We start from the raw sequence: 55,892 nt of genomic DNA, 5'->3' as shown, positions 1-55,892 counted from the left end.
TGCCATGGAAATGATAAGGTCAGTGCTGTAAGGAATGCAATGAATATATCAAACAAAACCCAGCAGTAAAGAAGGAAGGATTTAAAGCAAGAATTTAGGCATTAGCCTGGTGATATCCAGAGGTGAGCTACCACTGTAACTTTCTTGGACTGCCATCTGGGAAGGGACCTTCATGTGTCATCTGTAGTATGGAGCAAATGTCACTGTCTAAATGGAAGTGATGACACTGGGACTTACATGAGACTTCATCCGAAGTGGAGGGAGTGAACCACTGCCTGAACAGAAACAGGAAAAGGCTGTTTTAGCCCCCTCCATCTAAATCCACTACTGAATATCTTGGATGCTAATTATGCGATTATGATGTCAAAATGAGAGTGCAGAAAATCTGCTCTGGGTAGGTCTAATCAAAAGTGGAGCTGAAGGTGAAAAGAAAAAAACAAAAATGGAAATGTGTGTACAGTTGTGTATCAGGACAACAGGAGCCCCTCCTTGTTTTCTCAGAAAAGGAAGCTCAGGAATATGACCTTTAGCAAATACTGGGGTCCTCATATAGATGCTTCCCACAGCCAGTATGACAATGAAGGTTACTCTCCATACAACTGAGTTATTCCTTAGCAGAGTTAAATTGGTATTAATGAGGCAGTAAGAAGGACAGCCTGACTGCTTAGATATGCTTCAGCCTGTCTCTCAAAGTCACTTGATAGGTGATTTTAGTGGTTGCTTGGTGCTGCAAATTCCACTGCTGGTGCAAAGGTCTGATGTAGTCACTCAGCTTTATTCCTCTTGAAATTACCAAATGCAAAGTTAGGCAGAGCAAACTGGCCTTGACCAAAACAGGCTATTCTGCTTTTATTTAACTTCACACTAAAAGTGCTGGACTTCTGCAATCATCTGCTCAACAATGAACTTCCAGCAGCTAATTCAAATAAGGAAAAATGATGTTTCTGGCATTTATTCTCCCATTGCACTCTGCCTCTGTGTGGTTCTGCACCACCTGGTAGCTAATCTCTCTCCACTGGAGCCAGGAGCAGATGAGTGGCAATTACAGACAGGTGAGGAAGGGGTGAGATTTCATCCACTGATGAAGAAGGGTAAAAACAGATGGTAGGGAAAGGACTTAAAGAGCCACAAAGGCAAAGACAATGGACAAAGAGGAGGGAGCTGAACTGTGGCTTTTCTTAGGCCTTTTCTTAGGTCAGGAGGTTGAGGTCTCTCTGGGAAAAAAGGGTCTCTCTCGGAAAAAATACACATCTGTACATCATACCCAGGGCAAGCAAGCAGATAGCAAAGGAGGTGAGGGAACAGGGGCTGAACCAGCCTGACGATACCAGAAGGAGTGTGATAGAAAGGCACAAGAATAAGCACAGTGAAATGACCCCTCCCCATCCCAGGTGGCTGCTGTTTCCCTTTGAGGCTTTCTGTCCCCATAAGGCATATGTACCAGGGTGAGTATTTAGGAGAGGAAAGGCTTGTTTCATCCTTAATTAGGCTTACTGATATTACATAAGTCTTTGGGCTTATTGAGGAGCTGAGATATACAGTACTATTCAGTATATTCAATCCATCAGACTGCCATTTTTATATAGCAGTTTGTACAGGTCAGAGCCCTTCATAAACCACCCAATGTCCTGAAAATTTGTCATTACATTGAATTAAGGGATAGCTCTTTCTAGAGTTCCGATAAAGTGGCTTAAATCAGGTAAAAAAAGAGAGGCTCTTGAAGAAACAGGAGTCACACATGATAAATGAAAAAGGAAGAAATCACAGGTCCCAGTATTATCTGTCTCAGAACTCCAAGAGAAATGATGGAGCTTGTAACAAAATCATGCTGTTAATAAAATTGATTATGAGACTGGAGTGCTATATATCTATGAGTCAACAGCTGAAAACAAAGGGAACACATTAGAGGATATCTTTAAAATGAAATTACACCTCTGCTCATGTCATGTTATCTCCATGAGGACTGCCTGGATTCTGCAACCAGTTCCTCCTAAGAATGATTGCCTTTACTTGGAAAGAAAAGGCAAGATGGTGTTTGTATAATTTGCCTTGAGAAAGAATTGTGCAGCCCTGCAGTTGTGTGGCTGTGTTCCTCTCCAGCAGCAATGCTGGATTTAAACAGGAGAGGGCATTCATGACCAAGTATCTGAGCGTGCTGAGGGCTCTCCGTTTCTTAGAGGAAAGACATTTGAAAATGGTAACTTTTTTTTTTAATGATTAATAAAGGCTTATCATCCAAAAATAAATCTTCTCTAGACATCATGTACCAAAAGGAATATAAATAATTACAAATTAAAACCTGTCTAGTAAACGAATGTTTGAGGTGCCCTTAAGCCGCACTATCCCAAAGGCAGACAAAACCCCTGAAAATCAGGAGGGTTTGAACAGCATGCTAATATTTTCTTTTCTAAAACTCTGGTGAGCTCTTAGACTACAATGGGGAGAGCTGGACTGGAAGCTGAATCAAGACTGATGAAATGCCAGTGCTGTTCCTGGCTGCCGTTTGTGAGCTTGGGCAAGATTTTTGGTGGGTCTGTGCCTCAGTTTCTTCTCTTAAAAGTGGGATGAAAAGTTAAGAACTTCCATAAGCATGAAAATGACAACACTGTTGGCAGGACTTGGATGGTAGGTTAAGCTCACCACATCAAAGCTAGCCAGTCAGTAGGAGTAATGCTAGTCACAGATATTTTTATATTTTCCCCCTTGTTCAGAAATGACTGAATTTTTTCTGTGCATACCAGGCTTTCTCATGCTGTTCAGCTGACAGTGCTTGGATGAAAAGACACCTTCCCTAGGAATTTGTAAAAGAAATTATATAAGGTGTGTTGTTGGGCCACAGATGAAAATAGAAGTGTCTTGGTTAGCAGGAAGTGCTCTCTGCAACCTCCCTGTGCGGCTTGGAAAGTTGTATTCCCATTCCTACTTTATCCCCAGTGATATCTGTGTACTTTAAGTAGGTTTGTCCCAGCTTGAAGGGAGCTGACATGACCTGGTGACAGGCCAGGCCAATTATTCACAATCCAGAGGGTACCATTTAGAACAGATGGGGGATGCCCACAGTGCCTTGTGGGAATGCAAATACAGACACATGCTGTCCGCCTCAAGTGCAGGTAGGGATAATTTGCTCTGGTCTGCAAGTTTTCCTGTGGACATGGGCAAAGTCACCTGACCACCATCTGAGACAACTGAGCAGCCCTTTGGTACCAAACTCCCCAGCTCTCCTTCTTTTGGAAGTTAGGTGTACAAACTGCTCTGGTTCTAAGGCACTTTGTAAACCCTGAGGTAAACAGAGGGAGGTAGAAAGCAGGGAGCTCATTTATGAATCTTTTCCCTGCACTTACACCTTTTAGAAGCCCTGAACAGCGTGCTGGCAGGGCGGTGGCTCTGGGCCAGGTCTGGCTGCCTGGTGAGGAGGTGGCAGCCAGCTGCAGGATCCCCATCTGCGACCTTCATGGCCCAGCAAGAGCCTCAAGGCTGCAGCTCCTGCCTGCTATCTCTGCTAACAGGACAGGAAAAAAAGTCAGGAGAAGAATAAGGACACTTTTGGTATGCACTGGCCCAGGCAGTTTCAAATGAGCACTGTGCTTTAAGGAAAAAATATGGGTTATTATTTAAATTATTCTGTAAGCAAAGCAACATGGCTTGCCTTTTCCTCACAATGATGGAGGGCATACAGAACAGCTGAATATGCAACTGCTGTTTAATTCAAGACTTAAGCAGTGTCATTAAACATATTTTCTTGCAGAGAAAAATTACTTCAATAGCAAATTGCATTTGTCTCACTTGTGAAAACACAGCTTATTAAGGGTGTTGCTTCTTCTATTTTGTAGGTGCTAGTCTGGCTATTTAATAAAGGGTCTGACAGTATTTTCATTAAAATATTTTCATTTTTCAGGATGTGTAAGCCTTAAAAATTAAAGCTTAATGGGTGAGTCTCCTTTTTCACAAGCAAACAGCACTGCAATGACATAGCTACCTAAAAAATGAAAAACAAAGGAAAATGAAAGGAAAAAGAGATTATATTTCTAGGTTCTCTGAAGCCTCAGGGCAACACCGACCGAAGGTGCATAAAGACCTAAGTATATATTCTTCTGCACATATGAGATTAATGAACATTTTTCCAGATTAGTAACTGCTAAATTAGTAGATCTCTGCATTAACATATGAACAGATTGCTGCAAATGTAAGCAATAATTGAGTAGTTGTACCAGATTGCTGCTGCTTAACTGCAACGCTTAGCTTCAGCTATCCCCGTTTAGGAGGTAATCACCACTTCAGGGTTTATTAGAGCAAAAACGCTACGCGTTTGCAGCCAGCTTTCCTGGGAGCATTCCTGCCCCACGGCAACACCTGCGGCTCTCCAGGTAACTCCTGTGCTCGCAGGGTGATGCTTCAGGCTGCAGCCTGGAGCCCAGACCGGGCACTGGCGGCTCGCTCTGAGGTTTAGGGTCTGGCTTTAGCGTGACGTGCCCCAGAGCCGCGGGGTTTTGGGGTGCGCGGGCACAGGAGCGCTGAGGGCCGCGGGGCAGGGCCCGGGCGGGGCCGGCCGCGTCCTCCTGGCAACGGCGCCTTAAAGGCGGGCGGCGCCGAGGCGGCGTGCCGCTGCCATGGCCCACGGCAGCCCCGTGGTGAGTGGCTAGGCCAGGCCAGGCCAGGCCAGGCTAGGCTAGGCTAGGCTAGGCTAGGCTAGCGGGTTTTGGCCGCTCCTCCTTGCGGGACACAGGGGACAGAGATGAAGTCGCCTCCCGGCCTGGCCAGGAGCCGCCGCCCGTTCGCTGGCGCGGGAAGCCCAAGGCCGACATCGAAAGATTTTTTTAATCATCATTATTATTTTTTAATTTCTTAAAAAAAAAATTCTGTTGAAAGTGACCATTTGTGCACAAAGGGGTTGTGGCAGGGGTGGCCCTGCGTAGCTGCGGGTGCGAGGGACGCTGTGGCAGCTCGGCCGAGGCCTTTGTGCCATGGCAGGTTTTGGCCTCTCCTTTCCGGGGGCTCCCTCAAAGGACGGGAATCCCAGGAGAGCCTCGGAGGCTTTGCTGGAATGGGATGTGGATGAGCCCCTCCTGCCACCCCACTGCACACGAGTGGAACCGGAGTTGGACAGTTCCCAGTATGGATGGCCGGTTCTGGCGAAGGAGTGCCTGTGTGTAAAGGGATTGCGCTGGGGTACAACAGCGTCTGTGCTGTAACCATTTTTCTCTAATTTGCAAGCATGTGCTGTTTGAATTTTACAGTTGCTGTGTGCAGTTTTTATATAGCACAATAAATATTTGTACTCACTGTAGCTTGGCAGTCCTGGGGAGAGGAATAGGCCCGTTGAAAGGTTTACATTTAGATTCTCTTCTGGATTAGCAGTGAAGGCAGAGCATTTGACATATAGGCTGATCAGCAGCTTTTAGTGTAGAGGTACAATAGGGAATTTTTTTTTCCCTCTTCATCTTTTTAGTATCCTGAAAAAATGCTGGGGGACTCTTTGGAGGTTGATAAGCCCTCATAAGACACATGAGTATGGTTGTTTTAAAGTAGTTGTGTTAGTTGCTTTTTCCAGAAAGTATAACATGTTAGTTCTTAATCTCTTCTTTTCTTTGAAAAGAAATTGTTTGTCATCTGCACTTTACAACAACTTTGGATAAGTAAAATATGAATTTGATATTTAAAAAAAATTATTATTAATCCAGAATCTTGTAAGGTTTCCTAAAATATCTCAGCTTCATTTTTCACCTTGTGTAGGCTATTCTGGTGGTAATGAGAATCAAAATTAATAAGCTTTAAATTGCTAAAGGCTTGTTGTCTTACACTTGCATTGGAGTGTAGGAATCTTGAAGCTCATATGCATCTGCTGTCCAGGTCTGACTGGAGGATTAAGATTTAATCACTGACATCATGGGCAGAAGAAGGAATAAAATGTTCTGTTGGAATCCTATTGGAATGCAAGATGAATGATCTCTATTGATGAAAGTAGTGTTCAAATTTCCAGTTAGGTTACTATGCAGCATCAGACTGTTTCCACAAAGAAAAAAAAAAATCTCTGTTACTTTTTGTGGGTTCCTCACATTCTGCTTCTGATGGAACTGACAGGGTTCATTTTTAATAGCTTGTATTATTGGTTGGCCCTTAGATTAGGAGCAATGATTCTAGTATGATACAGTGGGGTTAGACAAGCTTGTTTGAAAATACAGCACAGCAATGGTTTTTGAATGTTTGTAGTGTTTTCTTAAGCATTTACCAGATTATTGGTAGCCTAAACAGTAATTTGAGGCTCAAATCCAGTACTTTTTTAGAGAATGAGTGGACTTGCAGACCTCTGCATTCAGTTTATGAAACTGATCTGTTTTTGCTGTTCAGTTTGTAACAGCAATTTATGAAGTGAGATTATACTTTGTGCTATCTTCAAATGACTCAATGCTCATCTTAACTTGAAAATATTTATTTTTTTTCTAATGTAGCCTGAGCTATACAAGTCCATTATCGAAGATGTGATTGAAGGTGTGCAGGAGCTCTTTGCAGAGGAGGGTATAGAGGAGCAGGTCCTGAAAGACTTGAAGCAGGTTTGTTGGGTTTCCTTGCATTAATAACAGTTGTGTTTGTGTTTTTCTTTTGAGATGATGGACCTGTCAATTTCTTTGCCCTCCAAAACATGCAAACTCTTGCCCTGAATTAAGAGTTACAAGTGTCCTGTGAGTGGTGTGGGGGCTGCTGGGAGTGGAAATTGGTTGGTTTTTGCTACCCTGTTTGTTGGATAGAATCAGTCAGTTTACTCTTGGAAAAGCTGGGAATACCTGATTATCTTTTTTGATGCAGTTTGTTTTTAAAGCTGATGTTTGTTGACCTTAATAATCTTCCTGCAGCTTTGGGAAACGAAGGTGACACAGTCCAGAGCAACAGAAGGCTTCTTCAAACACAGCCACTGTTCTCCACGGTTCAGTCTGCAGCTGCCACACACTTCTCACAGCATTTTGCAGACTTCAGCAGGTCAGATGTTGCTGAACACAGTGCATGCAGTTTAAGAATATCTCATTGATTTAGGGATATTTTTGGAAGACTTGAAATAATCTTGGTTTGTGTATATATCTTATGCATATATCTAGCTTGATGTGGAACAGTAATTATTTGAAAGCAGAATTTGACCAGTAAATGATGAATTAAGCTTTTATAAACAAATAGGATTCTGCATGCTTTTGATCAGCTGCCCATTTCCAGTGGCAAAACACGCAGAGAGTTTTAGCCTCCTTGTCTGCAGTCCAATAGTGTAGCACTTGAGTTGCAAATTTACCTGCAGGGTTAAGCTCTCCTTCCCCTTTTAACATGTGTCCTGACGTGCAGAGGTTTTATGGCACATTTGTGCCATGCAGTTCTGCTCTCAGGTTGGGGCTTAATCTCATTCTCAGTTTGTTAAAATGTAATCCCTTGCTCAAACAGAAGAGAGGAAGCTTTTTAGTTTGTCTTTGTTAGTTTTTCTAAAAGCAGCATTGCTGTTGCAGAGGAGTACTTGACTTTCACACAGTCTCTGACATCAGGACCTGTCCTTCTTAATGAAGTCCGGCTGAGCACTGTGGTATTGTTGTGGTAGAGTGTAGTACTCAGCTGAGACTTATCCCAAAGTGAGAGGTTATTAGGACCTTTGCCCATGAAGGACAGACCCCATATGAAATGATTTAATGAAAATCCATGTTGTAGTGTATTTCAAGCTTGGGCAGGCATTCTTTATCAGTGGGGTTCTTTACTTTTTTTTTTTTTTCTTCCTTTCTTGCGTTTGTTTTGGTTTTTTTTTACGGTCTTCCTAGTTAAATGAACTGTTTTTGGAGGCAGGTGTTTTATTAGTGCTGTGTGACTAAAGGGAATATACTTTTGTATTTGCAAGCTATTGGAGGTTTTATATTTAATGAGCCGAGCCTTCTTACCCTTAAGTTTTTAAAGGGCAATACTAAGGCCAAGCACTCTGAGTAAATCTATTTGTTTCTAAAAAGGGGATTTGAATTGCCTCATGGCTAGAGACTTTCAAAGTGGTTAAGGCTACCTAAATTGCTTGCTCCTAAAAGCCTAGGAAAGTTTTCCCTTTGCCATTTTTTCTCCCATGGAATTCAGTATTGGGTGCTGTTGAAAATCTTCTCCTACTGTTCCTACTTTTAGCATCATTGGATTTTCTCTGCTGTGGAAAAACTACTTGCATGTTTTCCTCAAGTTGACAAGGCAATACTCGTGCTCACTAATGAGGATGAACTGAAGTTAGATTGCTTTAGTTTCACCCGTGTTTGCTGTAAATTATTGAATGATAACTGTATCCAAGAAATTAATGTTTTTTGTAAAGTGCCTTTTTAAATTTTTCTACAGCTTCTTATGTCATCCAAGCTGGCAGAGGTTTTCAGCATTTCACAGCAGGAAAACTGGTATGTAGCCGTAGTGATGTTTTACTTCAATTTTGATTATGTTGGACTTCTAAATTTTTTTAATTGTTTGCCAGTTATTAATGGGCTTCAGGAGGGAGAGTTGTAACATTGTTGCTTCTGTTGGAGCAGTGAAAAAGGATGGGCTGTACCAGCTGGTTCTGCAAGACCTGAAGCCAGAAATGTTGGAAAAACACAGCTGCCTGTATTTAGCCCATAGGATGAAAGTGTAGTGGAAATGGCACAGCTACATATACTTTTTAAAGAAAAAAATTATTACTGTTGTTAAAATAGTGCATGGCTGGGAAATACTACCACTCGGGAAGCTGGGAGCAGCATTATCTGTGAGGTGTAGAAATCATCCAGAAGGAAAATGAGTGTTTTTATAGTTGATAAGTTCGGAACTCTGGACATAGCAAAATTTCTTTGGGGAGCAGCCACTGATTGCCAGAGCTTGATGAACTTACTGAGTGCCTCCTGAGCCTCCAGCTAAGTAGCTTGTCAAGTTGAAATATAATATTGGGAAGATGTTTGTGCAATATGTGTGTTTCCTGATTTAAAAGCTGGATTTCCTCAGAGCAGCTAGATTGAAAGGAAGGTGTATATCCAACTCTTTGCTTCCCAGGAGGAAAAGAGAATATGAAGTGACTTCATAGGCCTAGGCAAGAAGCCTGTGCTGTGTGGGGTAATGCATAAACTTAGGTAAAAGTGACTTTGAGTAGAAAAAAACACCTTTCTGGATGGTGGGTACATTGAGGGGATTATGGAAACAGTTGCCTTAACAAAAAGGGAGTGTGATAGCTGGAAAGCAGGAAACACTTGGGGCAAGCCATTGCTCTGTCAGTGCAGAATACTCTTCATCTGTCTAAATCTCAAAAGCATGGTGCAGCTTTCCAGTGAAGATGACCACAGAGAGGCCCTCACTCCTGTTTCCCATGGATACTCCAGGTGTGGCACTCAGTGTCCTTTCCTGCCTAAACCCAGCTCTTGTGTTGCAGGGGCCCCCACGAGTGGGTGTGGCTCTTGCTCTCCCTTCGTGTGTTGCTTATCCTTTACAGATGCCAGCTGGAGTGATGCTGCAGCCAGCACCAGGTAAGGGTAACGAGGGGATGTCAAACCTTGCAGTGCCTTGGGGATGTTGAAAGACAATCCCAGGGACAGTAGATGAAACAGATGAGAAGTTAGAGTAGAGCCAGTTACCCTCCTCTTTGTACTTTGTTTTCGTAGTGGCTGCATGGGGGAAGTAACTGCAATGATTAGTTGGTGTGTCAGTTTTACAACACATAACAAGTGTTTTCCTTTGTCAGCCCAGACACAGGTGTCTCCTTCTCCCTGTCTCTCTGGGACAATCTTTTATGCTGTCAAAAAGCTAAAGGCACTGTGCTGCTTCAGAAACAAAATTGATTTCTTATTCAAATAAAATCCAACTATCCATTAACTTTTTTGATCCCATTCTTTTGGTGATAACACTGCCTGTACTGCTTGTGCAAAAACTGCTTGTATTGCTTAGGTGTGATGAGTGGAAGGCTTAGTTCGGTCATTGACTCTTCTCTCAAGCAGCTGTTCTTTGATGAAAACTGATGTCTCTAGTTATCTGTTTCAGGTATAATTCCTGATGTCATGAGATCTGTAGATTGGTACCAGTGACTCTGTCTGTGTGAGCATGTGTGTTTCCCCACAGAAGAAAAAATAAATGAAATTTGGAACTTGGCTCTGGCATCTCAATTCTAACACTGATAGTAATAACTTTAAGCATTCGGTATTCATTTAAGTATTCAATGTTTGGGCTGGTTTTCTTAATAAAAGATATGTAAATTAGGGGTTGTTTGGTTTCTTTTAAACTAAAATAGGCAGGTTTTTTAGAGAGAATAACTAAATGTCCTGAAAGGGATGAACTCTCCGTCTACCTATGGACTAGTTTACTGTTTCATCTTGTATTCCTTAGTTTCTGAAATGACATGGAAAAAATTAAAACCCAGGGTATGTATTTATTTATTTATTTTAAATCCAGTATGTAGTTAAGTTATTGAACTTACTGTTGCAGGGTACTGTGTAGGCCAAGCCCAAAAACATGATGGACTGGCTGGAAGCCATGATTCAGAAAGCTTCCGAATGCCTGATTTTCAAGGGCTGGAATTGTGCTTGAGGAAAGTTTTTCTTTGCAGATGTTCTTTTTCTCATAGTTTGCCCTGGTGTTTGCTCTTGTTTTTAGTGGTGACAGGTCAGTGGCCTGGGTGAGCCTGTAGTTTCACCTACTGAAGCAGTTTTAAACTCTTCTCTCTGCAGGGCAACTTTACAAGGTGAATGTGCCTGTTGTGGTCACACAGGCCTCAGGAGATGGAAGTGTTCTCCACTACCCTGTGCAGCAGATGTTTCATCCCCTTGGGCAAGCTTCAGTTCTGCAAACCAGCCTTGCCAGTGTCACACAGCTGAATGCATGTGCTGCCCATGCAGCTGGTGAAACACTGCAGCCCCAGGAGACTGCTGTCCAGCAGGCTGTGCTGTTTAAACCAAGCTATGTGGAAAAACAGCACCTGGAGAACTCTGCTACCTTGGTCCAGCAGCCTTCTGTGAGTCTGCAGGAATTTGAAATTAATGCAGTGTTGAATCAGTGCAGTGAATCCACAGAAAAATTCCAGCATGACAACCTTCACACAGCTGTGTTTACTCCAGAATGCTCTGAAGGACTTTTTATTGATGAATCCTTGGCAAACAGCTCAAGCAGTGTCCTGCTGGATGTGGAGGGGCAGCTGGACATGGAGCATCCGGAGCTGCTGCAGCAGCAGGTGTCTGATGATATCATTGACCTGATTATTGCAGGGGAAAGTCTGGATGAAAATGCATTTCTAAAGGATCAGGGCAGCATGGCTTCCTCTGACAAGGTAAGGCCTTTTGTTTCTCAGCTAATGAAAATACATATGTTAGAGGGAGTTGTTTGAACACATTTCTGAGTGACAACTAGCACCTCTAAATGAGAAGAATAAAAGTTATTTTGATTTTATGGTTCAGTCTTAAGCTTGTTTAGAATAGCAGTAGCTGACTGCTTGTTTTTACATTAAGAATTTGTCAAAAGTACTGCTAAAATACTGTGATGAGGATATCAATTTGAAAATACTGAAAAATGTAATGGATAGATAGAATATATTAGACTTATTGATTACTTTGAGAATCATGGGGATTTTTTTGTGACTAAGCAGACATGAAAGACTCCTTGAGAACTTCCATATCATTCTGGCACTGATCTGCATATGGATACTGGTCAATTGTGGGCAAAGTGCTTTTGCAGGATCAGCTGGGATTAATTTTAACTTGTAATGTGTGAAGAACATTAAAGATGTATTGAGAATGCATTCAGAATGAAAAGTCAAATTTGATAAGTGAAAATCTCCTTGAAGAAAATGTATTTCCTTGGGGAGAAAGTCCTGGATAAACTAGAACTCAGCTAGAGCTGTGTGGGAAACTTGAGTGATTTTAATTAACAAGCTGCTTTCCTGACCTCATCTAATTTTAGTGCCAGAAATTATTTGCAGATGTTTGAAGTTCAGGCTGGCTCGGTGACTTTGAGTTGTAGTGCTCATATGTGATTGAGACAAATTTATTAAATGCAAATTTAATGACAGTAATGCCAAATGTCTGTAAATAGAAAGTGTAATGTTGCTCATCTGAACTCTGATGGCAGCATGATGAAGACTGTCTGTAGTGAGAATGGGAGGTCAAAACAAAGTGTTCCTTTCTTGAACTAGAAAGTGTATGTGGATGGGAATTAACTGCTACAATAAAGATTTAATGAGAAACTGGAGATGGCTGAAACCTTAAAGCCCTTTTCTGCTCCTGTGAATGCTCTGTTTAGGAATTCTGTCACTTTTATGAACAGTAACTTCAAGTACTGAAATATTTACTGTCTCTCCCAGCTTTTTATATCTTATTTAAACAAAGCATTTTGAATGAGTTGAGGGAGAGGGATCAGTTCCTCTTGACTTTTATTTCAAAAATGAAAATTGTTATTTTTGGGGGCGGAGGAGTAGCTTCCATTTTGGTTTTTATGGGAGGGTTATTTTTTACAATAGAAATTCTAAGTGTCCACTTGATTGTCTTTGTTTTAGAGTTGTTTGAGTACAAGGGTGTTTAGAGAAAAGGGTAAGAAATTTTTTTTCTGTATTGCTGAGGAATATTTGGCTTGGGTTCCATTTAAGTTAGATGCCACACAATGTTTATAAATGTACTCAGGTTTTACAAGCAGTAGGACCTGAAACTCTCATATTAGTGCTCCAGGCTTGTTGATATATTAAGCAAAAATCTCAGGCTTTGTGCTGAACATGGGTGGTGTTGATTCACAAGCTGTCCCTGATCTCTTTCATTCGTGTCCCGTGGAGCAGACAGAATCTGATTTACCACTGGAGAAAGGTCTCTGCAGTGACATTGAAGGCATAAGTCAGCTCGATGGCACCGGGGATGTTTCTTCCAAGGAACAAATACCACATACAAAAGATAAAGAAGAGAATGAATTCATTGGCTTTATTGATTCAGAGGATCTAAGAGTTCTGGATGATGAGGAAGACTATGATGAAGAATGTGACAGTTCTTCAAACCTAGAGTCCAGTGGCAGTGATGGGGACAATGAAGACCTCCAGATAGACATAGTTGAGGAGGTAATTTACTTTTAAGCCTTTAGAAGCACATAACAATATTACATCTCTCAACAGTTGAATTGTTGGACCTAGAACAGTTCCTGGTTAGTTTGATGCAGGGCATGCACAGTGAGGTTACAAACCTCTGGAGATAGGAGGTATTGCAGAGAAATTACTTGAAAGCTCATTATGAGGAAAATGGACAAATGAAAGAACTATTGGAAAGTCATTTGTTGATTGGATGAATTAAAATACTTAGCTATCAGAATTAAAGCTTTGGTGTAAAACCCTGGCCTCAGTGGAGTGGAGTTCTGCTTTTGACTTAAGTAAGATATTATTTAAAGAATTAGATTTAAATAAGATTAATTTAAATAAGATCAGGATACAAATCTAGGCTTCCTTTCCTTCTGAGGCACCACAGGGAATTAGACAGAGAACAATATGATACAAGAATATTGTTCTCTGTTTAATGCCCTGTGTTTCCTAGGTTTTTGTTTTTCTTAAAGATACGCAATTTTGTGTCCTATGGATTTGTTTACAAGAGCATCAACTTGTAGCATTTGGACTTCAAATAAATACAACTTGATCAGTGTTTCAGTTACTGGGATCTGCTGTATCAATTAGGAGTCTTGCATTTTTGGCCCCTGTTTTTGTTTAGGGTGTTTTGGGTTTCGAGAATGCAAACATGTAAAAAGTACTTGTAAATGAGGTTGGTGCAATGCGGACTTCACAGCCTCCAGGTCTTGATTTTTGCAATGATAACTTTATTGTTCTGGGAATGTTTAATTCGAAGTATATTCGTTGCTATTCTGAAAGAGTGCATAAAACAGAATTTTAATCCCTAGGACCCCTTAAACTCTGGTGATGATGTCAGTGAGCAGGACATTGCAGACTTGTTTGACACCGACAACGTGATAGTTTGTCAGTACGAAAAGGTACAGTAATACACTTTTGTCTTTGTTCTTTAATCATCCTAAATAATACCTGCAGCAAGTCCATCTCTGCTCTCCTGTCAGTGCCTTTTGAAGAAACTCTAATGCTGTAATGGAGTGTTTAAATGATGTGTTTAGCTGACAATAATCTGAAGACTTTCCTACTGTTTTCTGAAAAGAGGATAATCATAATGGCCTATTAAAGGAAAAGGGAACAACAAGTCTGGCAAAATTATGATTTGTAAAGGTGCAAAAGCTTGTTTATTTCCTTAACTTTTAAGTAAGATCACCATCTCTATGGATGTATGTAGGCATATTCAGCTGTGAATTAAGGCTTTTAAAAAGGATAACAGAGTGGTGTATGTACTTTCTTTTCCCTTTTTTTTTGTCTTTGTAGTGTTCACTGAGATATTTTCCTACCAGAATTTTGTTGTGTCTCAGAAACAAAGTAGTCATTAAGTGCCTTATTGTCCACCTTTGTTTTAATGTTTAAAATTCAACCTTACTTTGAACTCCTGAAGATGAAATTAAATCCTTTTAACCATTGTATGGTTTTGGATGCTTACATGTCAGTAATTTAAAAGAGGAAAAAAAGGGCATATTTTAAAGCAAATATGGTGGTTTAAGAGTATGCCTTGACTTTTTTTAATATTCTTTCAAAAGCGTGCCTAGACATAACTTTTTGTGTGTCTAACTAGGCCTGTCTTAATGGTTATCTGTGGTTTAGGAAACAGAGAAGTGGTAAGAAAATTGTCTTTCTGAAACTGTGCCAGATTGACTGTTCCTGAGACCAGCTATTTTGGAAAGTTATAGGGATATGTGTAGAAAATGCCTCTGAAATGAAGCTGTTGGTGTCTGTATTGTATTGAAAGGTACACCAAGTTTTGCAGCCTCAGAACTCAGACATTACAGTTGCTGTAGGTAGTGCATGCTGTTATCAAGAGCAAGTTTTGTCTGAAATAAGCTGAAAAATTGCCTGAAAATCTAAAAGAAACTACTAGGAAGGTCAGCACTGGGCATGCCTTACAGGAAATTTAATATCAGATGTTATTAGAAATTGGGAGTTACAGAAGCTGGGGAAAGATGTTGGTAGCTTTCCCCTTTGCAATACTGATTTAATAAAACATGTTGGCCCAGTAGAAAGTAGATCAAACCTGTTATGTCTTAAATTACCTTGTTACCTTTAAGACAATGTTGTTGGCAAAATTGCTGTCCTGTTTCTTTTAGTTCTGGAACTGAAAACTGATGCTGACAGTTCAAGGAATTTTCTAATTTAAAATTCCTTCTTTTAGTATTAATGAAACTTTCTGGAGTATGGATCTCTTTGCAGGCATTTAAAAAGAAACAGAATATGCAAATTCTTTCTTACTTTTTAAAAAATTTAAATAGCAGTATTTGCTTTTAAGCCAAATTTTGATGCTTTTAGCCTGTTCCTAACACTTCCGTGCCTGCAACATTGCTTTGCCATGTGGAAAGGAAAGCACTGCATTTCAGTTAAGCTACACTCGTTTGCAAGGTGTGCTGTGTTTTGGGATAGCCCTGTTACTGTGCTCTTGTCCTGCTGGTGTTGAGCTGTCATAGGTAACACTTTTTAGGGGGAAGTTGTGGGATAGGAGAGTGGGACAGGATGGGATAAGATTCAGGAGGTTTCTCTCTTGGGGGGGCTGGGAGTTCTTTATACACAGCTGAAGAATGCTTCCATTGAGTATTCCATTGAATATTTTGTGTCATAACAATTTTAAAATAAAAACCAAGTGTGTAAATAGGTTGTGCTTAAATCTTGTTGGTTTTTTTTAATGACTTGTCTAATTTATATTTGTGATTTCATTAATTTTGATTATTATTTTTCATCAGATACATCGAACTAAGAACAAATGGAAGTTCTACTTAAAAGATGGAGTGATGTCCATTGAGGGTAAAGACCATGTTTTTGCAAAAGCCACTGGAGATGCAGAGTGGTGAAACTTCACTCCCGTATGTCCTTGAAGGCTGTGGCATGATTTCCTTATAAGCCTTTTGTGAAACAATTGGGCTTTCTATTGTTGTGCCATTCAAAAAAAAAAAAAAATCAAAAAACAAAAACAGCAAACAACCAAAACTGAAAAAAATCCAAACTCCAGAACAACAAATCTGTGATGAAAAAATATGCAAAATCTCTGTTGTTAATTTGTGGTGTTAATCTGTTTAGTTTGCAAACTAAACCACTGTACTGTTAGCTACTCAGCTGTCTTTGCTGTTCTTTTCTGATTATTTCATTTTTTTCCAATGAAGAAGCATCATTGGAATGAATAGCTTTAAAGTTTGAAGTGTTATATCTGTTTATAATTCAAGAAGGTAAAGACATACTTAGTAATTAGTAAAGAACTACTTATTGGTTATAATCAAATAAGTTTTAGTTCTGTTATTTTTCCTCAGCTCTTAAAAGCTGAGGTGTGAGTTGAAATATAAAATTACACTGTTATGTTATTATTTTCAAAGACTTTTGAGTTGAAAAAAAAAAGCAATATCTATCCAAGTCTGAACCTGTGGCTGTTTCAGCTGCTCACTCCTCTTGATTTTTTTAGTTGCTTTGTGTTTTTTGGACTTCAGTTTAAGGACATGCACTCTAGATGCAATAAGAGAAATGTCTGAGAAAGATCCTGGAACTCTTAATATATGAGAATTATTATTGTTTACTCTGTACTAGCTATGTCTACTGAGATGCAGTGAGTAGTGTGATGTAACATTAAAATGTGATTTATTTTCACTGTCAAAGCAAAGTCATTTAAGTTTGCTACTGTACATCTCCACTTTGTTCTAGGACTACAGACCAATAAGCTGTGAATTATACAAATGTGCATAATAATAAAAGTGTCATCTCATGTACATTTCTGGCATAGAGTTGTTTTTGTTCCCTCAATACGAACTCTGCTTAGAGAAATGGGTACAAGCCTTGCACGTGGCAGTAGCTCACCCTACCATGAGAATTGCATTCCTCCCAACATGAACTTTTTGTTAGTTCTTCTAGAAAGAAAAGTCCAAAAAGAAGCTTTGGGCCCTTGTCTTTCAGAGCTGCAGCTTTTCCCTGGCTGGCTCCTGTTCCTTGTAGGGCAAGATGGGCAATTCCATGGTAAAGCTGCAGCCAGGCTGTTTCAGAACAGGATCATCCTGCTGGAAGAGCAGTGCTGCACTAAGGCACACCTCCCCCTTGGCTGCTGCTCCCATGTCTGCTGGAATGAGGCATTGTGAGGCATTTTGTTTATCTCTAATCCCTGAGAGGATGCAGAGGCTGGGAGAAGGGAAAGAAAAATCTGAGAGTGGGAGAGAATGAATTTATGGAAGAAATGAAGGGAAAAACCCCAGCCCTTGTTCATAATGGTGCAAAACCTTGTGCTAATGCCATAAGGCAGGAAGTAGTTCTTTAAAAATTGAGTCTATTACATGCTTTTTTTGGATGCATCTGCTACTTTCCAGTGTCAAAGACAGGACCCTGAACTAGAGCACTTGAACCAAGTGTGACATTCCTTTTGTCTTTTATAGATGCTGCTGCTGGAATGTGAAGAATTGTGTGTTCGGAGGCAGTTAAAATATTCCAGTGTAGGATTTCTTTTTCCCCATTCAGATGACTTGTAGCTGCACTGAAGCTATGCTTCAGACCCATAAATGCACAAAAAATGCAGCTCTTGCCACATGATAGATGCTTTTAGGTTTCAGCACTCTCTCACAGGCTCTGAGGTGCTCATGCTCTGTCAATGTGCATGTTATGAACTGCGGGACCATTTCCAATGTCAGACAAGACTGGGAGCAGAGGTAGTGTGGCACAGAAATCCATGGGACAGGACTGGATATGCACCATTCACTTAGCACCACAAAGGCTCTCAGTGGTGCTTCTGAATTTGGCCTGTTTTTCCTGGTCACTATAAAATGAAGTTGCTAAAGAGCACTTAGTTTTTAGCTAGTTTTAAAGATAACATTAGTAAAGAATTACAGCTTTGAACAAGACATTTACAACTAAATACACCTGAAGTCAGGAATTTTTATACTGAAAAAATGTTTCTTATTAAAATGTAAGCTCTAGCCTGTGACTTGAACAGTAATCAGTGCTTTTGATCTGAATAGTTTATGAATTAATGTTTTTGATTGCTGCTACTTACAGTTTAGGAAACATATTGCTGCAGATGTGACAGGATGAGGTGTGTAATACCAGTTACGGCCTTCAAAGATGCTTCAGTAAATGGCTGTCTATACCTTTACACAAAGAAGGTAAAGTAAGAATAATGAGATAGAATAACAAGAGTAACTTGTATGAGAAGCTCTGTCATGAATCAAAATCTCTTATTAAAGATTTATGTATTTGCTTACTTTTGTGCATAGACAGATTTTAAGTATATAAATTATATTTGATGTTTTGTCAGTTTTTTTTAAACAGCAGTTTTGTAAATGGTGGATTTCACTCAGGTACAAAAAGAAAAATGTCCACAGAGACTCTCTTACTGCTTGGCTGTTACCTCTGTAGGGCAGGTGCTATCAGTTGTTGTTAATTCTAACTCATCTCCCTTGCCTGTGGTTTCCTGACCATGTTATGTGGTGGGGAGGGTGTGCTGGCAAGCTCTTGTCCTGTTGAAACATAATGCAAGTAAATCAGTTGCCCACTTAAGATATTGCTGTCATGTCCTAAATCATGTGCAGGACTCTTCCATGGGATGTCAGAAGAAATGAGTCTCAAAAATCAGTTTTGAGATAGGTGACAGAGAAGTTTTAGGCCCAGTAGCTATTTTTTTACACCAGTACCTTTGGCTGTATTATAGTTAGATATCCTATCACAGTCCTATCTGATTATTATTAGCTAAGCTCAGGGGCTGGTGTGTGTAAAGAGGTGCATCAAATGAAATCTGTATTGACTGCTAAAGCACTGAGTTTTAAGAGTCTCCTCTGTTCTCAATCCTGCTTCATTCCCCACCTGTGGAACTGCTCTTGAGCACAGCTGTGCTTACATCAGGAGCTTTTGCACTGATTGAAATCATGGCATTATGCTGAAGGTAAGAGTGGGTCAGAGATGTTATTTCTTATTACCACAATTATGACCTAATGATAGACCAGTCACTGGTACAAAGAATTGCTTTCATTAATGTGAAGCAAATTTAGCTGGTGGTGCAGTGTTTTGACAACAAGAGGAGTGCTTTGAAACTCAGTTGCTGTCACAGACTTGAAAGCAAAGGACTTAGCTGAAAAGGAGAATGTAAAAGGTTTAAAGTGATTGTAATAGTACTGTTTTCTTATGTATCAGACTCTGCACTTACTTAAATTAGCAGTGCAGTCACAAATCTGGACCAGGCATTTAACATGATCACTTAGCATCAGGCAGTGCATAGTGAAAGAAAAGAGAGATTTTAATAGGAAAACATTGTCACAAAAAGGTAACTACTCCGCTACTCTGCTTCATCACCTGGGAATAGAGCTGGACTGTGTGTGCTCAAGAGGCCCTGGTGCATACCTGAATGCCACTGGCACTGGTGATGCCAGAGTGGACAGGTGGAAATCATTCCCGAAATTCTCCCAGGAGGGAAAAGAAGGCAGCACTTCCTTGCCTGTGCAGGAAGCAGCTCTCCTGCTGCCGAGAGGGAGCCTTTACCTGATTTGTGTGTGTACACCTGTGATAGCCTAAATTGAGTCCTGTGTGCAGCAGAGGGGGTTTTGCATCTCTTGTGATTTCCAAATCACACATGGCTGTGCATGGGTTAATAATTTAAGTAAACTACCCACCAGCTCAGACTGATATCTAATGTAAACTGCAAAATTGCCAGTGACAAAGGTTCAAGAGACAAACTTTCCTCCTTGGTGACATCTTTACAGCCTATTGCTTGAATGCTCTTCTTTAACTGTGTGTAGGTGGCTGTGTAATTGGAAGTTTCTGTTGATGAAATGGAGGAATCTAGTTTAGTGTCTCTTTCTTTAAACCAACAATGCCAGCACAGCTGATAAGAATGAAAAAAGAAGCCATGAAAGGTAGCAAACAGGCTTTAAATACTCCAGGGAAGCAGATCTGGAGAAAAAAAAGGCAGGCTGCAATCACTGCAGTAACTGTTAGCTTCAAGAGCAACTTGACGGCTCATGGACTCTTCCGGTTCCCCATACAGAAAAGTTTTGCCTTATAGCCACCTTCCACACCTATCATCAAAGGAAGAGAAGGGAAAACACCACTTTGAATGTCAGAACAGTTATGTTGCATAAGAATTATTGACTAGAATTTTTATTTATTATGAAATGTTCAAGACACTGTAAAAGAATTTCTAGTCACTAAGATAATCACAACTGGCCTTGCAAAGGGTAACTTGGCACTCTCTGGGTAAATTTTCCTTGTGAGATGTCTTGTCCCGTGGTGCAGGATGGGGCTTCTCTAAGGCTGACAAGAGCAGGAATGCTTGGGAGGCTTTGGTGGGGGCTGTGGCTGCGCCACCATTCTTGCAGTTGGAGTTATAAGCAGAGAAATAGTTCCTCCTGTAGAGCTCTGCTCGGCTCTTGCAGCAACCAAGCTTGCTCATCAGCAGGAAGAAATCCCTCCGAAATGCTTTGGTGAAAATCGCATAGAGAAAGGGGTTTGCACAGGAGTTGACGGGGTAAAATAAAACCAGCAGGATCTTGGAGTTGGTCACTGTGATGAGAGGAACTTTGAAGGCAGCGGATATGGCAAAAAAGGAGATGGGGGCCATGCAGGTGAAATCCGTGAAGATCAGTATTGCCATTCTCTTGGCAATCTTGGTGTCTTTATTGGCAGCTACCAGCTCCGGGTTCTGCACAGCGATGTAAATCTTGATGTAGCAAGCACAAATGACAACGAAGGCGACAACATTCAGCACCAAGATCAGCAGGATGTAGGCTTGGGACAGGCCCGTTTCGATATCCATGGGCAAACAGATGCTGACCTTCATGTAGCTGCTGACCCCGAAGAGAGGCAGCACGGCTATCCCGATGGAGAAGAGCCAGCCCCCGAGCATGATGGGCACGGCGTGCCGCAGCCGCAGCTTGCGGTCCAGCTGCATGGCGTAGGTGATGGTGTGCCATCGCTCCAGGGTGATCACTGTCAGCGTGTACACCGACAGCTCGCTGGCAAACACCGTGAAGAAGCCGGCCGTGCTGCAGCCGCTGCCCGTCTGCCAGTCGATGGCGTGGTTGTAGTACTGCCCGCTGGTCTGGGCGTCCACAGAGGCGATGAGCAGCAGGTACAGCCCCATGCAGAAGTCGGCGAAGGAGAGGTTGCACATGAGGAAGCGAGGGACGGTGAGCTTGTAGTGGCTGGTCAGGAGAACGAGGAGCACGGTGAAATTGCCGGCGATGGCGAGGATGTTTATGAACCAGATCAGCACTCTGAGGAAGCTGTATCCCAGGATGTCTTCGCAGGGATTAAAGGCATCTGGTTCCGGAGTGCACGTGAGGACTTTTGGCTGGCAGAAGTCATACTCAAAGTCAAAGCCAGCCATTTCGCTGTCATCAAAAATGGTTGAGTAGCTGTAGGGAGGACTTTCATAATCTGTTGCAAAGGGGTGCGTCTTCCTCTCCGCTGACCACAGCAACGTGTTGTTGGAGTCGTCGCTGTAACCATGAAAAAACCACCCCCCCAAACAGAAGTGAATTATTTGTTACATGCCACTCACATTCTTTTTCTAAAGACAACAGATAACAGTTGTTAAACAGTGACTTCCTCCATGTGTTTCTGCAGGGTGTTTACAGATAATGAAGCCTTGTAAGGATGCTTTGTGTTTGGGAAGCAGCCTTGGAGAGCAGCAGGGGTCACAGTCCCATCCACAGAAATGCTCTCTTACACAACTTGCTTATTTGTAAGTACTTCACTTTTACTGCTTTGTGAAGGAGCCATGGTTCTCATGCTGCTGGTTGGCTGCAGTCCAAGCTACAGTAACACTTGGGCTGATAGATTACAGGTTTGATGCACAGAGGTTTTGCAGGTAGTTGTAGAAGCCATACTAAAGTAACCTATGGATTTTAACTGTGCACCTTTGGTCCCCTTAGGAAAGGCACTTAGCAAACAAATTCCTGAGACTGTGTATGGCTTGGGAGGGGCTGAGGAATTTGCTGTTCGCAGTGTTATAGGGCAAGGAGTAGAAGTGCATGGTTAACTAAATCATACTGATAGCTAGGAGTTTATTAATTTTAGGCTGCATCCACTGCCTAATTAAAAATGTTGTAGGTTTTTAAGATGGATTTCTAAAACCTCTAGGTCATTAAGAGTGTGGTGATAAGCCTGCCAAAGAAGAAATGTGTTAAAAGCAAACACTGTCTTTTCTGGCACTTCCCTGCCATAACAGGTGCCCATTTCCCAACTGCCCAATCATCCTGACTGTGAGTGTTTGGTGGGAAAACAGTCTGCAGTGTGAGACCTGGAAAATATCTCTATTGAGGGTAACTCTTGAAAAAACTGGTAGCTTTTAAATTTAAATACACGCTTAAGCTTCCACATCTACTGAAGCATGTGCATTAAATGATATTTCTGGAGCAGGGTCTTAACTGGCAAATGAAACTGAGCTGCTTTTCAGCTATTCCTGTGGGCAAATAATGTCCCAGACTCGTTATCCTTACTTCTCTCTGTATATGGAAAATTGCCCAATGTCTTGCATTTACTTGCCTGGCTCAAACTGGAAGAGCAGGGAATACCTTTGATTCTATTTACTTACAAAAATGATTGCGATTTTCTGAGAGGCTGTCTCAATGTGCTGCTATATGCAAGCTGGATTTTTGTGGATTTTTTTTTTTCTTTACTAATAAGAATTCAGGACTTTCAGATGGTTTCTGCTGTGGGTCTGCAGCCATTAAGCCCATTAACCATAACCTTACTTTCACTTGGTTATTATAATGCCTGCTCAGAGAATTGCTGGGATTGGGATTTGCCAAAGCAAAAAGCTTCAGGAGCCAATAGGCTGGGCAGACTATTTAATGCACAGCAGGAGCGCAACAGATGCTAATCCAAAACAAGCAGACAGATAAAACCAAATGGCAAGTGCAGGAGGCCTCACCAACCAGCAAACAAGATAATGTCCAAGGAAGTAATTATCCTAATGAATCAATCACATTTCAGCTGTATTTAACCATTGGAATTTTGTGACCATAACCTTGTTTCTTCTAGACTTTAGAATGCTTTGACGCCACATCAGGGCTGCTAAGAAGTCCCAAGGTCTCCCATGTAGCTGCAGAGGGATGAAGAATAGCAAATCTTTAAACTTCTCCCTTAAAAGCTGGGTTAGAACCTGTGTCATCCAGCACAGCCAACACAACAGTTCTGATATTAGCCTTTCTCATTGTCACACTGAACACTGTCAAGCAAAACTGTGATGATATGAAAAGACATGTTTAGACGGAGTAAACCACTGGCACGGGGTCATCACACTTCTAGCTCAGGGACTCCATTCTACCATGGAAAACTATTGATATACAGAGTTTGAATTATCCTTTCTATAGGCAAAAAAAAAAAAGGTTAACAATAACAGCTCTTTGAATCACACCAGTAACAGCATGTATTTCAGGGAATGGGAAGTCTCCATGTAGGCCACTAACTTCTGTAAATATTTAATCACAATTTTGAAATCCTTTCAGAATTCAGAAGGCAAACTGGAATGAGAAAGTGTGTGAAATCATGAGGGTTTTTTATTCCCCTTTTGAAAATCCAAATCTTGGTTTAATGATAGTAAAATTACCACTGTGCAACTTGTAGGGGTGACTGAATTGGCAGGCAAAGACCTGCTTAGTGAAAAAACATGTGAACAGGAGAAAGGGGAGGAGGTCTGTATTTGCTACTTCCATCATCTCTATGCAGAGAGGTACTTACAGCATTTCGTTAGTCGGTTTCCTCATGGTGCTTTCACACTCCTTGGAGAAGTTGTCAAAAATGGAAAACAACAAATTCTGTCTGCAAGAAGGATGAGAAGAAAGTTAAGTTTCAGGCTGGATTTTGGCCAAAGCCTTGTCTTCTCTGCAAGTGATCTTCAGAGACACGTAAGGTAAGCAAGCGCTGGCCTTAAGGCAGCACAAATGTTCCTGCAGACATCTGGAAGTGGGAAGGAGAAGACTTCAAATGCTGTGAAAATAGGCAGTGTCAGGAGGTCTAAAGTGTGTAAGGATGATCTTTCAGCTTGGTTATTGTGCAAGATTTTTTTTTTTTTTAATAGTGAAATAACTTAAACTTGAATTAAATGGTGTGTTTTGAAATATGGTATTGAAGCGGGCCAGATTCTCCACCAGGATGAATGGAAGCAGTTAGGCTGTCTTTTGGAGAAGTGCCTGTTAACAGCTGCTGGGAAACTGGCCTGATACAGAACCCCAGAATGGGTCAGCTTGGAAGGGACCATGGTCCATCTGGTCCAACCTCCCTGTGTCATCCTAGAGCACATTCCAGACAGTTCTGGAATATCCCCAGTGAGGGAGTCTCCACACCCTCTCCATACCACCTGTTCCAGTGCTTGGTTATCTGCACAGAAGGAAGTTTTTCCTCATATTCAGATGGAACTTCCTGTGCATCAGTTCCTGCTGGTTGCCTCTTGTCCTACTGCCCAGCACCACAGAAGAGCCTGGTCCATCCCCTTGACACCCTCCCTTCAGACACTGACAGACACTGATGAGGTTCCCTCTCTTCCTCTCTTCTCGGGGCTGAACAGCCCCAGCTCCCTGAGCCTTTCCTCATAAAAGAGATTCTCCAGACCCTTGATCATCTTTGTTGCCCCCCACTGGACCTGCTCCAGGAGCCCCATGCCTCTCTCATCCTGAGGATCCCAGAACTGGGCACAGCACTCCAGACTGGCCTCCCCAGGGCTGAGCAGAGGGGCAGGATCACCTCCCTGACCTGCTGGCAGTGCAGTCCTAATGCAGCCCAGGACACCATTGGCCTTCTCGGCCACAAGGACACACTGCTGGCTCAGGGACAGGTCCCCGGGTCCTCTGCAGAGCTGTTTTCCAGCAGCTCAGCCCCAAGCCCATGCTGGTGCATGGGGTGAATCTTCCCCAGGTGACCCTATTTTAAAAGCTGTCTGGGATCCGGAGGCAGACTTTGCATGCTTGAAGTAAAGCAGTTTGAGTAGTACAAGTTGAAAGATGATACATTTGGCAAAATCTCTGGTTTTGAGCCTTTGAAAGTAGCAGCCTGGTACTCTACCAGTATGAATGGAAATGGCTTTGTCTCACCTCATTGCTGATGCTCTTGATAGGAGAGCAGTCATTTCCCGATTTGCATGGGATTTCCTCCCCAGCAATTTATTAAGAAAACAGTCACTTAATATAAGAAAATGACTTACTAAGGCATGTCTATTTGTATAGACCATGCCCATGCTTCAAAGTCAAGCACCCACAAAACAATGGAGTATCAGAAATGTAGTTATCTTTATCAGAAGACATACCTTTTTTTATCTGCCAGAGTTGCTCCTGCATTTAATACACTCAGAGATGTGATCTGTGACAGAATCAGTTCATTAGCAATGGAAATGCTTAACAGTAGAATCTTTGTTCTGTTCTTGCAGAATCAAGAACTTAGTAAAATGAGGCACGCAGAGAAAGTACAGATTAATCCCTAATTTTACCCTAAAGAATTGGAATTTACTCCTGCCTTAAGGCCTGGGGGTGACAATGATCAGGCCTCCCACAACTGCCTGCTCAGTATGTCATTTCTGTGGCCTTCGTTTGAGATGGGTGAGAAACGAGGCACCTCCGTGGCTCAAACCAAACCCATTTGGGGTTGCTTTGGCTGCCTGAAGCCAACTGGGGGTTGGTTTCTTTGAAACATAAATGCTGAAAAATGAGCTCCACTTGTCTTTGTTTAACTGGCCCAAGTTTGTGGATGCAAAGCTCTCCCTGTGCCACGGTTTCCAGTTGTGGGGAGAACAATACTGTCGATTACTTGAAATGGTTGGATCTAAATCATGTAACCTCTCTCTGTAGGCTTGTGGCAGGCATTAAGTTTTGGTGGGCAATTGAAAGCTTGCCCTTTCTACTGTGTCATCATATCACCTGTATTAAGTAAGCTAAAGGCTACAGGGGTTTCATTTTATTTTTAATTAGGGCAATGTGCTATTGATAAAGGTTTGTTTTCTGTATGCCAGTAGGTTTTTAATTGAGATCCCAAGAAAAATGTAAGCTTTAAACTAACTTAGAATAATGTTTCTGCTAGCAGATCCGGGGCACAGTATGGGATCCATTTCTTCTCTAAAATAAATGGACATAATTTTCCTGGTCTTAGCAGAGATTTGCTGTTTCCTGCAAGGCCTTGCAATGCACCACAGCTTCCCTGTAACTGGAATGAAGATAATCAAACCATGTGAGCTGAACAAAGCAGAATTGCCATTTTGGAGCTTCTGAAGCACTGCAGTACCGTAATGTGCTATTTGGACTTACCTTTCTGTCCTTAGATTCCGAAAAGCACAGCAGTGGCTGGGATATGTTAGGACAGCTTCCAGAAGACTGCTGAATTTATCCAGTGGTGGCAGCCTCTTTAATGAGTAAGATGAGGTTGCATTTAAGACCTGAATGGCCTCAAGCCCGTAACTAGGCAGGGACTCCAGCGCTGTTGAAGAAATATCCCTGCGAAACAAAGAGAGCATTCACTTTTCTTTTCATCCCTATAAAAATACCACCAAAGCATGACAGTAGGTAACAGCAACTGTTTTTTTCATAAAGGTCCAGATCTACAAAGCTGCTTCAGCACCTGATGGCCAGTTCAGAGACATGCTCTGTGAAACTACAGAGCAGCAGGGTAAGATTGTCCCTGTGGCTCAGCAGCTCCAGCCAGGCAAGGAGCTCCCTTGGTCCTGGGGAAACTGAAACCCACCACTCCAGGGGCTGCGTCCTGACCTTTCCATTTGAAATTCATGCATGGAGTGAGGGAAGCCTCTTTAAGCCAGAGACAGGGAGAGAAGAAGGTGGGCAATAGTGACTCTCCAGCAAGTTAACAGGTAGGACACCCTCCTTACTCTCTGCTTGGCTCTGAAGTTCTAGGTGCTTTAATTAAATGGCTGTTAATTAAAACCCCAAAAGAATCTATCATTCTTGCCAAGACAAACTTAAGCAGTTTGGCTTACAGTAACTTCAGAGGGGCTGTTTGTGTGAAGAAAGTCCATCAGTGACTAAGGATTTTCAGAGTCAGGACATTAAACAAAGGAATAAAAAGGCCCACAATTCTGAAAATGATGTCAGTAATGCCATGTTCCATAAAGCACCAATAAAAGGCACAAAAAAGGCATGTGCAGCACAAAGTGCTGTTTACAGAAGCACACTGTTTTATTGCCAGGGCAGCCCTCCAGTCAGTCCTTGATTAATAAATCATGAGGATGATAATAATGAGTTTTATTCAGCATGAGCTTACAGCATGCAATCAACTGGTTCACTTTTATAAAGAAGTTCTAAATCTACATATTGCCAAAACATGTCCATCCTACCAAAGGACAAGTTAGTTTACAATGTCAGAATATAAGACACAGGATCAGGAGGATCTGACACAAATAAAGCAAAAACCAAAAAGTCTAAGAGGTGGAGATCAATGCCAACATTAGAACTGATATGTGCTGTGCAAACTCCTTTCATTCTCTAATTTCATGGCATCTCCTTGACATGTTTTCACTTTGTATACAGAGGGTAAGAGCTCAAATCTCCTTCCAGACTCGAAGCCTGTGTTTGCTGTGGTGACACAGCCCTGGTGGCACAGTGCAGTTCCCACAGGACACTCAGGTCACGGAGCTGTGGCTACTTACAGGACATCTGGCCCTGTGGCCCCTCTCAGGGCATCGTTGTGTATCCGCCTGAGGTTCTTGTTGTCCTTTAGGATTCTGTGGAACCAAAAATTAACTCTCTTTACATCTGTGTTTTAAAAATAATTTTTTTTGGTTTCTTCTTCACACCTGTTTCAATTCTTTCTCCCACCACAGCAATGGCTGTTGCACTGCCTGGCTGGGGAGTGCTTGTATTTCCCATGTGACCTTTACTTCCTCTGATGCCATCAGATCATTATCATCTACAATTAAATGTGATAAATTCCAAATTCTTCTGACTTAAACCAGGAAAAACCAGGCTGGTTCTTTCACTACAGTAGCAAATATACATTTTGCCCAAACAAACACACTAGTCCCCTGGGGTGTGAGAGGGATTAAAAACTATTGATATTTCCAGACATTGATGTTTCCAGCCCATCCTTAGTCTGGGCTACTGTTTCAAGTTCTACACTAATTTATGAAATTTTCTTAAGAATTGATGAGCTTTTCTCACAAAAGCTGTACTATTTTAAGGGATGTTGTTTCAGGAAGAGCAGTGAGAGCTGCAGGATTAACAACTGAGTCACAATGACACTGAAAGCTGCAGTTTTCTCATGGGTATTGGGAAACAGAGGACACAGCCAGTTAAATTGAAGGAAGAGCCTCTGACTATTCAAATTCTTATTTGCTGTGTAAATTACTGAGGAGGGATAGCATACTCACAATTGATTCAGCTTTGTCCCATTGAAGGCATGGCTGTGGATATCTTCAAATCCATTTTTATACAACTTGCTGGAGATTAAATAAACATAAGGGAAAAAGATTTGGAAAAGGTGAGGTTATGTTTTGTACTACAAGTTTCAAACCTCAGTGCTGCATTCATTTTAATGATTAGAGGCTCTGCTTATAGAAAGAATGAAGGTAACTGTAGCTTTTAAATTAAGAAAGGTGCAGTTTAAATTCTCAAAGCTCCTTCCTGTTTAGCTGCTGAAGAGAACTTCTGCTGAGGTAGAGATCCTCCCCCTGCTGAGGGGCGCGCCTTTGCCTGCCTGGGGCTGAGATCCAGAAACAAGACATTAGTCCAGCTAAGCTCCTGGCACACAGACAACAGCCTGGAGGCAGGAGACCTGGATTTTGTGGTGTCAGCAGGTGCAGATGGAAGACTGCAAGGCTTAGAGAGGCGTCAGGTGGAAAGCAACTGTAAAGCCTGGAGGGAGCTGCTGGATTGCAGATCCTCTATGGATGGACAAATCTTCCAAGGGACAGCTTTGCAGAGAGGCAGGGGTGAGTTTTGTATCACCCAGCAGGCAGTGAGTTACCAGCTTCTCCAAAGTGCTGCTGCCAGGCTTGATTTGTGCTGTGGGAGCCTTGCTGTTCCTTTCACTGCACAGGGACACTGGATGCCACACTGCTTGATTCCCCACTGGGGCCAGAGTTCTGCCACACCTCAGGCCCAGCTCTTTTCCTTCAGTAGGAAATGTAACCTATGGGTCTATCAATATCTATTTGGGATATTAAGTTCATGTATTCAATAGAAATTCAATATAGTCACTTGTATTTATTACTTTTTCTTTAATATTAAGCCCTGTTAGAAAACGTGGAACTGTTTATGAATTAAACAACATTTTTGTTGCTTTTTCACTTGCTTCTGGGATAGCACAAACTGGCCCTATGAAACCTGCTCCCAAGTGCTCAAGTGTGGAGAGCACCTGACTCCACTTGATAGATGATATCTACCTCAGCACAACGCTGAAATAAAGTGATAGCCTTAAACACCATGACAATGTGTAGGATCCATTTCCCAATCCACAAGAAACATTAACTGCTGGAAAGGCTAAATAAGCTATTTGCAGTGCAAAGTGTGACTGCAGGGTGACTTTACACCTCCACAGATTACTTGTATTTCACCAGACCATGCTGTAGCAGGAGGAATTACTCCCCCTGATTACAGCTAACAACATGGGGTGGGGTTAACATGTAGCTCTACAATTAGGAAGCTGCTGATAAGATAGTTCTTTTCTTCTTGTGGTGAGCTTCCAATCACAAAAGGATGGGAGAAAAATGACTGTTGGCTGTTTCCTGACTTAGACTCCCTGCCATTTAATACACTTTAGGGTTACAGTAAAGACTGTAAGCACCTTTCTCCATCTCTTTTATGTTCATTTTCTTGCACCATTAGCAGAATAATAATTTTTCTGAAGTTATTTTGAGAACTTGCTGGGAGGAAAGAGGCTCGTAAGATGAAATGATGCACTAATCCAAGCAATTGCTCCTCTTTAGCATCGTGTAGGAGTAGCATTCAGTCACATTTATGCCCAGTTCCTCTCTCATTTCCAGAAGGTATTGGTCAATATATAAAATCTGGGTTAAAATTACTGTCATGCTGGCACATCAGGCTGATGAAGAGCCCATCAGCTGCAGTTCTCGCTCATGTGCACAGCTCCTTTGCAGGTGCAAATACCCATGGAGTTTTGGGCAGGGCTCCCATTGGATGTGAACTGGAGCTGGCCCCCATGGGCTGGGCTTGTGGCTACCATGCCAAGTGGGTGTCTGCTGCTGCTGCTCTCTGTGGCTCAGAGGGTCCTTCCTTGGGAAAACCCAAATTTCGGCTAAGAGGCTCAGCTTGTGATTTCTCCTCTTCCAGCACTACTTTGTGGAAGTTTTCCTGAAGCTAAGTGAGCTGTGAAATTCATACTGAGTTCTTTCTGCGCTGGCAGAGGACATTACACCTTGGCTTTCTGCTGCTTTCTGCATTCCTCAGGTGGGGCATCTCATAGCATCAAACCCACCCATCTCACAGGGGGCTGAAGCAATGAACCCACTGCTGGCTAAAAGGAAAGTCTTGGGTGTGGAGACTTACGGGGATCTTATAGGAAAGTAAGCTGAGGCAAAAGAAATCAGGGTGAGAAGCAGCATCTGTAGTTTGTACCAATTTATTCTGTGTCTCCATCCCTCCTCTTCAGATGGACCCTGTGCAGCTGAAGCTCAGCTCCCTCAGACTGCTTGGTCCCTGAAAGCACTCTTTCAAGAAACCACATCCTTGAGGTAAGAACAGAGACGTTGGCCTCCAGTGCAGTTTTTGTAGTTTATATCCTGCTGATGGTATTTTTAAAAACAACATCGCATGGAAGATGAAGATTTAGATCCCTGGTCCTATTTTCTTTCCTAAAAGAAACTCTGCTCTTCATCTTGAAGAACATCCCTAAGTTTCTTAGGCATTTAAAATTCAACACACAATACATATTTATTTTTTATAGGGCTTAATGTCAAGATTTTTATGAAGTCAGCCCACTTTCCTCAAGCAGAAGTGTTATCCTCACAGAAGGAACTGGAGCTAGGATTATTTTACTCACAGTGTCAATGATTCATTGTTCATCCCTTGGAAAGCATTTTGTGGTATAATTGTCATACGCAAGTTATCACAGAGCTCCCTTTGGAAGGAAAGAAAAAAGGTGTTTTTGTCAGTGTCTCAGGAACGAGATGGAAAACACAGCTGGGTTAGCATGGGTCTCTACTTACAAAATAAAATGAGCTTCCATTGAGAAGATCTGTGTCAGGTCTGGAAATTGTCTTATTCCAGTGTTACAAATGCTCCTAGAGAAAAGCATAATTCCTTTTTATAGAAGAAAATATTACCAGAGTGGATGCAATGAGAAGCCAACTTGGTAGGTGTAAGTTTAACAGTGCATTAAAAAGGGACTGACAAATTTTTTAAGTAGGCTCCAAAGGTATTTGTAAGGCCTGTAAAAATCAAGTTTTCAGAATTCTCAAGCAGTGTCCTAGAGGAGCAACATATGTTCTCACTACATAAAACATGAGGGAGAGATTTTAGTTACATCTTTTGTTTAGTACTCTGTTAGTCTGCAAGCTTTATTCTAGAAATAAGCACTTATCAGAAGTACTTTGCAGACTTCTGTTTTGTCCATCACTGCCCTGCCCTTGTACACTGAAAGACCTCACTATTGGCTAACTCAGGTTAAAGCTGTTGTAAACAATGTACATACTTCTAGGATACTCTAATGCATGAAAAACCTTTTTCCTTACACTCCTTAATTTGATTTGTCTACTCCTTTGGAGAAAAGAATAAATAGAGCAAACAGAAAAGGAATAGAGCTCTTTCTTACAAGTATTTTAGCCTTGGAAGATTTCTGAACGCTCCGTCCTCAATATGCAACAGATTTTTCGTGTTCAGGATTAATCTGCAGCGAGGGAAAAATATTTCAGTATTACAATCAGTATAGATTTGGGAGGGCCCTGAGTTTTGCCTGCAATTTACATTCTCAGAAAACAGCCTGCAAATGTGCTGCTGGGTGCATTTTGAGGGGCTGTTGGTAATAAAAATAGCCTGCAATTTTTTAGGCAGCCAACAAAAGATATCACTGCCTGAATTGTCATGGTTCTCTGAGCTGGTCTGGGCTGGATGTCCTGGTCACTGTGGGAGTTAGCATTTTGGGCTTGGACATGGGGCCAAGCCTGGACCTGAGGCTGCGTGTGTGCCTGGTCCTTGCTCCACAATCAGATCCCTTCAATCATCCCTCATTTCCATTACATTACTGATGCTCCTGCTAGCCAGGAAAGGCAGTTCCTCAGATAGTTTAACCTTTTAGGAGCTCCATGGACTTACTTCCTTCAGTGGTTGGTAGAAGTGGATCAGCAGAAACTGGGAGAGGAATATGTGAGAAGTCCTCTTTGCTAGTGGTCACTCAAAAACCAGGCACATTTCTTAACCAAGGAGCACTTCCTGCAGCTGAACTATCTGGAATAGCTCTGTTTGTCCTAAAGGCCAATAACTGAAGCCCAGCTCCCTCCCAGCCCATGACTTACAAAACAGAAAGGTTTTAGCATGTGAAATGGTAAAAAGTTTAAATTCAAGGATGCCATTGAACTCACTACCTTGATCATCCATTGAACGTGGACTTGAGTGCAGCTTAGGACATCAAACCCTTGCAATGTGAGTCCTGCACAGCTCTCAAGATTCAAGGAGGTTTTTTTGCCAGCTTCCTATAGATCTTTAATGGCCTTTCTTAGCTTTTGGGAAGGGAAGCTTTTGGGTTTTGGAAGACAGGCGTAAGACAAGGTATCCATAAACTATAGGTGAATGCATGGGGTTAAATCTTTCATTCCTTCCTAAGCACACCACTGATTCTAGTGGAAGCTGGACTCAGTCAGAGGTTGACTAATCTGTATCCCTTGCTTATGTGAGTGACTGGCTTCAGTAATGTTCACATGTGAAAGAAAAAAGAGCTAAATTTGTCCTCAGTTGCACAATTTTCAGCCACTCACTGGTCATGCTGTGCGAAAAACGCAGTAATGAGATATTGAATCAGATTTAGAGTTTCCAATTTCACTAAATATTTCAGAGCATTCTCCTAGTCGTTGCTTTTAACTCTCTCTCTCAGATGCCTGTGCTATGGAGGTCAAGTTTAAAATCAGTGCATGTTCTGTTTGAGTAATATTTTAGTGCTCCACAGAAGAGCTATGCATACTAAGCAGCTGTATTTAAATGATGTAGGGCTTTGAAAGCGGCATCTTCAAAAAGAAAGATTTTTCTCATCTTTTGTCATCTCAAATTATTTCCCCACTTAGAAAACCTGACAGTGCCAGAGCTCCCTTCCTGCCACTGAGCTCACTGAAAGCAGTGGGACTCCGTGCAGGGATGTCTCTGCATGAGCTAGATCTCCAAGGCCAGGCCTTACAGAGTGCTGCTCACTGTTTTATACAGTACTCTGGAGAGAAATGTTTCTCATCACAGATCTCAATCAAAGCCAATCAAAGTAACAGAGACAGATTTGGTCCAGGAATACTTCTCTGCAGCCTGTTTACCCCTCGGTGATCCGAAACCACAGCACAGATGCCTTTTTTTAACTGGTGCTCACATTTCAGACAAGGAGGGAAGGCTGTCAAAGGCACTCGCTTCTATCCTCTCCAGTGAGTCGCTCTGAGAGATTTCACTACAATGAAAACAGCAGACACAAAGCAACACATTACCAGAAAATACCCCAGAAATTGGCTTTCCACTTTGTATTTCCTTCTTTTATGCACACTTGTTCAACCCCTCCTATCAGTCTTGTCCATGCCTCGCCTCAGACATCCTGGCAGGCGGTGCCAGAGGGGCTTGAGAGAGGACCAGCTGTTTTCTGTCTTGGCAAAAGGAAAAGCCAACCCTTAGGAATAAATGCCACTGTAAGAGCCAATTTCCATTTCCTCAGTAAATTGCAGGTAAACTAGAGACTGAGGGCCAGAACTAATGTAAGCAGAGTGAGCCCTAGCCTCATGAGCTTTTTCCTTCCTCCCATCGTTGGATCTCGTTTAGTGAATTTATTTGTGGGGTGTGTTTAACGTTCATGGTGCTTCATATGTTATTATCAAGCCAGAACTATGGTCCTCTCATCCACAGATGTAGAAATACACAGATATGGACTCAGCACACTTCATGAGCAATGTTTGGATTTAAATGCCATTTTCATTACATGTATGAAAACTGAAAGGCAGTGTCTCTTTTCATCCTGACACAGACAAACATGACTGTATTTGGTGGCACTCTTGGATTGTGATGTACAGATGCTCCTATTCCACATGTGTACTCAAGATTAATCAATACTGACATAGAAAAACTAAACCAATTTATTAGATGCTTGTTAAATGCTAGTTAAGATCTAAGAGGCTATGCAAAACTGAGTCCTGAAAGTAATTAGTATACACTGATGCATATATAAGGGAAAGATCTTCAAAATTTCTCATCAGAATTGGCTAGAAGGGCACACAAAGTAAACCTAAGATTATACACTCTCAAGAAAAAATATTTTCCAAACAACTGGAATGTATTTACACCATCAGAGTCACTACTGTCACATCCTGAGTGTTAGCTTAATTCAATTGCAATTATGAGAAGACAACTCTATTTGTGATACAAAATCCCTTAGACCAGAATAAATTCTGTATTTCATTTGTAGTGGCAAAGGGGGATGCACACTAGAAATCACACAGTTTTGTGTATGTGTGTTAAAAAATTACCAAGGATTCTTTTCATCATCATAATTCAGTGAGAATGTTATTTTTGGTATTGCATTGGTTACTTATAAATGAAAGATGGATGTAGAATAAGTGGCCTGCTGGGCACCTAATCCTCAGAGATTCACAGGCTGGGAGGGATCAGTGCCCGCTCACAGAACTTTTTTGGGATCTGAAACATGGTTCTTCTATGGGATCCTCCCTGTCAGCCACAGTTTTTCTATTTACATATGTTGCAATGACTTATGGCATGAGAATAATTTATCCAGAGAGTGATGTGTTGCCAAATAGCTTATTCAGAGATTTATAATTAAAAAATATGCATTTTTAAGCTGCACTAAATAGCAATAAAATGATGAAGTGTTCTACAAACTAACTTCAGAAAAATACATTGGTTCCCACACAGTAAATTTGGAGAGATTCATTAAAAGCACACAAAAAGATCAATTAAATTCCTGTTATGGAAAGGATGATGTCCAAGAACAAAGCAATTTTTATGGAGAACGTGACATGTGTACAGTTTGAGAAAGTGTAGTCTCAAGTCATACAGGTAGGAGAAATTTTGTAGATTTAAGTTGGTCTCCAGTGTGAAAATGATTAAGTTCTCATTAAACATTCAGCGGCAAGTGGATGCAAGAATACAGCACCACTGGATTCTGCTTTAATACTGTATTGCTGTTGGATATGTGCAGCAGAGAAGAACAAATAGTGCACCTTGAAAAAACAGCATCTTCTGTGCTGCTGCTTAAGTTCTGGGGGAGGTCATTCCCCTGCTCTTCACTGCATTGCTGTGTCATCAACTTTGTCCTTTAAAGGCCACTCAATGCAGACAAAATAAAAAATAAAAAATAAAAGGAGACTCAAGCATGCCATTTCAGCTGGAATAACAGCAGAAATGAGGGCAAGAGGGGTGAGAAGAGCCTTATGGTCTGAATCCTTGATGGAAAATAGATACAATGCTGAGGGTCAAGAGGCAGTGCAGACCCGGTGAGCAAAATTACAGCACTTGCAAACTGAAAGATCAAAGAAAGGGCTCAATCCTACCAATGCCCTGCTGAGCTTATCTCTCACTGCAAAATGCTGAAGAAATGTCTTATTTGGGTCTACTATAAATGCATAATGTGCCATGGCTGTCATTGCAGAGGTAATGTTTGATGACAGAAATCTATCTCCTCTGCTAATCAAATGCTCCTCTCATCAGTTACTAAGCTGTATCCAGTTCTCTCTGACATGATTAATATTTCATTATTTGATCTCTAAACAGCTGTTAAAAATCACACATTTTCAAAGGATCTTTTGTATACTGTTTACATGAAAAGGAATGCTATGTTTATCCTTCCCCTGTGGTTTTATTTCATCAATAGAGTGTATTAGCATTTTTCCATTATTATAAAAGGATGATTTTTAAAAGAAATTAAGGAAAAGCCTATGGAAAATATTGACAACTTACATGATGAAGGCATCTTGAAGTCCTTCAAATGCATGTGATGGGATTACTTTTACAGGGAGATGAGTAAATGATCTGAAAAAAAAAGAAGAGAGGGAGGAAAGGGTTGTAAGGCATGGGGTTTCCTTGTTTATAATTGTACCATTATGTTGGGGAGAAAGCCAATAAATCATAATACCACCTTATTTTCCCACAGTTCTCTGTACCTCTGGGGCCTGATCCATTTGGCATTGATCTCAGTTAAATGGAATTCAACAGATATTGGGTCAGTTCCTCAACAGCATAAATTTGAGACCATCAAATCAATAATAATCATAACCTATTAAGTAAATTTATAGCCTGATGAAAGTAGGCTGCTTCATTCACAGTTAAAGGAAGCTGCAGGCTATTTAAAGAAGTGAAGAAGCCACTCAGAAGTGGCTTTCACATAAAGCTTTCTCTATTCAAACAGTATCTTTGTGTTGGCTGCACCATGTTCTCCTCCCAGCAATACTTCTGTAATGTTGCAGTGTGGCATCATGAATGTGGCTGTGCACAAAGTGTAGAAGAACTTCAAATCAGGCTGGTATAATGGAATTCTTTTTCTAAATAAATTGCATCAGTGTGGTCAGGTGATTTAAAGCAAGTGTGGATTTTAATTTTTTAGTTTCTCTAATTGAGAAATTAACAATGATGTGGGAGAGAGAGCCACATTTCACCATTCTCCACATCTGAGCCACAGTACTTTTACCAGCCAATTTATCTATCCATGACCACACTCTCTCTGATAACAGCCATAGGAAAATATTTAACATATTTCAAAATGTTATCTCTGTGAAAACAGATAATTGCTCTGTTTTGCTTCAGAATCACAAATATCTAGTCAGAGACATTTGTTTCCCATCCTTAAACTCACCCCCTCAAGGCTTTTTGACTGAAATGTTTTTGTGCTATTCATATAACCTGCTTTTTTTCATTGTTATCATAGTCCTTTATATGAAGAAATATGTTTATTATTATCAATATTTATGTTAAATGTTCATCAAGTATTTTATGTAAATATTTAGATATTTTTATATATTTAAACACATGGCATTCCTACACATTAGAAAGGCAGGCTGTCTAGCATACTGTGTCTAGGGGTTACAAAAATCTGGATGTACCAAGGAACCTGCAAGTCACTTCCTAGCTATGTTCCAAAAAGTCTGTATGATTTGGGGCAAATAATTTAGTTCCCTTGGACCTTGTCTCCCTTCAGTAGACTGGGAATAACAATGCTTCCCTACCTAACAAGGATATATATGTTTGTCATTCCATTTTGATTGGGTCATACCTGTCTCTAGATTGATGCTGGCATGTTTTGCTATGTGTGAGGTTTGGCTAAATCAGGAATGAAACTAAGTCATGCAGCTTGAAGAATGTATTTTTCCCTGAAGGGTAGAGACAGGTAGAAGTAATCTGCTGTGGGTTTTAACACTCTGAACCAAAAGGAAAATAACTTCAGGAAGAAGCAAAAAGTAGAAGCTGAGAAATTCCTGCTCTATAAATCTGTAACTGCACCATCAGCTCAGGAACAAAGGAAATGGAAATGTGACTGAAGGTGCAAAAAATAAACCCAAATCTTGGCTTTCAATTACATCAGGCCATGAGCCTACTACCTCTCTGTGACATGCTGGTGGGCGAGCAGTGTGCTGGTTGTAATGGTGATGGCTTGGAGTGACAGGTGATGATCTTCAAGGTCCTTTCCAACACAAACCATTCTATGATTCTACGAATATTTACCGAACAACCCCAGCTCTCTCAGCCTTGTCTCTTTAGGAGAGGTGCTCCAGCCCACTGAGCATTTTTGTGGCCTCCTCAGGGCTTGTTCCAGTGGGTCCACATCCTTCCTGCGCTGGAAGCCCTCGAGCTGGGTGCAGCTCTCCAGGTGGGTTCTCACAAGAGCATGGTGAAGGGGAGAATTCCCTCCCTCACCCTGCTGGCCATGCTGCTTTGGATGCAGCCCAGAATACCACTGGCTTTCTGGGCTGCCAGCACACACTGGTGGCTCATGTCCAACCTCTCCTCCACCAGCACCCAAGTCCCTGCCAGGGCTGCTCTAGATCCATTCCCTGCCCGGCCTGTGTTTGTGCTTGGGATTGCCCTGGCCCACATGCAGGACCTTGCACTTGGCCTTGCTGAACTCCATGAGGTTTGCACAGTCTCAAGGCCTCGAGCCTCTCCCACCTCTCAAGGTCCCTTCCCTCCAGCGTGCCAATCCCACCACACAGCTCGGGGCCATCCCCAAACCTGCTGAGAATGAGCTCTGTCCCACCAACCACGCTGCCAACAAAGATGTAAATCAGAGCTGGTCCCCGTATGAGCCCTGAGGAGTGTCACTTGTCCTGCTCTCCACTCAGACATTGAGCCACTGACTAGCAATGAGTGCAACCACCCAGCCAACTCCTTATCCAGCAAGTGGCCCACACATCAAACCCATCTCTCTCCAATTTTAACACAAGGATGTCATGCAGGCCAGTGTCAAATGCTCTGCACAAGTCCAGGTAGATGATATCAGTGGCTTTTTATCATCCACTACTGCTGTAACCTCATCCTGGAAGGCCACCCAATTTGTCAGCATAAGATTTGCCCTTAGTGAAGCCACATCGGCTGTTACAAATCACTTCCTTAGCTTCCATGCGCCTTTGCATGGCTTGCAGGAGGGTCTTCTGCAGGATCCTGCCAGGCATGAAGGTGAGACTGAGCGGCATGTATTTCTTTGGGTATTCCTCATTTTCCTCTGTAAAAATGGGGGTTATGTTTCCCCTTTTCTTAATTCCATCAGGGTGTCAGCTTTCCTAACCTGATCCCATCTGCTTAATTTTTCTGTGTTCCTCCCAGGCTACCTGTACCTGCTTCCACATTCTTCCCTTCTTTTTGTGTTTGAGTTTGTCCAGGAGTTCCTTGTTCATCCATGCAGGCCTCCTGGTGATTTGCCTGACTTCCTCTTTCTTGGGATGTATCACTCCTGAGCTTGGAGCTGATCTGGAGCTTTCTTGGGCCCCTTTTCCCTCCAGGGCTTTTCCCCCTGGGACTCTGCCAAGCAGGTGCCTGAAAAGACCAAAGGCTACTGAAGTCAGGGGTAATGAGCTTGCTGTGTGCCCTCCTCGCTGTCCTGAGGTCCTCAAACTCATTTATGGTCTTGGCAGCCAAGGTTGCCCTTGAGCTTCACATTCCCCACCAGCCCCTCCTTGTTGGTGAGAACAAAGCCCACACTGCACCTCTCCTCCTTGGCTCCTCTATCACTTGGAGACAGAAGTTATCATCAAAGGATTCCAGGAACCTTTTGGATTGCTTATGTCCTGCTGTGGTTGAAGAACCCCCTGAGGACTAGGAGTTGTGAATGTGAGGCTGTTGCTCTCTGTAGATGTCTCATCTGCTCAGTCTTCTTGGTGGGGTGGCCTGTTCACATTTCTTTCTGACAGCACTCAGATTGTGAAACTCAGATATGGCCATTCAGCTGAGGAAGCTTTTGACAAAAAATGTTTTTACAAAGCTACAAAGCTTCTATACATCTAACTTGCCCACACTGCTGGCCTGACTTCTGTAGCTCATGAAAGGAGGGAGGCACCCATCTTTAACACAAGTTGCCTGCACTGTTTTGAAGACTTTTGTTAAAGGATAAATATTTGCACTTTTAAGAAAACTTGTAAAGTTTCTTTCATATCTAATGCATCAAGACCTGTATGCTTGTACTCATTGCTGTCATTCAGTGCTGACGATGCTGCAGCTCCACAGAATTGCAGGACTACTCATCCTTGGAAAAAGACAGAAAGAAGTGGAACCAGACTTCCTGGCATTCAGCAGCCCTTGGCATTTCTATCTTATCAAGATTGATTTTCAAGGTATGTAATTCTAGGCAATAAGGTTTGAAATGGCCAACCTAAATGCATGTAAGGCTATCCAGGAGCATTTGGAAAGACAGGAACTGCCACCACATCGACTGGAGCTCCAAGAAAAGCTTTTGAGAGCTCTGGATGTTCCAAGAGCTCAGAAACACTTGTAGTCCTGCTGAGGAGAAGTCAAAGCCCAAGCCCACTCACACCACTGGAGGAAATTGCTGTATTACAGAAGTGACCTTTTGCAAAAAGTGTTTAGTTGAAGTATAATAATATACTTTAACTTCAATTATATATATATATAAATATAATATAATAATAATAACATAAAAAGCACAGGCCCATTAGCAAGAGATGTGAATGAGTTATTGTAGCTGTATTGGTTGCTATATTTTAATATGTCTATTTTATAGGATTACTTGTATATTTAATGCCCAAAAGGTGAACACATAAGGTAGACTCTTGTTGGCAAGCATTTGAATCTGTAGCATCCTTAAACTTGGGAAGATTAAGAATATTGATGGAAACAACATCAGTGAAAAAACACTGTTTTCCTAGGATTTTTATCAGCTTCTGGAGGCCAGTGTAAAGGGTTGGCAATGATTTTTAAAGCCTTGTATATTGGGCATTACCTACCTGAAATGTGAACTGTGATATCACACAAGCACCCAAACAGCATTTTTCACTAGGTGATGATGGGTCACATAATCCCCTATGGAAGACACTTTGTCTCTGAAACAGAATTCTTTTGACAATCCCAAAGAGCCAAATATTCCCCCAATGAAGACGTGATAGAACTATCTACTTCAGGCTTTTGCCACAAATTTTATATTTGATATTTTGTAATTTGGCGCCTGATCAAATGTCACTCACCCAACTGCAGAAGCTCTGCACATGGGCACACATTCAGATACAGCAAAGTGAACCTCAGCATGAAATGAAAGTTTTGAAGGGGCAAAAAGATCTTAACTTATCCAATGCCCATTGCTGCACAGTTGGAGTTGGGTGCCTATGCAACTAGACTTTGCTTAAAACCCCAAAAGTACATATGAGATTTCAAAAGAAGAAAAATAATGTTTTGTTTCAAAATATAATAGTGTATTAAAGATTATTTTTCCTTCTGAGACTAAGAGGACGTGTAGCTGCTGTAGCCAAAGGGCATTCAAAGGTGTCTGAATAATGGAGGTTCTATAGTGTTTGTGTAATGTCCAAACTAACAACAGGAACTTGAGAAAAAATATGGTCAATTCAGGACTGTATAAAGCCCATAATTCTGCAACCTGTCAGAAGCCAAATAATTTTGAAAAAGTTTTTTAGCAATAATGTCACATGGCAAGGATAATCTGGGTAAAGAAAAATGGCTGAAATTTCCCTATGGGATATAAACTACGGATATAGCAAAGTATCAAAAATACATTTGGAAGCACAGATCATTACAGCATCAGATTTTACTCAGATCTAGCTGGAATTACATATTGGAGCTTATTTTCTTGACTGACCATACAATTAAGAAGGACTTTTCTGAGGTCTGGCACAGATGGAAGGATGTGGGCACCCCAGGAACTGTGCTGGAACAACCTAAAGCACCATTTCCCCCCCACATTATTCATGCACTTGCAGCACCACACTGCGATTTTCCTGGTACAGATGTGGCAATGAGGGGACAAAATTAACATTCTCTTGCTTTCCCTCTCATGCACAGAGCTGTGCAGGGGAAGAAGAGTGCTAGGAGGACTGGGAGAGTATGGAAAGAGAGGCAGTCAGTACTAACAAAGCTCCAAAAACTCTATGAATAAGAGAGAGGAGAAAGAGTAAGACAGAGAGAGGGGAAGACAACAGCTAAATGGATAAGAAGAAACTGGTATGAAAACCAGAGGAAGAAATGGAAGAAAAGTAAAAGAGGTCGAATAACAACTAAAAAAAGTGAGAATACATGTACACCTGTGGGGTTAGCGACTACATTAATTTGTACAGCTTTGTAATTATATGATGAATGCAAGCTTTCTATTAAAAAATACAAAGAAGTGAAAATTTTAATAGTATAGGTTCAAGTTCAATATAAATCAGGTTGGAAGCAGAAGGAGCTGGATATGTCTGTGAAAGACAGGGATTTTTTTTAACTTCTAAGTGTAAATATTTCCTCTGTAGGAGTATCGAGCTAAATCTTGGTTGAACTCTTTTCTGACTGCAAAGTTGGTTTCTACAGCCAGCCTAATAGTGGGACTTTGTGTACAATCATCAGGATTAAATGTTATATTGAAGGTAGAAAGGAAATTTTATTTTCTTCTTTTTGTCCATTACCTAGCCCTGTTGCTCTCAGTGAGGCAGAAATGGCAGCAGCCATAAACCCATTATCTGTCCTAACGTGCTCACTGAGGTTGAGATGTGCTTTCTTCTTGGGGTGACAGATGGACCAAGGAGAAATAAAAGATGAACCCAAAACAGAGAAATAAAATCAGGTACATTTAGGGCTCTTGATAACCTCTCTGGGCTGTGATGTGCATCATCCTAATAGACATGCTTAATCCACTGCCTGCTCTGCATGTGCTGTGAATACTGGGGAAGAAACGTGATGGGACAGTCTCCTGCTCCCATGGGCTCTGCTTTCTCAGACACTAAGGTAACACAGGGAAATAGGGAGAGAACAAATCCAGGGCACAGATTTTTCTAGAATCTCTGCCTTTGGAGAAATGGTTCACATGGCTCTAGATTAGTACAAATTAGGTTTTTTTGCTCCTGTCCATTCCTGAGCTAGGGAGTAAGGGAAGAGGAGATCAGGGTTAATATCATCCCTAGAGAATTTCAAGAGCGAGTTAAATTTACAAACAAGTCAGATGAAAATGGAAAACACAGACTTTGTTACCAAAAGGGTCATAATATGAAAACCCCAGCTCAATTCATGCAGAGATAACAAAATGATCCTGGAAATGGCAACCATCCTATGGGCTGCTCCTCTAATCCCATATTTTGATGCCATGACTGTTTAGATCAGGGCTGTAACTGAGCCCATAAACAACACAACACTTGAATAACTACATATATCAATTATTTGGTCTGGTGTCCTAGACCATGAGCTTTGACTATGGTGTGTGAGTGGGGAAAGGGAATGCCCACGATGCCTTGTTATTTTAATTTAATCCTAATTCCCAGCAAAGCATTAAGCAGAAAGTTATGATGGACCACCCTGCAAAGATCTCAACAGCTGTCAAAACTCACAGCAGCTTTTTTACTAAGAGAGGGGGAAAAGAAAATAGTCATTAACTTGTCAATGAGCTGAACCTCAAGATGCAATGAGGCCAGTGAAGAGGATTTTGATGCTTCAGGATAGAGGGAAAATGAATCACACAAACTTTGGGAGAAGAGGTTAAAGAAGTCCAACAGAGTTGTGAAAGAAAAGAACAAACCCTAGAACTGACAGAACGCTTAAGGTGACTTCTCAAGACTTTAACCAGGTCTCTTTAAATCTAACCATGCCACTACAAGGCGATGATTCTGGAACAGGAAAGGCAGTTTATGCCTCCTGCCACAGCGAGACAGCACAGAAAGCCCTGGCACCTGCACCCCGTTCCTCTGTCACTGAGGCTACTGGACGAGAAAAAGTCCCGAAAGGACGCGCGTCTCCTTCCCAAGGGGAAAACTCTGCGTCCGCGTTTGTTTGAACTTTGAAAGTTTGAAAACTCCAGCCTCACGTCCCGCACCTCCGCGCGGCCAGGGATGCTCCAATCCCGCACGGCGGCGGGTGCAAAGGCACGGCAGTGCCCCCGTCCCGTCCCCCCCAAACCCCGTCCCGGTCCGTGTGCGAGCAGCCCGCGGTACTTACGCGCGGGCGGGCGCGGGCAGCGCGCCGTGCGCTGGCGGCGGGCAGCGCAGCGCTCCGTGCGTGCAGGCGCAGCGCAGCGGGCAGCGCCCGCCCGCGCCCGCAGAGCCCGGCAGCAGCAGCAGCAGCAGTGGCAGCGGCAGCAGCAGCAGCAGCGAGGGCACCATGGCCGGCCCCGCTCGCCTCCCGCCGCCTCTCGCTCGCCTCTGCCCGCCCGCAGCCCGCGGGACGCGGCCCCGCGCCCCCGCCTCCTCCGCCCGCCTCCCCCGCCCCGGGGCGGGAGCGCCGCCCGCCGCCGCGGGGACGCCGCGCTCCGGCCCCCGCGGCTTCCCGGGAAACGTCCCTCCACGGCTGCTCTGACTGGGAAAGTTGGCTGCACAGCCTACAGGTGGCTGGCAGAGGGTTTCCATGGACTGTCAGAAGTTCTGGTCCCCGCGGTCCTGCCTAGGAGGGACTACAAGCGATGCTGCCCGCTCCTAGCGGAAAGGTCCCCAGTGCCCCCCCTTCCTAGAGGGAAAGCTGTGAGAAGGTGTGGGCCCTGCAAGCACCCATTTATCCGGCTGTGAAGGTCTTTGACAGTTCGTGCCTGGGGAAAATGTGCCGCATTTCCCTTAACGGGGTAAATTAGTGCATTGTATTTTGGATACAGCAGCCTCGTTGGAGGATGGAAGGGGTCGGGATACAAATGTCCGTGTCAAACGCTCTTTACGGCTCCATGCACGGTCACTGTATTGCTGGTGAAGAATTATAATTTGCCTACTGGGTGATCGGAGAGGCATCTCTGAGTGTGTGACTCTTTATGATCAATTATACCCTTTGTGTGGAAGCAGCAATCATGTTCTCAGCACTACTTTTCACAAAGGTTCATCCATTTTGTAAAGGACTGTTGTCCACGTAACTGTCATTGCTGTTGTTGTTTATTGCTACAACTGTATCTTTGAGAATCTGGAAAGAATCTAGTTAGAAGCTACTTAGAAATCAGGACCTTATTTATGGTGAGTGATGGAGCAAGCCACCAAAAAGATAATTGTTCCCCAGAGCAGGCTTTGTAAAATAAGTATAAGGGTATGGGTACATCATCCTATCCCTCTCTTCAAGTGTATCCAGGAAACATCAGAGTCAAGGAGGGAATGACCCAGCACCACATGGGATTCACCTGACAACAATTCTTCCAACTTTAAAATAATGGAATCAAATAACAAGGCCTTATACATTTCAGGAATAAAATGTGAGACAGGAAGGAGGTGTGAGACGTGTGGTTCAGGGCATGCCTGTGTTCTCAGCAGGGACTGAGTCATGGGAAATAGTTAGCAACTGCTAAGAACTTCCCTGGACTGGCCTCAACAGCATGACCTGTGTCCATCTGGACCGGGAACTGGAACCAGATCTTGCACAGAAGGGTAGGATGGCAGAGCCCTGCTTTGCTGTCCCTTTCTGGAGTCCTACCTTCCTCTCAACCTCTTCCTTCAGTGTCGTCTGCTCCACTTGAGCTGATAGTAACATTGGCTTTTATCCTGACCTTGCAATGGTTGTGAGGTGGCTCCATCACTTTATTCCACTATGCTTGGCAGACCCTTTTATCCAACACTACAGCAGGGTTATTCTGATGGATGGTCTACCTAATTCCAGCTAGCATGTACCTTCGTATTGATCTGTCCTCCTCCTCCCCCCACCTCCCCCTCATCTTTGAAATCAAAGAAAGTGATGGGGCTGTGAAATCAAGAGATCAACTGAACTGTGCCAGCTGGCAATCGTAGGATAACGTTGTGCCCTTGTGAGGACCTGCAATTTCCTTGAGATCTGTCTGCGTGGCACTGCTGACCCTTTCCTGATGCTCAGCTGCCAGTGTTGAACAGAAGCAGGTTTCTGGCTTCCTGCAGCTTGGTTTCCTATGGGAGGAATAATCAGCAAGGAAAAATCTGATTATACTCTTGCATTATTTACATGTGCCCACATACATTGATATGGGGAGGAGACAGTCATAGGGCGAGCAAGAAAGTCCCATCTCCAGAATTCTTCTGCCAAGTCACTGGGTCCCAAGGAGGAGCTTGGTTACTGATAGACTGCACGTGCACTTGATTTGAAGAAGCAAACTCCCTTCTGCTGGACAGTTTGCCTGTCCACAGAACTGCCTATACTCCCAAAGTCAGGCAAAGTAGTGCATCATTATAAAAAATACCCAAAACCCAACAAAATGAAAAAGAAAATTTGTTTGACAAGCCATCCTGGAAGAGCATGAGGCAGCAGCTTGGCTGAGTGACACCTGCTGTCACGCTTTGCCTGGCAGGTGTCATTTATTGCCCCCATTATCTACAACACTTGATGGTGTACAGGATTTCCCTGATGCTCAGATGCCTTTGAGGATATTTTTAACAAGGGTGTTAGAAGAGTGTGTGGTGTTTGAGGACATGACTACTTTTCTCAGCACAGTCCCTGCCAGGAGAGGTGGCACTGCTCTGCCTGGGAGACAAGGCACTGTGAGTGGCCTCTGTGACCTTCAGGGCTTGCTGTTGGGTTTGATGGTGAATTGTAGGGACAGACTGGCCTCTCTGAGAGGTAACCATTCTGGGCAAGGTGGTTTTGTGTGCTGCAGCTCTATGAGAGTTGGTTAGCTCAAGCTGCTTTGGGTATGAGCTGCACTCCAGTCTTTGGCAGCAATGCCAACATAGCACAGGTTGCAGGGGAATTTTTCTGTCCTTACCTTCTCTTTTGCCTTCAGCATTTTGACCTCCAAGTAAAGTACCAGTGGCTGTGAGGTGTTTTGTAACTTAAGGCTCACTGAGGGCTGGGTTTGTGCTGATATCAAGACATATCAGATCTCTGAGCCTTCTCCTGCCCCTTCATCAAGTTTGGCAGAGCACCACAATTAGCTGCATAATTATAAATCTTGTCTTTATAATATATGTGTCATTATGCTCACATGTGTAAGAGTATATAGCTTGTGATCAAATGCAAAAGCCATTTAATAATCTGTAACAAACATACTTAATTGCATTCAGCCCACTTTTACCCCCCTGAAAGCGCCCCCTGAAACTGAGAAATGTTACCCATATATATCAAAATATTTTGATGCCAAATTTTTTTAACATACCTAAATTAGAATTGTAAGCAAAAAATCTTTATTTCTGATGGCAAGACACAATCATTAATCATGCTGTGCACATCTGTTCCTGAGTTAATATCTATTCAAGGTGAAACAGTAATTATCTGTAGTATAGGCATATATTCATGTAGAGGTGTTTAGGTGTTTAACCTAAACTGACAGATTCAGGAGTAACAGCAGTTTATACACGAAGGAGCCTTCTACAGCTCTGTAACTGCTACAAAACTACTACAAAGAGCTTCACACCTACATTCTTATGTGGCTATATAATCATAATGAATGGCAATATATGTATTTTATAGTTCAAGGAACCATCTTTATTCTGGCAGTACTTAAGTGGGAACTTGAGTTCGATGGGTTGAAGATTCACTGAAGTTACAGGGAATTAAAGATATGCCTGATGTTATTCTTCTGCTCAAGTGCTGGCAGAGGCAGGGATTGCTTTATACATGTTGGAGTGCTCTCCTGAATCCTTGCCTCAAGGCCGCTGTGCAGAAGTGTACGTGAGCCCTTCTGCACAGAGGAATTGCAGGATTGATAACAGCTGCCAGAGCTGCAGCTGTAGGTTGTAGGTTTGCTCTGCACAGGCAAAAAATGCGAACAGGAAAACCCCCCAGTCCTTACTCCTTTGGATCTGCCACTGACCTGAAATGGGGGGTGGATGGAGTTAGGACTGGCAGATCTGGCTTGGAGGAGCTGGTACAAGGTTTCTCACTCAGGGCTGCAACCTGTCAGCCCACTTTGTTCAAGAGCAGCCCAGAACTTGCAGTCACTGTAGCCCAAATTTAGGCCAGTTATTCTAATTTACTATCTTTTCTTCTCTTTCCCCATTTATTAACCTTAATATGCGTTTTTGCAGTTCCTCAGAGAAGTGGTGCCAGTGGAATATTCCTGTGTAGAAAAAATTGCTTCTGAGATACAGAACACAGCTAATTACAGTGCTACGATTAGCTGAATGCCCTTAACAGAGTCCAAGGGGGGAAATCATAGTGCAGCATCTGCTATAACATATGCTTTTCTAGTCTCCAGAAGATAATAGTGAGCATGTGGGCTGCCATGGACTGTGCTTTCTGCCTGAAAAGCAGAGCAGCCTGCAGATGCTCCAGTATTTTTTCTACCCGGACGCCGTTAGAGACGTCTGATGCTGTGTACATCTGTCAGGAGGAATTAGGGGTTTTTTTTTTGGCTTTAGTCTCCCACATACGGACAGACTTATGAAGATGCAATGGTGATTCAGATCCCATCGTTCCTGAGTGCACACTTCATCCTAAGGGCAGGTGTCACACCAAGAGCAGTGCAGAGGTGACAGGCAGCACGGCACATCGCAGGAGCTTGTGCTCACTGCTTTCTGTGTGAGGTTTTCTTCTTTCACAATGGTACTGGAAAGATGAAGTGCTTTTCTGTGTATTGTTTAGTGAACTAAACCTAAAGTGGCTCATTATTTTCTATCCTATAGATTAACTTGGCCAGAATAGTTGATATAGCCCTGCTAATATACCGCTCAATGTGCTGAGCTGTGTTAATTACTGTTGAATTAGAGCTGACAATGATTGAGCCAGCTTAGTCAAGTACTGCTTCCCATTTAACACAAACCTTCAGCTCCTTTCCATTACTTGAATTTTTTATCACATTTTTAACATTTCACTGTCCTTTGCTTTAACCTGGCCCAGAGCTACAAAAAGAAACACATTTGTAAAGATGCTGTTAAAAATATGTCATTACAGTCACAAAGCAGCAAGTAGTAAGTAACTTTGGACCACATCCATCCTCCTGAGTACTGATTAATAGGAGAGTTTGTTTACAGAAAGTGGGTCTCTGTTATTTAGCCAATTACTTAATGATCGACTCTTTCTTCCCAGTTTGTCTGGCAGCATTGAGCTACGATTTGTGGCAATTCCTGACCAAAAAGGTATTAAATTTTTAGGAAGGGCTTTGGCCAGGGTATAAAAATCAGTGATTTACCTCCAGTAAAAGCTGGAGGAAGGATGCTGAGAGAGAAGGAAGCCAGTGGCTCATCTGTAAGCAGCTGGAAAATAATCTGAATCTGGTCAGGTCTGTACAATTGTTACTGTGCCTCAGGACTTCACTGTGTGTGCTTTCAGGGTAATGCCAGAGCTGTCAGTTCTTCATGAATATGATGACAGGATTAGTGCTTGTGTCTTTGTGAATTAGAGGTCTGTGACCATTTTGTGGCTGTTCTGCATCCTGATGTGGAGGCTGTGAGTGCACTGGGGAGTTAACCCCGGGCTCCCAGCAGTGGCACCAGCTCTGCAGGGGAGGGTAAATTGGCAGAGTCAGGGGAGTGGGAGTTTTCCCACTTGGGCCCTAGTATTAGTGCTCTGACTGACTAACTACAGTTAAGCCTGGCTTATCTGTACCTGTGTGTGAGCTACATTTACAGGTATGAAGTGAGGCCAGTGGGGCTCCTTGTCTGCACCAGCATTTGAGTGCCTGAAAGGGGCACTGAACAGAAAAGGCAGGCTGTGAATTCATACACGTAGTTAGTTACACAGCAAAGCCTGAAGGCTGGGCAAGCTTTGAAGTAGGATGAGTTGTAAGCTTTATTCACTAGATGACAAACTCCCTGGTCTTTGATGCAGTAATCCGTGTGTCAGCTGGATGATAAATCCAATAATCAAGTACAGTGTAGTCTTACAGTTCCTCTTTCTAAGACTTTCTTTCACCTTTTTATTTATTTTTTTTGTCTGTCTCTGCACCTTTTATTTATTTTTTTTGTCTGTTATCTCAAAATGTCAAAAGAGGGTGGTACAGCCTTTTGCAAAGAGGTCTGGCCCATTCACAATGGGGTCTGAGCCTGATTCCTCTGTCACTTTTAGCACATATTATGCACTGATTTAAAGAATATTTTAAAATAAATTAAAGCCACTGTGAGAAATAAAGGGAGCCCTGCTCTTCTGGGTTGTGTTTGATGCTTACCTTGTTCAATTCAGGAAGAAGGCATTATTAAAGACATAAAAGCTGTCTCTCTATCAGGATCTTAAAAACACTCCAAGGGAAACAAAATCTGTTGTCCTTAGCAGTTGTAATTTAAAAGCCAAATTCTGCTCATGTTTGTAATGGCATAAATTTGAATTTGATTGAACTCTGGATTAACATTGCTGCAAATGAGACCAAAATGTGACTTCCAAAGTTCATGAGGTAACAAGTAGTTTTGTAGCCAACCTTGTTAATCTTACATATGTAAGTTCTGTGCTGTGAGATGCCACCTTGGACCAAAATACCTGTGGCACATTTGATATCTTTTTAATGGTCCTAGTCAGAATTTTTTTTTTTTTAATTTTTTTTATTTTTTTTTATTTTTATTCTATCAGCAGATGTGGCCAGATTGGTAAAATTCCACTAGGTTACACTTTACCATTCCCATGAAGTTTGTATACTGAGTGAAAAAAATAATGGCATGCTGCCTAGATCCTGAGATTTTGGTTCAAGTATTTCATGGACTTTCAGGTTCAAAAGGGCTGCAATTACATCGAGTTTCAATTGCTACATAAGGCAAGCCAGCTTGTGAGATTCTGACAGTGCAGAGATGGATAGGGGGCAGTCTAAAAAGACTGCAATAATTTCCGTAATTAAATATTGGTTTAATAGTCAATACAAGTTAATTAGATAAAAATTATAGCTCACAAAATGTTGATAAAAATCAGAAATGCCTGTATTATATTGATTTAAAATTTTTTTTGTAATAATATGAAATAGTTTGGAAAGCAGTTAATATTTCTGTTTTTCCTGGGAGTTCATTAAAGTAGAAGTTCTTGAGTTAGACAAAGATATGTAAACTTAGAAGGGAGAATAATTCCAAGTCTTAGTGTTCATTTCAAAAAGTAGTTGTGGTATCCATCTTCAGCTTGTTCACTTTCTCACCTCTTCCACTGACATCCAGGAGGGTTACGTTATTTCAAGGTCAATATTTCTAAGGGTGATCCTCTCCAAGGGAGCAGGACCTTGTGTAATTGGCCATCAGTCAGAAAATGCATTTATAATGATAAAACATGGAATGATTTCTGCTTGTCCTTATATAACTTACAAAGCATACAGTTCTTTTTCCCCCAACTCAATGTCAAATTAATGGAGTCTGTCAGCTGTTTAGGTAATGAGTTAGAGCAGATATTATGTTTTTGGAGGAGATGTGTGTGTGTTGCATTGTCAGGCCAGAATCCAGGAAGATTAATGCTTTCAACCCTCTTGACAATCAGATGATCTCCCTGAATATACAGTGCCCAGTAGCCCTAAAGAAAGACTATTTTGTAAAACCTTTTAATGATTGCTGGCAGAAATTCAAGAAAAAGGCATTTTGATTTACACCAACATGAAGTGAGATTGGAATCAAGATCTAAATGACAGGCACTTTTGCTTAGCCTCATATGCCTCATTTTTCTGTTAATTTATTTCTTTTTTGTCTTCAGAAATGTTTCACTGGTGTGGATAAGGAGTCAGTGCAATGCTTGGGAACAGCCCTAGGAGATGATTGACCCCAATTCTTTAATTTCCCACCTGGGCTTAGCAGTGTTGTGTTTTTGCAGAAGTCAATAGTTATCACCTGAAGTTGAAAAGCTGGGGCTGATACCAAAATTCCCTGCCTACCTATTACCTATCCAGCCACTGCAGCAGCAGCACCCATCTCCAAGGTGTGGTCTTTAAACTTCTTGTAAAGCTCATGGAAGGAGTGAGACCCCTCCAAAAAAGCAATCTCAAGTCATGCAAACGGTATAAAGATCCATCCAGGGTAAGCCAGGGAGCTCTGGGCAGAGGCATGAACATGGAGACCAGCTCACCCTGGAGCTGGGATCCTGGAGGCAAGCAGCTGCATCCACTCAGCATGCAGAGCTGCAAAGCACCACACCTGTCATTTGGGAGGAGGAAATCCTTGCACACTCATCCTTGGCTTTTAAAGAGCTTCCACAAAGGGAAAAAATGCTGCCTGTAAGAGGAAGAGAGCTTGGGTTTGGTGCCTTTCCTGCTCAAAGGTAGCTTGGATTTGTGTGTCCCCTCTTCCAGATGAGTGGTGCAGCTCTTGGTTGGGGCTTGAGCACCTGCAAGCTGCTGCCTGGAGTAAGGGAAGGTAAGAGATGGTTTTTATTATATTTTATAGTTTTCTATGACTTTTACTTGCCTTTTTTTTTTTTTTTCCTACAATTTCTGATTCAGATTAGCTGAGAGATCTTTGCTTCCGTGGCTTTATTGTGTTTCTCTGTTGTGCACTGTTATTGCTAATGCCCTTCTGAGATGTGTGCTCTACCAGCTGTCTCTGGAACACTTCACTTGTTTTCTCATCAGGACACACTCTGGTTCTCCTACTTAGCTTAGCCTACTGTGGATGAAAGGAAGGGTTTCATCAGGCTTACCAGGGCCAGTCTTGTTTGAATACCAGCCAAGGAGACTAAAACTGAATCCTCAGAGGGTGGCTTGCATCACCAAAGCCCAATGAAGCAGGGAAGGGCCACAGATGACTTCTTAGTGCAGTGCTTCTAATTACTTACCTGTTTGGATTTGGAGTAATTATCTACTTCTGTGTGTTAATTTGGGATGTCCCACTGCCCTTCTTGAGCTGTGCTCCCCCACGTACAACCTCTCAGCTGTGCGTTCCCTGATGTGTTTCACATCTCATCCCTTGGCCTCCTCTGAGCTTCCTGCTCCCCGCAAAGGCATTTGGGCCAGCAAGCCTTGGCACACTTCAGCTCTCTCCAGTCCCACCACTCCTGCCCTGGCCCTGCCAGCCTGAGTTTCCAGAGGAACAGGTCCTTAAGGCCCATGGAGCCCTCCCTGTATGTTCACCGCCTGGCTAGCAGGCACTGCTACCCTGAGACATGTAGGGCACTTGATTTTTCCTCCCTATTTCCAGCTCTCCCACAGCATCCTTTCCTACTTATTTCAGTGCTAGTTTGCTCTGTTCACGCTCTCCTGCATCCCCACACCAGCCCAAGAAGCCAAAGTCGTTGCCAGCTGTGGGTTTGGTGCTGCCCTGTCGTGTTCTTGCTGCCTCCCCCGAGCACAGATGAAGGCTGTGTGTGAAGGGGAGCTGAAAAAGGCTCTGACTTAGGCAGCCAGCAGTTGCTGCATGCCCAGATCACACAGCAAGCACCCTTTGGCTCAACTCTCCTGTCTCCGCCTCGTTCCTTTTGGCTCAGAGTAAGTGTGGGATTGTGTGCGTGGCTGCCAGAGGTGAGTGTTTTCCAGATAAAATGAAGCAGAAGAATATGGGTGGGATAAATATCAGAAAGATGTTTCATGGATCTGCCCCTACTTTCCATTTTCCCTTTTTTCTCAGTGTGCTATGTGCCTTTCTCAAGAGAAGGCCAGCCAGAAGATCCTAATCTTTGCTGCCATGAGGGCACTCCTTGGTGCAGCTGCTGAGAATGGGGCCAGGTTGTATCAGTGTGGGATGTCAGCCTCCACTTCAGTTGCTTTGGGGTCAAATAAATGGGAACAGGGTGCACTTCTTGTGAGTTCATATATAATTGCTTCAGCTCCACGGATGAAATTTGTTCAGCACACCTCTTCGTTGTGAAAAATGTAGAGGTCAAGATAGTCCCTTTTCACACCTTTCATCATTATTTTTTGATGTGTGTCTTGTTTAGATGAGCAACTGAGGAAACTTTAAAAAGATAAGCAAATATTCTCTTTAAAAAAAAAAAGTTTTGCTGTTTTGACCTTTATTATAAATATTTAAATATTATGTTTATTTAATTGATATAAATATTTAATTGATTACCAAATCCTAAAAGATGGAGGGAGCTTCAATGCTCCCTATGTGTCCATGAAACCTTTGTACAGATTTGTGTTCTGCTAAGGGGAGTAGGAGGCTCAGAATGGAAAATAAAGCAAACATTTTAATTTGTGATAAATAAAAACTGAAGCAGATGAGTGATTTTTAATTCTATACTTTTTAAATTTGTGAGCGTGTGTGGAGAGTGAAGTACTTTTAACAACAAGGAGTTATTTGCTTTTTTTTTATTTGTCTCTGATGTCAGAATGCCGTTCAGTTATTGAAATTGCATGGGTGTGAGCAATCTCATGAAAAGCAAGTTGAGAAAATTTGTAGGACTGAAGTTAGTTGTATGCATCAATCCCACTTAGTTTAAGGGATGAATGGTGAAGGTACAGCTACCCATGGATCCTCTTGTCCTGAAAAGGTCTTCTAAAGAGGTAAATACTTGCTGAAGCTGCCATGGGACGCAGGTGTGTATCCCATCCTCCATCCATCTAGATGAAGCAGTGAAACCCAACTTTTATAACCCAGTCCATTTGTCTAAGTTCAATTACTCCAAGGTCATGCAGATGTGACAGGTTGGAAATTATCCCAGGGTGTAGTTGTACATCAGTCTTTAGATGTGACTTTACTTCTATATAATAACTGATGCAATTTAGGTGTGCAAAAGAAAACTGAATTATGGATGGTCCAGGAAACTGCCTTTTTGGGCAGACACATTTTTGAGAGAGCACTGGTTTGATGAACCAGCTTGGTGCCAACCCAGATCTAACCAGATTGTTCTTGTGCCAAAGTCAAGGCAGATGGCTTGTGAGAAATGGCTTGCAGAATGGAAAAGAACAGCAGGAAGTTTTCACTGGTTTGGAAAGGCTCAGTCTTGATTCAGAAATTGTGTTCCAGAAGAAAAGCACAAGCTGTTTGGGAAACAAAGATATGTCTGAGGCTCTCCTGTCCCCTCTGTCCCTGGCTTGGGATGTCATGGGAGAGCTGCAGCACAAGGGGTTCAAATGTGGCATTATTTCACTTGTTCCACATACCAAAAGTGCAAAGGGAAGATCCCTCTGTCACCTCTCAAATTAGGCAGACCCAACCTGATCCATTTCCCTAAGGACCCTTTCATGGAAGAGCACTGTTAGTGTGGATGGCAAGTCACTGCAGAGGGCAGGGTGGCTGTAGGAATGCGCCTGTTTTTCTAAGGCTTGTGAGAACTGGCCCAAGACAAACAACTTAATAGGTGCCCAGATCTGTGGGATGGCTGGAGTGTGGAACTCCTTGTGCATCCAGTCACGGTCTGACTGAGTGATGTGTGGTGAGAGGCACACCTCATTCTCTCTGAAATCAAAAGCACTTGGTATCAGGCCAAGATGTATCTGAAACCGAAAAATCTTTTGAAATCCCATGACAGTTATAGTCCATCCAGATGAAAATTAGCTCTAAGTTCAATCCTTAATTACCCCTACTCTTTCTTTGCTCATTAATACTAAAGCTGTACACAAATGTACTTATTCAGTATGGCTTGAGCCCAGCCTTTAAATATGTTTAACATTGCAAAGAGTGAGAAATGCACAGGGCAGAAACATGAAGATGTGATGTAAAATGCAAGTTACTACCAAAAACTTGCACCATCCCCTGTCACACTGCTGCCATTCAAATCAGCACTCACGGGACTGAGTAGGGATTCCACTTCCATAGCTTAAACATCCAGGTGCTCCTGCAAACAGGACTGCCCAGTGTGGATCTACCATTTCCATAATGCTGTTGGGATAAATCCAACATCATCAATACCTAAATAGATAGGAAAACAATAGCAAAGTTTTACATAGTGCTTTTATATTTAGCACTTTCCAGACCTTCAAGCATCCCTCTTCACAGGCCAGTGTTACTGAAAGTTAAGAGCTGAGGCATCTGGAAGCCAACTCTCTCATCAATGGCACGTGGGGAGTCCCTGGTCCTTCATTATTTTTCAGGGGTAAATAGCAATTTCTGTGTGAGCTGGTACTTTGGGTTCTCAGCTCTGCTCCTGCAGGCTCAGATGTGATGCAACAAGGAGAACATCCACAGCTGGATCTGCTGCATCCCTTTCAAGTCTGCAGAGTAGTCCATTGATTCATCTGGCTCTCATATCCTCAATTTCCCTGATTGTTTGTTATATTAAGAACCTGTGTTCCTAATGTTTATTATTATACATTAGATATCTCTAATAATTAGGTGTTAAGATACCTCTAATAATTTCCTGCCTAGTAGGCCACGTACTTAAATCCCAACTCCAAG

General features: G+C 42.3%; 2 protein-coding genes across 2 annotated transcripts; one reads left to right on the top strand and one right to left on the bottom strand.

Annotated features, from left to right (window-relative positions):
* Nucleotides 1-4,607: 4,607 nt before the first annotated feature.
* GTF2A1L (general transcription factor IIA subunit 1 like) lies at nucleotides 4,608-15,915 on the top strand. Its single transcript, XM_041489404.1, has 9 exons — nucleotides 4,608-4,628; nucleotides 6,447-6,548; nucleotides 6,849-6,972; nucleotides 8,332-8,387; nucleotides 9,383-9,476; nucleotides 10,671-11,278; nucleotides 12,758-13,033; nucleotides 13,858-13,947; nucleotides 15,799-15,915. Exons 1-9 carry the CDS (start codon nucleotides 4,608-4,610, stop codon nucleotides 15,904-15,906), a joined length of 1,479 nt encoding a protein of 492 aa, XP_041345338.1. The 3' UTR covers nucleotides 15,907-15,915.
* Nucleotides 15,916-20,229: 4,314 nt separating this feature from the next.
* On the bottom strand, nucleotides 20,230-43,958 carry LHCGR (luteinizing hormone/choriogonadotropin receptor). Its single transcript, XM_041489411.1, is given in 12 exon segments — nucleotides 20,230-20,265; nucleotides 20,268-21,429; nucleotides 23,759-23,839; nucleotides 26,311-26,496; nucleotides 27,663-27,737; nucleotides 28,383-28,451; nucleotides 31,013-31,090; nucleotides 31,179-31,253; nucleotides 31,784-31,858; nucleotides 33,536-33,610; nucleotides 36,121-36,192; nucleotides 43,795-43,958. Coding segments are annotated over 12 exon segments (2,148 nt in total).
* Between the last annotated feature and the right edge of the window lie 11,934 nt (nucleotides 43,959-55,892).

Source organism: Pyrgilauda ruficollis, unplaced genomic scaffold (genome assembly GCF_017590135.1).
Source record: "Pyrgilauda ruficollis isolate IOZ18807 unplaced genomic scaffold, ASM1759013v1 scaffold93, whole genome shotgun sequence".
Lineage (NCBI taxonomy): Eukaryota > Metazoa > Chordata > Aves > Passeriformes > Passeridae > Pyrgilauda > Pyrgilauda ruficollis.
This window is presented reverse-complemented; position numbering and strand designations above follow the sequence as displayed.

Bases quoted from the DNA above. Each gene is read 5' to 3' on its own strand.
- GTF2A1L (XM_041489404.1), top strand. From the start codon at position 4,608: ATGGCCCACGGCAGCCCCGTG. The intron at 6,973-8,331 runs GTCAGATGTTGC...ATTTTTCTACAG, and splicing joins CATTTTGCAGACTTCAGCAG to CTTCTTATGTCATCCAAGCT. The intron at 11,279-12,757 runs GTTTCTCAGCTA...TGTCCCGTGGAG, and splicing joins CTGACAAGGTAAGGCCTTTT to CAGACAGAATCTGATTTACC.